The 68896-nt window shown below is 39.0% G+C and overlaps 5 protein-coding genes and 1 long non-coding RNA gene across 14 annotated transcripts in view; 3 read left to right on the forward strand and 3 right to left on the reverse strand.

The window, feature by feature from the left end:
• LOC103421717 (putative pentatricopeptide repeat-containing protein At1g12700, mitochondrial) overlaps positions 1-4197 on the forward strand; it is a 4484-nt gene extending 287 nt beyond the window's left edge. Inside the window, exons 1-5 of one of the 6 annotated variants that reach the window (XM_070818287.1) lie at positions 1-1692; positions 2580-2897; positions 2992-3237; positions 3317-3478; positions 3587-4197. The exon at positions 1-1692 is cut by the window's left edge and continues 287 nt beyond it. In XM_070818287.1, the coding sequence (XP_070674388.1) occupies positions 1-1668 (1668 nt within the window). In that variant the 3' untranslated portion in view covers positions 1669-1692; positions 2580-2897; positions 2992-3237; positions 3317-3478; positions 3587-4197. Of the gene's footprint in view, positions 1693-2075; positions 2196-2579; positions 2898-2991; positions 3238-3313 lie in introns of those variants that run through there. The other 5 variants (XM_070818286.1, XM_070818288.1, XM_070818284.1 and 2 more) reach the window with 5 other exon arrangements.
• LOC139187701 (pentatricopeptide repeat-containing protein At1g62720-like) lies at positions 3383-3889 on the forward strand. The gene has a single exon (XM_070819529.1). The coding sequence runs from the start codon at positions 3383-3385 to the stop codon at positions 3887-3889; it is 507 nt and encodes a 168-aa protein (XP_070675630.1).
• A 635-nt stretch (positions 4198-4832) lies between the features above and the next one.
• On the reverse strand, positions 4833-10212 carry LOC103421751 (uncharacterized). 2 transcript variants are annotated; one of them, XM_029099756.2, is made up of 3 exons: positions 9857-10212; positions 5438-9685; positions 4833-5077 (listed from the first exon to the last, which is right to left on the reverse strand). In XM_029099756.2, the coding sequence occupies exon 2, from the start codon at positions 9572-9574 to the stop codon at positions 5450-5452; it is 4125 nt and encodes a 1374-aa protein (XP_028955589.2). In that variant the 5' UTR covers positions 9575-9685; positions 9857-10212; the 3' UTR covers positions 4833-5077; positions 5438-5449. The 2 variants fall into 2 exon arrangements, with proteins under 2 accessions (XP_028955589.2, XP_028955590.2); XM_029099757.2 differs by having other exon boundaries at positions 4833-5110; positions 9857-10206.
• Positions 10213-12235: 2023 nt separating this feature from the next.
• Positions 12236-16566, forward strand: LOC103421759 (putative respiratory burst oxidase homolog protein H). 3 transcript variants are annotated; one of them, XR_011578775.1, is made up of 14 exons: positions 12236-12771; positions 12875-13040; positions 13115-13163; positions 13264-13377; positions 13463-14266; positions 14428-14523; positions 14604-14719; positions 14800-14902; positions 15134-15228; positions 15326-15488; positions 15564-15750; positions 15837-15965; positions 16055-16133; positions 16262-16566. XR_011578775.1 is itself a non-coding variant. In XM_008359808.4 (14 exons), the coding sequence occupies exons 1-14, from the start codon at positions 12396-12398 to the stop codon at positions 16369-16371; spliced, it is 2574 nt and encodes an 857-aa protein (XP_008358030.4). In that variant the 5' UTR covers positions 12236-12395; the 3' UTR covers positions 16372-16566. The 3 variants fall into 3 exon arrangements, 2 of the variants coding, with proteins under 2 accessions (XP_008358030.4, XP_070674391.1); XM_008359808.4 differs by having other exon boundaries at positions 15577-15750; XM_070818290.1 differs by lacking the exon at positions 13115-13163 and having other exon boundaries at positions 13239-13377; positions 15577-15750.
• Positions 16567-44398: 27832 nt separating this feature from the next.
• LOC103421773 (WUSCHEL-related homeobox 3-like) lies at positions 44399-47899 on the reverse strand. The gene is made up of 2 exons (XM_008359821.4): positions 47333-47899; positions 44399-45186 (listed from the first exon to the last, which is right to left on the reverse strand). The coding sequence occupies exons 1-2, from the start codon at positions 47768-47770 to the stop codon at positions 44878-44880; spliced, it is 747 nt and encodes a 248-aa protein (XP_008358043.3). The 5' UTR covers positions 47771-47899; the 3' UTR covers positions 44399-44877.
• Positions 47900-62948: 15049 nt separating this feature from the next.
• Positions 62949-64185, reverse strand: LOC139194060 (uncharacterized). The gene is made up of 2 exons (XR_011578776.1): positions 64017-64185; positions 62949-63550 (listed from the first exon to the last, which is right to left on the reverse strand). It is a non-coding gene; the product is annotated as an uncharacterized lncRNA (long non-coding RNA).
• Positions 64186-68896: the final 4711 nt, after the last annotated feature.

The following is a 68896-nucleotide window of genomic DNA, read 5'->3' on the forward strand; positions in this document are numbered from 1 at the left end:
TCAACCAAATCTAGAAACACCCAACCACGCCGTCTTGTGAAAGTATCTAATCTTGAGGATGCACTCCATCTGTTCGACGAAATGCTTCAAAGGCGTCCTCCTCCTTCCATTCTCTGTTTCACTCAACTCTTGGGTCAAGTCGCCAAGTTGAAACATTATTCGGCAGTCATCTCGTTGCACAACCGAATGGGTTTTTCGGGGATTCGTCCTAATGTTTATACTCTAACCATTATCATTAATTGCTTTTCTCATATGAATCAAATGGGGTTTAGTTTATCTGTCTTGGGAAGGTTCTTCAAACTTGGTTTTGAACCGAATGTGGCGACTCTCAACACTTTAATCAACGGGTTCCTTCTTCAGAATAGAGAGGCTGATGCTGTCGAGATTCTGAATAAAATGATGAAGGGAGGTAATTGTAACCCAGATGTGATTACTTTCGGCACACTAGTAAAGGGCCTTTGTGCGAAAGGTAACAACACTGGAGCTATTCAATTGCTTAGGAAAATGGAAGAAGGAGGTTGCAAGCCTAACCTAGTCATTTACAGCACGATCATCGACAGCCTTTGTAAAGATACTCTAGTTGTGGATGCATTGAACCTCTTCTCTGAAATGATGAGTAAACGTATTGACCCAAATGTCATTACCTATACTTCTTTGATTCATGGAGTATGCAAATTAGGAGGGTGGAATGAAGCTACGAGATTGTTTAATGAAATGGTGAGCAAAGGTATCTTTCCAAACTTGCACAGCTACAATGTCTTGGTAGACACCCTTTGCAAGGAGGGCTTGGTCGGGAAAGCAAAATGCATGGTCGAAATGATGACTCAAAGAGATATTGAGCCTGACATGGTCACGTACAGTTCACTTATGGATGGTTATTGTTTGCGAGGAGAAATGGGTGAGGCGAAAAAGGTTTTGGAACTAATGCTCAGCAAGGGCTACACAACTGATGCTTATAGCTACAACATATTCATAAATGGCTATTGTAAGCACAGAATGATAGATGAGGCACTGATGATTTTTAATGAAATGTCTAATAACGGATTGGTTCCAGATACAGTTACTTATAACACTCTTATGGACGGGTTTTGCAAAGTAGGAAGAATACAAGATGCACAAAAGTTGTTCTCTCAGATGCAAGCTTGTGGCCAACTTCCAAATGTACACAGTTATAATGTTTTACTGGATGGCCTGTGTAAAAACCAACAACTATCTAAGGCAATGGAACTGTTAAGAGATATGGTAAGTAAAAAGTTGGACCCAGATATTGTGAGTCACAATATTCTTATCGAAGGTTTATGCATAGCTGGAAAAGTTGAATCTGCATGGAATCTCTTTTGTGGTTTATCATCAAAAAGATTTCAGCCCAACGTCAGGACATATACTATAATGATTAGTGGATTTTGTAATGGGGGCTTAATAAGTGAAGCGGAAAAGTTGCTTCAAGAAATGAAAGATAAAGGTCATCCTCCGAATGGTTGCACCTACAACATAATTATCCGAGGGTGCATCAATAACAATGAGACAGTAAAGGCGATGAGACTTATCCAAGAAATGGTGGAGAGGGGTTTTTCTGCTGATGCGTCAACTATGGAATTGATAATTAATTTGCTGTCTAAAGATGCTGTTGATCCTGCTTTGTTGACATTGGTTGAGGTATCGCCATGAAGTTGATTTGCATCTTTGAAATTGGTAAGAGATCCTTCTAATTATTATAACGAGCTTTGAACCTGTTGCGCCTTTGATTAGTGTATTATATATGTTCTTCATTAGTCACGTGGAAACACAACGTATATTTTTTTAGTGCACCCCAAAGTTTAGCATTTGAGTAGTTCCATATGCTTAATTTTAAGAGTTTAGTAGGAAAATTGTTATACATTGCAATATTGTGATAACATGGTGCATAGTGATTACGTTAGTAAGAAGTTGGCATGTTTTTTTCATTTGGGGAAAATCTAGAGTTGATGTTTGCAATATTGGATAGAGACAGTTTTGAGACTTTGAACTTTGGTTGTCTACAGTAGTTATGCAAATTGTTTTTGTTGCTGAATCAATTATTTCATTTATTTTATTAGTATGATTATTTGGATGAAAAAAGGAAAAAGCCAAAGCATGTCAACAACAGGGGAAAGTTTGTAGCAACAGTAGAACTCCTTTAAGTTTGTGAAGAGATTCAACAGTAAAACTCTCCTTTGGTAAGTGTGGATGTATTCTATAGGTTATTTATTAGTACCATGTTATGCCTGAAAGCTTACTTTTGAAGACAAATTTACCAATCCCTTGGAATGTGTTGAGTATGATGGTCTGCGAGTAACTCTGTGGATGTCAAGCATGATGATCTCTCTCTCTCTCTCTCTCTCTCTCTCTCTTGCTCTTATATATACATAATATATCTTCTGATTGTAAAATTAGCTGAAGAAAATGACCAATCCCCTGCTTGTTATACTAAGCTCATGTTAGTGTAGATGGAGCGAACAAGACCGGTTTTACATTCAAACATGTTCTGAACAATTAATGTCGGATCTTGATGGAACAGTGTAAGGGTGCCACTGATTTTCTCTATCGCTACTGTTTTGCAGGGGATCAAATTCAGGTAAACAATGTCAGTGGAAGATGATGTCTGGTATGGGGAGCTTTTATGGAGGTGAATGTTTCTCTCATTAATTGCTTCCTAGGACAAAAGAAATTTCCCTATTTTTAGTTCAAATCACCAATTCATGGGGGGAGCAATATGATGCGTGCACATGTTTTTGTACGTTTGTCGAATGATCTTGTTGATAAAGTATGATATCTCTTTGCACCAAGTGAACTGTGAGTAGCTTTGGGCGCAGGAGACACTACCCAATTCGGTGGTATGTGTATCGTTCATGTCAATATGCAAACTCAGCTTGGTCTTGGTACTCCTCAAACTTTGGGTCAATACTTTTATCTGCCTCTCCTGGATTGGTTAAAAGCTAATTTATCCTCTAATTTGGTTTGAATTGGGGTCAGGTATTTTTGGCTTAAGCTGTTGGTTCTTGTGGAGATGGAGGAATCAGCGAGTTTTGATTCTGATTATATATTTTCCTTGCATGCCGCAAGAATGTGATCTGGACCTATGCTCAAGAGTGGAGGCATTCCAACTCATCGTTGCACTCTAAACCCACCAGAACTGAGGGCCTCTGGACTGGGATCCTTCTATGGTTTCTGCAAAGTTACACGGTTTGTTTTTGGGGCAGAAACTGGCTTGGAGGACAGGTTTTTTTTTTTTTTTTTTTTTTTTAATCTGTAGAGCTTGAAGTTGACTCTGACAGTTGTTATTGCTCTTGTTAAGCAGCAGGATCTTGCTCTTGAAGTTGACTCTTACAGTTCGCTCATGGATGGTTATTGCTTGTGAGGGGAAATGGATGAGGCGAAAAAAATCTTTGATCTAATGCTTAGCAAGGGGTTGATGGCTGATACTCATAGTTACAACGTACTGATAACCGGCTATATTAAGGTGAAAAGTATAGATCAGGCAGTGATGCTTTTTCTGGAAATGTCTGGTGGAGGACTGGTTCCAGATATTGTTACTTATACCACACTAATAGATGGATTTTGCAAGCAGGGTAGAATACAAAAGCTGTTTTCCAAGATGCAAGCTTGTGGCCAACTTCCAAATGTTCAAACTTATGCTATATTACTGGATGGTCTTTGTAAAAACCAACAACCGTCTACGGCAATTGAATTGTTTGAAGAGATGAAAGGCAAGAAATTGGATCCAAATATTGTGGTTTACAATATTCTTATTGAAGGTTTGTGCATAAGTGGAAATGTTGAATGCGCAAAGGATCTCTTTAGCGGTTTATCATCAAAAGGACTTCAGCCTAATGTCAGGACATTTACCATAATGATTAGTGGACTTTGTTAAGCGGGCCTAATAAATGGAGCGGAAAATCTGCTTACAGAAATGAAAGAGAACGGCTGTTTGCCAAATGATTGCACCTGTAACACAATCATCCGGTAGTTCATCATAAGAACGAGACATCAAGGGCGATGAGACTTATCCATGAAATGGTGAAGAGGGGGTTTTCAGCAGATGCGTCAACTGCGGAATTGATAGTTAATTTGTTGTGTAAAGATGATGTGTAACCTGCTTTGTTGCCATTGTTAGAAAGACCATGATGAAGTTAATTAGCATATTTGAAAGTTGGAGATGCTTCTGACTATCACAGTGAACTCTGGAATTGTTGCCAGTGTTTTAGCTTCCTTTCTGATGGACATGGTGCAATTTACCCTGCAAGTTTTTCTCTGCTTTTGCAGGACTCGCACCGGAACTGGTATCTACATGACTGCAATATACGTTTTACCTTTTGAGTTTTTAACTTTGTGAAGTCAGATGGAGACGTGGATTTTTGGACTGATACGATCAGATTAACATGCATCTCTTAAGATAATGCAAGTTGTAAGAAAATTATATTTCATTAGGAGATTGCTTTTAATGACTTGGTGTGCCACATCAACTGTCATATAAGGTGATTTATAATTAGGTTTTTTGGCCAAAATAATTTCTGAGATTTGCATAACTCTTCACTTTGGTTCCTGAAATTTTAAATCAAAAGAATCATTTTGGCCAAAATGACTAAAATGATTGATGGTGACTACTTCTATTGATTTGAAATCTCATGAACCAAAGTGATGAGTTATGCAAAATCTCACGAGCCATTTTGGCTAAAAAGCCTTATAATTATGATCTACAAAGATGTCTCTGTATGCGCAAGATCAGAACTACGTCTTCATCTTGGATATTGTTTTTCGTGGTTTATATGTTTTTTAAAGTCAACGAAAACAATTCGTCTATGTACACCACTATCAAGTATCAACTGCATTTTTCTTCTTCTCCTTTTCAAGATCTAAATATATAAAGACAAATATTTTGTTTATGGAAGGCAGACTCATGAGCCTCGATCAAGACTAAATTTCTACTCTACACATTTTCCTGATGGAATCAATATTATATTCAAAAATACTGCACCTTCATTGTATGACACACTCCTTGACCTGGGAACAACCATGCGATCTGCAATCCGCGATCTGATGGGAGGTTGGAGTGCTATGCCTGCAAAACATATCAATGTTCTTCGTCAGAACCCTACACGAGGGAATGGCAAAGAACAGTTGATTAAACGTAAGTTACTTCTCCTTGTCACAACTATAAGCATGCACCACAAAGGGGAGAAACCCCGATTTATTATCTCTGAGAATACCTTTTGATCATAGTAATTACTCAACTGTATACAATATATCTGACATTTCTTCTTGTAAAAGGATACCTAACGTGGGTTCAATCAACTACAGCTTTCATGAATCATATTAATAGCATACGAATAAAATTTTAATCCAAAAGAGTTGCTTGCTAACACTAAGTCACAAAGGAGACGATATTATTTGAATAATGCAAAATGCCATCGAAAACTACCTGAAGATAACCTCATAATAAGCTTGCACTCAAGATCCCAACTGTTCTTTCTCTCCCAAACGTTTCATCATCAAAATCTTCATTTGTGGAATTTTCCTGACACAACAATTTGTTTTCACGCGTTGGATTTAAGCCAACACCCTCCCAAAGCAGTGGATCGCCTTGGCGCATTTCATCTTGTTCAGACCCGTTATTGGTATCAGTATTATCCTCCACATCTTGTTGCATATCATCCAAACATGATGGCTCGACATTGAGATCGGAGCACACATCATATCCAGTTTGTTCCTCAGTCCCATGATAAGCCACAGTCACTGCTCCTTGGTCAGGTAGATCGCCAGCATCCTTTTTCTGCCTCTTCCATTTCTTTGTAGATGAAGTACCATCATCTTCAAAATCTTCTTCTTCTCTTTCCCTATGTAAGTAGACCCATAATTTCCTTTCCCCGTCAAATTGCACACAAGGATCACGCTCATAATGCAACCGATCAAGGGCTCCACTAACAACTTGATTAACTTGTGCATCAGATACATCTTCAACAATGTACTGAGAATCTCTTATCAAAGTGCAAACATCTGCTCTGGTGCCAATACTTCCAGGCAACCTTGCAGCTGCATCTCTCACAAGACAAAGAATTGTAACATGCGGTGGTCGATCACGTTTCAGCATAAAGTGATCTCGGGCTTTTGATGTTGGCTTACCACCGCACCTTCTCAATGGAGCAACAATGGATTTTTTACCATCAGCTGCTGTGTAAGAGAAGGCCCTGTCTGGAATTGAATACCTAAGAACCTCCTCCTTCCGGAAATAAGCCCTGACTTCTTCAGAACTTGGGTTAATGGTGTTAAGACTCTTTTGAGCTCTTAAATCCCTGAACCTTTCTTTCTCATCCAGGTTGAGCTGCATCAACTCCAAGGGCGGTGCCGGAAGAATTCCAATTTGTTGAATGGTATCTTGCCCGCATTTGAGCCAATTAGCAAACGAATCCACCAGCTTGACAAGCATTTTGTGCGGAAGACCCCATGCTTCAGGAGATATCACCTCCTCATTAGCGTCACGATCTGATGAACTCTGAGAAACTGGCCCGGTCCACAACCAGCTTTTTGTTGCTTTTTCAAAGACAACCAGCGTCTTCCAACCCTTTGCTCCTAAAGGTGCTGTTTTTGATGAAAATATCCTTAGAACTCCTCTCACAAGATCCTGAAGTGGCTCTTGTGTCTCAATGATACAAGGATCTCCTGGATTCGAGCTAACACGGTTCACAATCTCCTGAACCGTTAGAGAAGGCATATTCATTTCTCCAGCAAGCTCTGAGTTATTGACATCCACCTTTTCACAAGAAAGAACACCATTGACAGCCCCCTCGTGATTTTTGTTTTGCTCATCGACAGATTCCCCAACAGTACCTTCCGGAACTGGAGTGATCATTGCCAAGCGAACAGCTGAAAGAAGATGTATAATCGAGAATGAGAAACCAGCATGAACTGTAGGTGTAATTGGAGTAAATGCCTTTTTCTGGGGCTTGGTTTCCGGCTCCATCTCTGTTGCTCCCATTTCTGTAATTGGCTGCTCAGAAATTTCTACATCTGAACTAACATTCTCATTCTCTAGCTTCCTCTTTGCCCTTTTTTTCAAGGAACTGGACTCAACAATGAGCTGTGAATGGTTAGACTGGAGATCACCATCTTCATCTCCTCTACCAGTATCCAACACATCCTCCTTTCCTTTCCGCTTCTTTGCCACCATGTTGCACCCTAATAATGGGACCTCAATCCTTTCATGGCGATCACTGTCACAGTCTTCAAAGTTCTGACCTTTCTTCCTGATATTACCCTGTCCACTACCATTACCTAGTAACCGCATTTCATGTGAATCATCCTCCTCATCAACAAAATAACGAGACTCTGGCACAGAATGATGATGGCCAACTTCTCTTTTCTGCTTTCCAGTGTAGACTTTCCATGAGGGTGTATGTAACCTTTCACCAGCTTCCCCTTGAAATTGGGCATTCTTGCCCATTTTGTAGATTTGTTTCTGTTCTTCATAATCGTCACCATCATCATTAAACTTACTCAATCCCGGGATATAACGCTCTTCCAAAGCTCTAGTCGAAGAGTTATGTAAGGGACTATTGTCTCGCATCTTACCCTTTTGTTTTGCTTTGGAAGAATAGTTCCCTAGATTACGCATATGTCCATGTTCCACAAAACCGCCCATCTTACTGGAGTAATTGATCCCATCAAGAGCCTGTAAACTATCCTTCACCTCTTTCTTCGAGTATTTGGCCCTTTTTGCATCTAGAGTGGGATTCAACAAAGAAGATGGGGAAGGTTCCATAACACCACTGGGATAAGCCAACTTGCTCCTCAACAACGGGTTGCTATCCTCATCGTCGTCAAATTGCTCCGATGAGTCTGATTCTGTATCTTCATTTTTAACAAACATTCTATTACCTTTCAATGCTGCCATTTCTGATCCTCCATTTTGTATTCTCTTCTCTCTTGTCTTCTCTTGCAATGGTTTTGCTCTAAATTCAGAAGATATAAACCTATCATTCATCTGTGGTGGGGAAGCTCTATATGATTTGTAATTTAGATCATGAGACTCCCTCCCTGTCTTCCATTTCTTGCTCCTAGCATTCCAATCATCCGCTCTTAAGGGAGAATCCATAGAAAAAGTCTCCCCTTCAGTCCTTTTATGCCAGAATGGTTCTGCACGTTCTGATAAGTCAGCTCGATCTCCTCTGAGAGGTGGCTGCAGAAGTCTGGCTTTCGAGGACTTCATCTGATCCCCAGCTGTGAATTGATGAATATTTTCTGGATACTTGGCCTTTTTAACAAAATCATAGGGAGCTCTTAAATTAGGAGGCTTTGCTGTTAACACCTTTGCCTCTGACAAAAGGTTTACACTGTGGTTCCTACCATAGGCATAAATGTCAGCCTTTGAGGAAAGAGGCAGACCCATCAAACTGTCAATGTTTAATTCGTCACCTCTTAAAAGGTCATGATTCTTTCCCACTTTGAAAACACCAGACCTATCCATAGAGCTACCACGAGACACATTTCTATCTCGCTGAATGCCAGTTCCATATGCTGTGTCTTCAACATCATCACCACTTATCAATTGATCCCTCATTCTAAATGCCGCCCCAGCATCATACCCTCCTGCTTTATGCTGCCGAGGAAGAGCTACTGCTGAACTGTATAGTCCTGAATGGTTTGCCAGCTCTTTTGCTGAAGGAGCCTTGGACCCAGCCAACTTCAGTATACCTTTTGGATTCTGCTTTCCATATTTTACAAATTCCATAGCCGATGACAGCCCTCTTGATGCAAGTTCCACACTTGTATCCACCCCATATGGAGAATAACGAGCCATTTTCTGTGCAGTTTTCCTGTCCTTGATTTTGTTGCTCCGTAAACCTTCACCCGACTCTCTTTCTGATGAGTCAGCCTCCCTATCTTCCATCTTCTCACCCATCAAACTCTTCTGGATTCTCATAATATTCAGCACGCGGAGCCTCTCCTCAATACTATATCCTTTGCAATTAAGCCAAGCATCCCTTATTTGACACAGATTACTAACCATATTGTTCTGATGTTTCCTCAAAAGATTGTAGTGCTGCCGCTTCTGAAAGAAATTCAAACCCTCCCGGTAAAGAGCAACTCTTGGCTCGCACAAACCTCCCTTCAACATATCAAACAACTGCTTAACAGGGCTCCCAAAATGAAAGTTGCAACCCGTAAAAAGCTCTTTCAAGGTAATCATAAAGCTCTCCTGGTCCATATCAGGCAGATACTTAGTGAGGCCAAACTGCTCCTCCTCACTCAAGCACTCATTCCACACATCCACTGACAATATGTCTTCAAGGCTTGGAAGATCATACAGCTCAAAAGGAATGCTACAAGTCTGATTCCCAACTTGGCAAAACTCCACACCGGTTTCCCCCAATTCCAACAAATCAAAGTCATCAGACCCCGCCCCCGAGTCTGCGTCATCAAATTCATCGTCGTCGTCGGATTCCACAGCAGAGCTACGCTGTTGTAGCTCATCCTCATCACTAGACAAACTCTTCCTACTACTGGGAGAAAACTCCGATTCAAGCCTCGAAACCTTGAAGTTGTTCTTCTCAATTGCCATGAATCCCAACACAAACCAAACCCAAAATCAAACAGACTCACAAATTTCACACCAAGCCACCTCCAAGTTTCACCAAATCCCCAAATTTCAAACCGTCACCGAATCAAAACCCTAATTCAAAATACAAAAGATAAAATCCTCAACATTTGCACAACCAAAACGAAAAAAAATAGAAAACACAAATCGAAAAGCAAGAGTATCAAGATTCACAACTTAAACCAAAATTTACCCTAAATCACAAAAAAATCAATTAAAACGACTGAGATTCGAACAAAAGAATACCTGCGGCGAGCTTCAATGGCGAAATTGACCAGCAGAGCACGGAGTCCTCACCGTCGGAGGTGCGAGAATTGACGGTTCGCAGAGAGAGAGAGAGAGAAGAGAGAGATTGCGTTTGGGTGGAAGACAAGAGAAACCCTAAAAGGCTATAGAGAGCTAAAAGACGAAGCGGTTAAATTATAATATAGATGTGTGCGTAGGAGAGGTCGCAGTGGGGATGAAGAAGACGATGGTGACGTGGAGAGGGGTGCGCCGTCTGATTCCGCGAGGACGAAGATGAGAGGGGGCGAAATTACGAAAAGGGGCACCGAAGCGGGAAAGAGGAAAAAGAGGGCGCATGCGTGTGGCAGCGCAGAGGTAGAGAAGAAAGCAACAGCAGAGAACACAGAGAGAGAAGGCCGAGTTGACTCGGCGAGTCGTGTGACCGTTGCGAGTTCCGAGTCGTGTCTTCTTTTTTTCTTTTTTTTCTTTTTTTTCCTGTTGCTTTTGGGGGGCCGGCCCAACATTTGGAGAAGCCCTACGGGCCGGCAGGTTTTACTATCTGTGACCCACTTCGACCTTACGACGTCGTCTGGTTAGTTGTTTTTTGTCTTTTCGGTCTTTAAAATTTAAGAATTTTAACGAAAAACTTTAGGTACTATTTACTTTAATAAAAAATCACATTTTTACACTAAAAATTCAATCCTGATATTATTCACTTTACCTTTTATTTTGTCTTTATTGTTAAAACTCAAAATTTTCAAGCTTTTTCATTAGTTTTTCTTTAAATTATCTTATCTAAATCTGAAAAATATCAAGAATCAAGATGTTATTTTTGAAGAGTGGATGGAAATTGGAGATTCAGAAATTCCAAATTTTTTATTTGAACTTTTCTAAAATGTTCTAATCTTATTACGATGAAGTACTTTGAAATATTCTAATTTTTTGTAATTATTTATACTAAAATGATGTGAATTTGTTGATTGGTTTCGTAACATGGTTCATTACACATTTGCTTCTTCATGACTTTTGAACTCATCCACTAAATTTTAGTGCGCTCCATAATTTTCCTGCCTGAAACAGTTTGATGCGTGGTGTTACCTGATTAGCTTTTTATAATCAAGTTTGTATATTAGTATTAATTTTGGATACATTTTAGTTTTATTTATAATTTTTATAAACTGATATTGACATATAAAATGTCTTTAAGCACAAGACAGAAGTTTCACAAGAAGTGTTCATGATGACTTCTTACTTTTTAGTAATACAATAAAACCTATATAAGGTTATAAAGTTGGATGGAACCAATTTGGTAAACATTAGGGAGGCTATTACTTAATAGAGGTGATATATTATTTTGCTGACTTATTTATCCTTAATAAGTGATTTTTTTTTCTAAATAAGAGTCCAGACAATGACAATATAAAAATATCACAAGTTTAATGTCAAAAAGCTAAAAACATGCTTGAGAAGCTAGAAACATTTTGGCTTCAACAAAAGGTGTCAATGTTGACGAAGTATTACATACCTGCAAGCTCAAAGACGTGACATCAACTTTAAAAGCTAAAGCATTTCTCAAACAAGAAATATTTTAATTCATCTTAAATTTTTACTTGTGATATTGCATATTTTTGTAATCATTGACAATTATTACTATATGAACTATCTCAACTAACTGCCACATGTGAACCATTATTCAAGTTGCTGAAGAAGAATGCTTCCACCGAATGGACAGATGAATGTCAGCATACCTTTGACAAGATGAAAGAATACTTGTTGAATCCACCAGTATTGCTCCCCCTAACTCCTCGAAGACCTTCTCATGTACCTAACTGTCCTAGGGTCGTCAATGGGCTGTGTCCTCGGGCAACATGTATGATGAGTCAGGCATGAAAGAAAGTCGGTGTTTCCTTAAGATGAGATCAAGAAAAGTTATAACTCATTAGAATGTGAAGTTTCTTACTATACATGAATGGTCTCAGTTGTGACCTGAATGTTTTATGACTTTAAAGAAGTTATTCCTTTATAGAGTATGGGCTCGTTTGGAAGTGTTTTTAAAATGATTAAAAACGATTTTAGAGAAAATGTTTTTGAGTTCCAAAAGTACTTTAAGTGCTTTCTGCAAAAAGCACAAGTTATGTGTTTCTTTCAGGATTTACTTGCATTTTTACTAAAGATTAGCTCTAAAAACATTTTCACCAAAAGCGATTTCAGTTATTTTAAAAGCAAACGAGTTCAAATCTTTCTCCTTCATATCGTTTAGATGATTATCCTATCCATTGTAAAAATAAAAATCAAAAGAGAAAATATTTTGTTATAAACATCATTGTATATAAGATATCAAAATAAAACAAAATAGTGATATGGTTCTCCTATTATTAGACAAGAACCACCAAAATAATTGAGCCTTCCATTACTCTTCCCTCCTTTCCACACATTTGACCCTTTCAGCTTGTCTTCTCTCCACAACCTTAACTGCGCCCTTGTTTCTCTATTTTCCACATCTATCTTTCCCTTCACAAAGACATGTAAATTTCAGAGGTAAAAAAGTTTCGTGGTGGCAATGAACATGTCAAACAATGATGACCAGAAAGACCCCAACAAATGGAAGCTTGAAAGAATTGATGTTGACCCCATGGTGGATATTCCCTTGAGTAACAATGACACAGAAGGCAATGTGACCAAAAGTTCCAACGATGTGACGTTGAAGAGGAACAACAGCAGTGTAAGGAAGAGAAATGGGGTTCAGGGAAACAATCATGCCAGCGTGGGAGGTAGGGCGCCGGTACCAGGAGGGAAAGAAGGGATTAAGAGCTTACGGTTTCTCGATAGGACAGTCACAGGAAAAGAAGGGGAGGCATGGAAGCAGATTGAGAAGCAGTTTAATCAATACGCGGTGGCTGGTAGGCTCTCTAGGGACAAATTTGGAACCTGCATTGGTAAGTACTCTTTTGCTTTATTACCCATTTGTAAGTTGTATGCATTTTGAAATGGAACATGGAACACAATGTATGTGAGATTTTAGAATCTTTCATTTCGTAGGGATGGGAGGAGAATCGAAGGAATTCGCAGGCGAATTGTTTGATGCATTGGCTAGGAGAAGGATAATTTGCGCGAAAGGTGGGATAACTCTTGAAGAATTGAAGTTGTTTTGGGAAGACATAACTAATGAAGACATGGAAGCAAGACTTCAGATATTCTTCGACATGTAAGGAAAAACTCTGTGTTTAATTTAAATTATTGAACACAAACTAGAAATGAGTGAAGTTGATAATTTGTTAGGTGTGACAAGAATGGCGATGGGATGCTCTCCGAGGATGAGGTAGCAGAGGTGAGGATGGAGACCAAACTAATATATTGTTTCGTTCTCTCATTTTTTCTTTCTTTTCGTATGTTCGTGAATCAGATTTCTAAAATTTCTTCTGGAAAAGGTTATAGTTTTGAGTGCTTCCGCGAACAAGCTGGCAAATCTTAAAAAGCAAGCAAAATCATACGCAGCTTTGATCATGGAAGAGCTTGACCCTGACCACCTCGGATATATAGAGGTGAAATATATGTAGATGGTTCATAGCATTAATTAGAAATAATTTCTCAGTTTCAGCATCTTCTTACATTCTAGTTTTAATACAGATGTGGCAGTTAGAAACCCTACTGAGGGGAATGGTAGTATCTGAAGATAATAAAAAAATTGGAATGATAACGGAATCTCTCACGAGAGCCATGATTCCCAGAAGATACAGAACTCCCATTAGCAGATTCCTATCTACAACTGCAGAACTTGTGCATGAAAACTGGAAGAAAATATGGATTGTGACATTGTGGTTAGCTGTCAACATAGGCCTCTTTACTTGGAAATACCGCCAATACCAGACCCGCGGATTATACAAACTCATGGGTGAATGCATCTGCATTGCAAAGGGCTGTGCTGAGACTCTCAAGTTCAATATGGCTATCATTCTCATTCCAGTTTGTAGGGGAACACTTACCGCAATTCGATCATCATTTCTCAGCAACCTAATCCCTTTTGATGACAATATCAAATTCCATAAGTTGATTGCACTGGGAATTGTAATTTCGACTTTTATACATGGAGGTTTACACATAACTTGTGATTTCCCAAGATTGGTAACATCCCAGAAAAATGAGTTCATGGATGTTGTCGGGACATATTTCAATTATAAGCAGCCAACTTACATGGACATGATTAACAGTATTCCAGGAATAACCGGGATTCTGATGACGGTTCTAATGATGTTCTCGTTCACGCTAGCATTAAATTCAATGAGAAAAAATGTCAACTTACCGTGGCCACTCAACAATTTGTCAGGGTTCAATTCTTTCTGGTATGCACATCATTTACTTGCGTTGGTGTATATGCTATTCGTCATACATGGTTACTTCCTAGTTTTCGCGAGCGACTGGCACAAGAAGACGGTATATATGCTACTTAAATTTAGCTTCATATTCTCTGAATTACTATATTCACTAAGCTACTGGATGCACATAGACAATTTAACAAGTTCGCAAAGTTTTATTGCGAATTCAAGATTCAAATTCATCCAGCTGAAACAGTTTGCATTGTTTGTTTCTTGCAGACATGGATGTATATCCTTATTCCAGTAATGTTGTATGCAATTGAGAGTTTTATTATACTCATGAAAGAAATTAATCACCCCGTCCATGTCATTAAGGTCAGTGCTCGAAACTTTTACCATTCACTAAAATATCTCGGAAACTTGATCTGATTCATCACGGTTCTTGGATATTTCAGGCGGTAACATATACGGGAAATGTTCTGGCTCTGTACATGAGCAAACCTCCTGGATTCAAGTATAAAAGTGGAATGTACCTCTTTCTTAAGTGCCCTGATATATCAGGTTTTGAATGGTAATAAAAATTACATAGTTGCTGATCATGATCAGAAACCATAATATCTTTACAAAAACTAAACGCTTCATTCACTTCAGGCATCCCTTCACCATCACTTCTGCCCCAGGAGATGACTACTTGAGCGTCCACATACGAAGCTTGGGAGACTGGACTACAGAGCTTAGAGAAAGATTCGAAAAGGTAATGTACTTGTATTAGTATTAATGTGCCTAAATCATAGTACTTATGTCCTAATCTATATTTCAACATCCTACTCTCTAACAGTTCGATATCTGAGGCTACTCGTTCATTTTTCACTTAGGCTACTTACTAAATCATGAAGAAATTTAGAAAACTGGCCATTTATTTTAAGCAAGTGTTAAATGAACTCATTCTTTTATCTCTGCTGCAAACTTATTCAAAGATATGCAGGCATGCAGCCAGCTTCAAAGTACACAAACTAGAAGGGGAAGTCTTGTTAGAATAGAAACGAAAGCTCATTCATACCACGGTCATGAAACAGAAGGGTGAGCAGAATCTTAGCATGAACCATATGTTTTTCATGACGAGTCAAGCCAAAAGCAAAAATCAGTAAATGCTATTCAAATTTTATTTTGATGGCAGATATCCGAAGATCGTCATAAAGGGACCATATGGTGCACCGGCTCAAAATTACATAAAGTTTGACATCTTGTTGCTCATAGGTCTGGGAATTGGAGCAACTCCCTTCATCAGCATCTTAAAAGATATCATAAACCAGATAAACCTCAAATTAGCTCTTAATCCTGTGAGTCCAAGAAGCAAAAAAGATTTAATTTTTGTCAAGAATCTTATGTGAACGATAACTAACAATTCAAATTAGTTAACTTATGCAGATCTCAATAAATGGGCATCAAGAGACATCTGTGGAAACCAAATCAAACAGCATGCCAACGGAGGCATACAAAAAGGGTCCAGAAAGAGCATACTTTTATTGGGTAACAAGGGAGCAGGCTTCCTTTGAATGGTTTAAAGGTGTCATGGATGACATTGCAGAATGTGATAACAATGTGGGTTTTTAAATTAAAAGTCAGATAACAACCCTAGCCGCATTATTTTTTTCACTGTTTTCTTTAACATGAACCAAATGTTGCAGCATATGATAGAAATGCACAACTACTTGACTAGCGTGTATGAAGAAGGAGACGCGCGGTCTGCTCTCATTGCCATGGTTCAGAAACTGCAACATGCTAAGAATGGAGTTGATGTCGTCTCAGAAAGCCGGGTATTAAACTTCGAAACATTGTCAACACGCAAAGCATTGGTCCTGGAGTTATAGTAGTCCTAATTCTGCATAATGTATCTGTGTGACAGATAAGAACTCATTTTGCAAGGCCTAACTGGAGAAGGGTGTTTTCCAACTTGGCTACCGCACATGAATCCTCCCGAATAGGTGAGCCTAATTCTGATGAAATCTCGCATTTCTTTTATCCAGAACGATTATGAAGTCTTCAAGGTGCAACAAAGTTTTGGACATTCTAAGCATATATAAGACCGTTTCGATTCACTTGTTTGTTGCAGGAGTTTTCTATTGTGGAAGTCCAACACTTACCAAAACACTCAGGAAGCTCTGCCTAGAATTTAGTCTAAACTCAGCAACTCGGTTTGTCTTCCACAAGGAGAACTTCTAGAACAGCTTTTCCACAGTGCAGATGCAGTCCTTTTTGTACAATACTTCTCTTTTTCTTTAATGTACATACTCTTCTTCTCATTAACCATTGTACATCCAGAAGGAAAGGAAAATATATACATATATATGTGTAAATATACAAAAGGTGAGAACAAAAGTGGACTAAAATTTCTGGTCCTCACTTTGAGTTCCATATCATTTTTGTTTCACTGTTAATCATCGCAATCACATTCAATGGGGAGTTGCCTCCCAAATCTTAGTTTGCTCAAAAAATGTGTTATCTATATTTTAACAGCTTATAAACTTTAATTTTGAGGTCCGTAATATGACATCCGAGTTCTAGTTGAAGGAAGGCCTTGATACTAACTAATTTTTTTCCATCCCTTGTTTCAACTGGATGACGATGACAATATATGACGTACACCTTTTTCTGTGATCGTGAGGAGAAACCTTTTATATAGACAAAGAATCCCTATGATTTTCCTATTAGAATCCTTGTACGAAATCAACATTGTCTCCCAGTTTTAATATCAGTGAGTAATTCAAGATCCATCGTTAGTTTCAATCCCTTGTAAACTAGGACAACCAAAACATCTTCTAATAAGATTTTTCTAAACAATTATGAATTAAAAAATCTGGCCAAAATATACCTACACATGATACCACTATGTTGTACTAAAAATTGGTATATGACATGTACTTATTAAAAAAAAAAGTGATTTCTGCAAAGATTTATTGGAAACACAACGGAATATTAGAAAATTAACTAGGTTAATGGTTCGACTTCCTTCCACTGTTACAGGACATAGGTTAATGATTCAACATATCACTACTACAAAAGGGCCTTATTGTGTCGGTGGTTGGTGTCAATTTTATATAATATGGTGGCAGATAAGACATTTTGACACCTACTTAACATGGTGTCGGAATTATTGTCGGTTATAACCGACATAAACTGTTAATATCGCTTATAACCGACATAGATTTCAATATTTTTTACTAGTGGTGTCGCATAAAAAAAAAACCGTGTCGCTTTTAACCGACACAACGTTAGCGTCGGTTAAAAAAAGACTGGTGTTGCTTATTCCCGGCACTAATGATAATTTTTAAATATTTTCAAAGCCAGTGTTGGTTGTAGGCGACATAGGTTTTAATTTTTATTAAATATTGTGAAACCCGGAGTCGCTTGTAACCGACATAAAGTTAGCGTTGATTAAAAGAAGACTGGTGTTGCTTCTACCCCACACTAGTGAAAGTTTTTAAATATTTTCAAAGCCTGTGTCGGTTGTAGCTGACATGGATTTTAATTTTTTTAAATATTTTGAAACCCAGTGTCGTTTGTAGGCAACAGATTGGTGGCCTTTATATACCCTCCTCGTGTTTTCTTCTTCCTCTCTCGCATCTTTCTTATTTCTTCTTCCAATTTATAAACTCTCCCCAATGTTTTGTTCTTTCTCTCTCCCATCTTTCTTATTTGTTTTTCCAACTTCATTAATTCCTTCTTTTTCATAGTAAGTTTTTCTTGCTTCTAGTATTTTTATTTTCTCCTCTTATGTTTAATTTTTATTTACAATTTAATTTTGCAGAGATTTTATTTGAGTTGGTTGAGTACATAAAGAATTGATCGACGACGGAATTCTTCCATAATTCAGGTTTCTATCACTAAATTCCTTAATTTTCAAATTGTATAATACACAAGTTTATTTATTTAAAAATTCTAATTTAAGTATTTAGATAAATTGCTACGATTTATGTTAAATTAATAATGTTGATGCACAAAATCAGTGAGGACTACAATAGAAAATGTTAAGTTTGTGACCTTTGCTAGATTGCTCTGGTCACTAGTGTGGATAAGTATGTAAATGGATAGGGACAGGGAAGCAAACACAAGATGTACGTGGTTCACCTAGATTGGCTACGTCCACGGAGTAGAGGAGTTCTCATTAATTGTGAAAGGTTTACATAAGTACATAGGTTCAAGCTCTCCTTTAGTGAGTACTAGTGAATGATTTAGTACAAATGACAGTAGGAAATATTGTGGGAGAATGATCTCATTTTATAGAAGAGAGTTTCTAGCTTTGTTCTGACATTGACACGTGTCTTGTTGTGATTGGCTTTCGATGTTGACACGTGTCGCGCTATGATTGGCTTCTAATGTCGACACGTGTCGCACTGTGATTGGCCTTCTGGTTGGAGGGAAACTCTTCTGGGTCCTTGACGGTATAACGTTGACCGGTGCTCAGTAGTTTCGGGATTGGTCGAGTATGGTACAAATAGTGCTCCCCTAAGTTCCCGAGTGAGGGAAACTTCTCGGTTGGGGACTTACAAGATCCAAGCCGCTGAGTAATCACGAAACTTCTAAGTACCGAAGTGTGGTATTGTCTTCACTTGTTTTATTTGTCTTATAAGTAGATGTGGCATCTTCTCTGTAAGTACTCTTCCTCCATCCAGGGGTGGTATCTTTAATTGGTGGAGATGCACAAGGTAATGTATCAATTTCACTTGAAGCTTACTTGTAGTTTCAGGCTTGGTCAAGCGCGATACAAACCATGTAGTAGGAGTCCCCCAAGTCGCCGAGCTAGGAGATCTGCCAAAAGAGGTGACATACAAGGTAAGCAATCAGAGCTCCAAGCAATCAGTCCCAGATTAGAAGTTTGATTCGAGTTCCAGCTAATTATTCTCATTCTCCCTATCTTGCAGGCAGCATGAAAGATAAAGAGAAGAAAAATGAGAAGAGGTGTTATGAGATATTTTTGCTTTTGAAGAAGTAACTTTCCACAAACTTATTCTTGAACTGGGCTGGAGGGTTTTCTAGTTTCCTCCAAAGTATAAGGCCGACTCAAGAATTTGAGGGTCAAAACAAGTCCATCAAATCAAGAGTTCGTTCGACCTTGATGATATGGGATACTTTTGCTGTTGACAAAGTAGTGGATGTGGTATGGTGAGGCTTTGCTTTTTGGTGACGTTGCTAGCGAAAGGTTGTTGAAGTTTCTTAAGCTCTTCGGATAAGGCAGCGAGCTGAGCTTGGATTTGACTTAGACTCGTCTGTTTAGATTATGCGGTTTTGCAGGGAGGGCGTCGTGTTATAGTGATCTGTTCTAACTCATTGTTGAACCTTCTGCTTCAATCTTTTGCATCGCAGAAGTGGTGCGCAACCTTTGCATTTGAATGGTCTTTCAGAGCACTACTTCTCAGTGACTCATCCATGCTTGGCAGCTTCAGTGTAAAGGGCCAATATCATATCAACTGTTCTGAAGTATTTGCCGAAAGGATTCGTGACCTTGACAACAGTTGAGGATGAGTACTCGAGAGCAATGCTAGGTGAGCAACCAGGCAAAGGTTTTAGGCAATCAGTTCCAGATCGGAAGTTTGATTTCAAGTTCCGACTGATTGCTTTCTTTTTCCTTGTCTTGCAGGTAAGAGCAAGGCCAAAGGAAAAGATAGGGAAAAAACATGATATGGGATACTCTTGCTTTTAACCCTAATGATATGAGATACTCTTGTTCTGGTGTGGCTTGTTTGCAGAGGTATTATCAGGGGGAAAAGAAGTTGAGTATTTCGAGAGACTCTGCTGATAGTGCCCTCTCAGATGTGAAGAAAAGTTAAGCATTTTTTTTATTTGCAGGTCTGCCTGGATGTGGAGGATGAAGGTCGACATATATAGGAATTGTCCCAACAACGAGTGGTAATGTTGTTCTTTTACCCTTCTCGGTCATAGCAATGTAGTGGGAGCTACAAGATTCACGTGTTTTAACTTTGTTAGAGCACTTTGAAAAAGTGGTCTGTGGTATCTGGAAAACTGATGTTGCATGTGAAGATTACAAACAAGCTTTATCCAAGGAAATCTGGTTCTCGAAGTTCAAAGAGCGGTGCCTCTTTGATTTTCAAACAAGCAATCCTGTCGGGGATTTGGCTCTCGAGATTCAGAGAACGGTGCCTCTTCGATATTTGAGAAAACAATCCTATTAGGAGTCTGGCTCTTGAGATTCGGAGAGCGGTGCCTCTTCGATTTTTGGAAAAGTAATCATGTTGGGAGTCTGGCTCTTGAGATTCGGAGGGCGGTGCATTTTCTATTTTTGAGCAAGTAATCCTGTTGGGAGTCTGGTTCTTGAGATTCGGAGAACGGTGCCTCTTCGATTTTTGAGCAAGCAATCTTGTTGGGAGTGTTTTCTCGAATATGAGTAAAGGTTGGGCATTTTTACCAGTCTGCCTTGCCACAGAGCACGGAGGTTGACACATATAGGGACTTTCCAATTATCAAGCAGTGGTGCTGTTCCTTCACCTTTGTGGGTAATAGTAGGGTAGCTGGACCTTCAAAATTTATGTATCTAAACTTTGTCAGAGATCTTTGGCAAAGTTATCTGGGGTACCCGAGGAGCTCATGTTGCGCATGGAGATTGTCGACATATTTTACTCAGGAAAATCCGTTTCTCGAAATCCAGAGAGTGGTGCCTCTTCGATTTTTAAACCAACGGCCATGTTGCCCTTTCTTTTATAGGGGCACCAATTGTATGCAAGAAGTACATTTAGAGAATTATTGCTCATAGGAATTTTCCCTTTATTTTTGTACTTCAGATATTTATTGGACCTCATTTCTCCTTCATTATTTCTGAAAATGTCTGGCCCATCCGACAGTCGTTTTGACTTGAACTTTGGTGAAGAGGCAGCTATGTCTCCTCAAGATAACATATGGCGCTCATCATTCTTATCCCATACTAGTCTTCTTATCATTGGAGACTCTGTGATGAAGAATGATATGATCACTGCGGTGGTGGCCATGAACCTTCTTACTCCCAAAGATAACAGACTACTTTCCAAACTGTCTGATGAGTTGGCTGTTAAGGATTTTCTGGCTTTCAGTGTTCAGTGTGTAGGTTCTGTATCTAATATGGCCCAACGCTTATTTGCTTAAACCCGCCAAGTTGAATCATTGGCGGCTGAAGTGATAAGTCTCAAAAAGAAGATTAGAGGGCTCAAGCATGAGAATAAACAATTGCACAGGTTCGCACATGACTATGCTACAAACATGAAGAAGAAGCTTGACCAGCTGCAGGAATCTGATGGTCAGATTTTACTTGATCATCAGAAGTTTGTGGGTTTGTTCCAAAGACATTTATTGCCTTCGTTTTCTAGGGCTGTATCGCGTAATAAAGCTCCAAATGATCAACCTCCGATGCCTCATCTTTCTGGGGTTCTGCCCAGTACTGAGGTTCCGAATGATCACCCTCTGGTGCCTACTCTTTCTACGGCTCTGCTGATTGCTGAGACTTTTCCTAAGCAACCTTTGTGAAGGCTCCCTCTTGTTTGTTTATTTTGATTTATGTATATGTACATATTTGTAACTTATCAAGGATATCAATAAAAAAGCTTTGTTTCATTTCAACGTATTGTGTTAAATACACCAAAGCCTTCTTCACTAAGTTCTTTGAATTTTTTCTTTTGTTGAAGCTTGTATGTTGAAACTTTGTGAGTGAAGCATGTATGTTGAGGTAGTGCTTCTTTAATTTCCCGAGTGAGGAAAACTTATCGGTTGGAGACTTGAAAACTCCAAGTCACTGAGTGGTCATGAGACTCCCGAGTATCAAGGTGCAGTAGCATATGGTAGGAGTCCCCCAAGTTTCTGGTCGAAGGAGTTGACGAATGAGGCATTTCCTTTCTAACTGGTAGCCCAAAACTCCTCCTTCATAGCCGGACACGTGTCGACATCAGAAGCCAATCATATTGTGACACGTGTCAACATCAGAAGCCAATCACAACATGACACGTGTCAATGTCAAAACAAAGCTAGAAACTCTCTTCTATAAAAGGAGATCATTCTCCCACAATATTTCCTAATGTCATTTGTACTAAATCATTCACTAGTACTTACTAAAGGAGAGCTTGAACCTATGTACTTGTGTAAACCCTTCATAATTAATGAGAACTCATCTACTCCGTGGACGTAGCCAATCTGGGTGAACCACGTACATCTTGTGTTTACTTCTCTGTCCCTATCCATTTACATACTTATCCACACTAGTGACCAGAGCAATCTAGCGAAGGTCATAAACTTAACACTTTCTGTTATACCAAAGTCCTCACTGATTTTGTGCATCAACAAATAAATATTTAGTCAAATTAATTAATTTTGTCACTTGAATTGTTATGAGAAAATGGAAATGAATAATATTTTATAAGCATTTCTGTTAAATTAACAATGTTAAATATAACATAAACTGATAATATTTAGTAATATAAGAATATATTATGTTAAATTAAATTTTTTTTTGCACTCTAATTGTTATGAGGATATTCAAAACTTGAATTTAACAAACAATCAAGATTAGATGAGCATAATTTTGATAACTTTTTGTTGTTATTTTAATTCGTTTTTACTATAATAGGTGTTGGAAATTAAAAGATTGCAATCGTGATAAAGTTCAAGGGTTGAAAGATAGAAATTGAAAATTCTAATAGTTATGCCTACATGATAGAGATTGAAAGATTGTAGGGATCTTAGTGTCAACGTAATATTTTGCCTCATAAAGTGGTAAAACATGGACAAAAGTTGGTTGACGATACCTTGAAATTTGGAAGCGTATACAGCTGGAATTAATTTGTTTTTGGATCGAGCGGTTGCAAATGGTGTTGGCCCTGATAAGTTTAGATGTCATTGCAAAAGATGTTGTAATTGATATACTTTTGTTAGGAACACTATTGTTGAACATCTCGTATTGTATGATATGGATAAAGATTATAAAAATACTTGGTGGCGACATCGTGGTGAGCCAAACATTGGAGAGCAAAATGTGGCAATTGGAGAAGAAGAAACAGGAGATGAGGCAACTGGTATGCATGATTTTCTTAATGATGTATTTGTCCAACCATTAATAAAAGAAGGTGTTGGGCCATCTACTGAACCTTCTATTAGGGAAGGGCGGCCATAAGAGGTGGAAACTTTTTTTAGGTTGCTTGAAGAGACAGATCAAGATTTGTGGCCAGGTTGTAAAGAGTTTAAGAAATTGGAAGCGGTTGTAAGACTATATCAGATCAAGTGTTTAGCAGGAATGCCAGAGGAGATCTTCACCACTTTACTTGAGTTAATTAAAAGAATGTTGCCTAAGGGGGATTATTTGCTTGAATCCTGTTGTAAGGCAAAAAAACTTATAAATGACTCGGGTTGGCCAGTGATAGATTTAATCATTTAGGGAAAATAAGGCATGACCATAACATATGGCCCATGGTGCTTTCTGTTTACAATTTGCCGCCCTGGATGTGTATAAAGCAACTGAATTTGTTGTTGTCTCTATTAATACCAGAACCGCGCAGTCTTGGTAAAGAGATTGATGTGTCCATGCATTCATGCGTCCATTGATTGACGAGTGAGTTATGAGAGGTATAATTGAAGGTATTTGCAAACATTGAAGCGCTATGTTCGTAATAAGGGTCTTCCTAACTTTAATTAATAATTATAATAATTTGTGTTTCGTTTTATAATTGTAGGTATTTACAAAAATTGAAGCGCTATGTTCGTAATAAGGGTCATCCTGAAGGTTCTATGGTTGAAGTATATTTGGTGGATGAGTGCTTGTCCTTCTGTTCCATGTATCTTAAAGATGTTGAGTCTCGTCGCACCCGTAGAGGCCGAAATTAAGATGGTATTGGACGTGGAGTATCTGGTGAGTTATCAATTTTTGACTCCAAAAGATGTTATGTTCATGAGAAAATGTGGAGCTCGATCTAAATATTCTTTATCAGTGTCATAGATACATTCTAAATAACTGTGATGAAGTTAACTCATTTAGAAGGTAAGAATGTTTAATCATATGTCTTAATGTTTTATTGGTTTTCTTAACTTTGAAAAGTTAATTATATAAAATTGGACATAATTGCCCAAGCAACATGAGGAATTCTTAAAAACTAAACATCGTCAAGAAAGGTTAACTATGCAACAAATCAAGGAGCAAAGCAAGAAAGAATTTCCAAAATGGTTCAAGCGACATGTGAGTGAGTTGATATAATAATCACATTATTTATTTATATTTTCACATTTTAATTATAACATGTTTATAGTTATCATGTCAACTTTTATCTTCATTCTTATTACAGATGAATTCAAGATGTCATCCGACTGACACGTTGATATCTCAAGACTTGCATTGGCTAGCTAATTATCTTAGTAGAGTTGTGAGTAGATATAAAAGTTACATTGTTCATGGGTTCAAATTTTGTATAAAATTTGTGGATGATAAGCATACGAATCAAAATTGTGGTGTCTCTGTGTTCCTGGTGCAATTGGGCAAGTGAATTGTTATGGCAGAGTTATAGATATATTCGAGGTTAAATATTGTGGTCATACTGAGGCAGGAGATAGTGGTCAAGTTAGGGTTAATAGTGAAAGTTCACGAGGAATGAAGACCGATCAATATGGATTTACTATGGTGAACTTCAATCGATTGGGATTTAAAGAGGATACTTTCATATTAGCATCACAAGCATTACAAGTATTTTACGTCGAGGACACAATTGAAAAAGATTGGCACGTAGTTGTTCGAATGCAGCCGAGTGATTTGTTTGACGTATTAGATGATAATGATGCAATTGATGATTATGCCATATCTAATTTGGATGATCGGATTCTTGACAATGAAAATTTCCATACAAGGGTTAGCGTGGAAGAGACTCATTTTCATGAATCATTACCGTCTACTGAGTAAGTTAATTATGCTAAATCCGACGACGATGACACACCCCGATCCCAATCGAGGCATGATGACCGTCACGTGAGGGTAACGTAGTCATGTGCTCTGTGCGGAAGTGAACGTGATATAAAAATACAGATAAATAAAAACTAACTAACTAATTTATAGGTACACACACAACCAGAGCGTAGGTATTAGAATGCAGTCCAGAAGTCTAATTACTAATTATACATATCATAAAAGAAACCCTACACTAGTGGATGTTTGTCAGAACCGCCGTGGAGTCCTCGTGAGCCACCAACACGAACTTCTATCTAGAACCTGGAGAGGCGCAAAACCGAAAGTGTGAGTAGGCAAAAACAAAGCTTTTTCAAAACAATTTATCTTTCCAAAAGCAATAACCCCTCACCGTAAAACCCATATAATTTCCCAGAAAATAGTCTTACGTACGTATATAAGAACCATGCTTGAGAGTAGCAAAACCACATGTATGCCATGTCAATCATCTCCACAATGCATAAGTAAGCCAAGTGAAATGAATCAATATAAAATGACATATCAGCCGAAGTCACCTAACATGACCTGTACGGCTGAGTCTATCACTCATCAGTCAAGGCCTGCACATGAGTTATAACCACCTAATGTGGTCTGTACGACAGACTAGGTGTAAATGATCATGTGAAGGTTGTGTGAAGTATCGCAAGTCACCTACGAGTCGGAACCACCTAAGGTGGTCTGTATGACAGGCTGGCACCTACCTTGGATCCAAGGTGAGCGTGTGGTGCGAGAGGTCAATGATCAAGTGAAGGCTAGGCCCTGGCCTTAGGCGGAGCACTAACACCGGGGTGCAGGACAATGAATTCTACGCACAGCAATTCATCATTAACTACTATATAATCCAACAATGTATACTCACCTGAACTTACCTTGGACTTCGCAATAACATGCAATATTATGCAAAGCTATACTAAATCATATGCTAAAATATAAAGCAAATATGACATGGCATTTTAAACCGTAAAACCATTTAAAACTATTTCTGGGAAAACGTAAAGCATATATACGTATATATAGAAAATCAAAAGCCCACTCATTGGTATGTAGCCGGGTCGTAACCCTCTAATCTTGCTTGGATGCACTCGTCCTCTGGAAATGCCTCACCTATATGTGAAACCATTATTTTAACGTCAATTTTAAGCACATAACCAAAACCGTGTAATAATTTCTCATACGTTGCTCAATTGGGGTGTTTGAATATACCATTGTGGCCTACTCAACATCACGAGCATCCCCATATTTTTAGAATAATTTTCTGACGTCCCATGCGCCCTCACGCGTTGGCCAAGGCACATCCACACGCGCCGACCACTCGCAGGCACGTGCTTGGCACACGGACGGAATATTTAACGCCGTTAAAGAAAATTCCATTAAATAATAGAATATTCCATTAAAGATATCTGACGCCGTTAGGTATATTCTATCAAAGTTGATGGAATATTCTCCTTCTTCTTTGGTGGTTCGCCTGATTCCGTCGCCGGCCACCGTCTGCGTCGTCGGAAACTGGAAAATTTTTAAACCTTAATATCTTCTTCATTTTTCAACCAAATTTCATGAATCCTTCGACAGTCCGTCTAGGCCTACAACTCGATAAACCCGAGTGTCCCAACGTCAAACTACTCAAAAATTGTTCCAACATACTAGAGAAGTTAGAAAAATACCTTCTTAAGTCTCAAAACTAGCTAAAACCTTCGCGATCACATCGGAGAAATTCACACTCCTTGTCGGAGCTCGGATATCTCGAGTTCTACAAGTCTTTTCCTCAAACAAAGGGTACGGCTCGACTTGGGAGGTCGAGGGAAGCACAATAGTGTTATCCTTACAATCGATCTGTGAGTGTGCGATGATGTTTGAGAATTATGGGGTTTGGTCATACAGACGTGAAGAGAGTTCGAGAAAGAAAAGTGGAGGGTGTGCACGTGTGGTGTATGTATATGTGTCTCACGGGATTGGACAATTAACGCTCTCGTGACGTCGCGAATAATTTATTCACGTCGGCAAAAATTAATTTATAACTATAAACGTACATCCACGTCACTACGTCTCGAGGGTATAATCGTCAATTCCACACATCTGAGGATAAAATATATATTAATTCAGGACGGGTCGTCACATACGACCTAACATATGATGACACGGAATAAATATATTAATTATTTTATGTATTTTAAGTATTAATTAGACTATGTTTCAATTCGTATGTGATGATGTTTTTGTAGACATCGAAATTTCGGTAAATAAATGTTGACCGATAAATCAAAGTTTCAACGCTCATGTATTACATAAATTTTACACGTAGCGTGTGTCTAAACAAAAAATCGAAATAAGTTGGAAAAGTCATCAAACAGGACACGTGTCAACACCTGGCAGAAACGACTTATTTCATCTGGAATATTATATTCAAAATTAGGCCTTGGAAATTTCTATAAATAGAAGGCTAATTCATTCATTTGAAGGAGGAATTGATATTACACCTTGAAGCTCTGAAGCTCTGAAACTCCGAAGCTCTCAAGCAAATCCCGAAGGATCAAGAAAGCCCTTTTCGTTGTTCATCAAATCCTCCTTCAAGATCAAGCCCCGACGGCCCTTGAAGAAAGTGTTCTTCGTTCTTCGTTCATCGTTCTTCCAAGATCAAGCCTCAACGGCCCTTTGGATCAACAATCATCCACCGTTCTTCCAAGATCAAGCCCCGACGGCCCTTGGATCAACAATCATCCACCAAATCAAGATCAAGCCCCGACGGCCCTTGAAGAAAGTGTTCTTCGTTCTTTGTTCTTCGTTCATCGTTCTTCAAGATCAAGCCCAAAAGCCCTTGAAGATCCGTTCATCACTGTTCTTCAAGATCAAGCCCAAAAGCCCTTGAAGACCCGCTCATCACCGTTATTCAAGATTAAGCCTCAACGACCCTTGAAGAAACACTCATCCTCAAGATCAAGCCCCCAACGGCTCCTTAAAGATCCGCTCAAATCCATCTTCAAAGATCAAGCCCACGGCCCATTGAAGAAACTTCCAACAGTTCATCCAAGATCAAGCCTCGACGGCCCTTGGATCAACGAAATATCCACAAATCAATACCTTACGGAGATCGAATCAGAGGATCAAAATAGAGAGAGATTGTAACCCAAAATCATCAAATACAAATATTTGTTTGTGCACGTTGTTCTTGTCTCTTTCGTTTCAGGAATTTTCCGTGTTCATAAATTGGCACGCCCAGTGGGACAATCTCTACCTCTCATCTCTTTCTCCGTTCAAGAAATTAGAGCACACTTCCAAAATTAATGGCTTCAAGGAAGGCTCAAACTGTTCCCGTAACTGGCGCAAAGAACAAGAGCGTCCTCGTCGCAAGAGGTGTCACTTTAGGCATCATGACTCGAAGCAAGGCAAGAGCTACTTCTGCCGCCTCTTTCACCTTTGCATCAACTCTGCCAAGGGAACAAGAGCACCCAAGGCACGAGCCTTTGATCACCTTAGCCTCACCAAAGGCACCAAGGGGCGAAAGTCCAAGGAAATACTCCGAATCCATGCTCTCCGATGCCGATTCGAGCGGCAGTTCAGCCATGCAAGTCATGACCATTGGAGCAACTTCAATCGATGAGCAGCTGGCTCAAATGAATGAAGCAATTGCAAGGCTAACCCGAACTGTGGAAGAAAAACACTTGCAAATCGCTGCACTTGTCAGCCGACTGGAGCCACAGGACGGCGATAACCCTAACCGAGAAGAGGAGCCTCCAGTGGAGAATATCGATGTGAAGCCGGAGCCAGACCAAGCAGCGGCACTCATGGGATCTCTTTATATCCAGCAACTGCAGGAGATGATCGCCAGCACCGTCAAGGCACAATACGAAAGGAGCTCAAATACATCCGGGTTGTACTCGAAGGCGTATTCAAAGAAAATTGATGCCTTAAGGATGCCGAGGGGTTATCAACCGCCAAAGTTCATGCAATTCGATGGAAAGGGAAACCCGAAACAGCACGTTGCCCACTTTGTTGAAACTTGCAACAACGCAGGGACCGAAGGGGATTACCTCGCTAAGCAGTTTGTGCGCTCGCTGAAAGGAAACGCCTTTGAGTGGTACACAGACCTAGAGCCTGAGTCCATCAACAGCTGGGAGCAATTAGAGCGGGAATTCCTCAACCGCTTCTACAGCACCCGTCGCACTGTGAGCATGCTAGAGCTAACGAGCACAAAGCAGTGGAAGGACGAGCCAGTCATTGACTACATCAATAGATGGCGCACTCTAAGCCTCGACTGTAAAGACAGGCTATCGGAAACTTCTTCAATCAAGATGTGTATCCAAGGCATGCAATGGGGTTTGCAATACATCATTCAAGGCATCAAACCACGGACATTCAAAGAGCTTGCCACCCGCGCCCATGACATGGAGTTAAGCATCGCCCATCATGGGAAGAAGGAACCGATCGCCGACTACAAAAACGACAAAGTTCTTAAGACAAAGGTGGAGAAGGCTGCATGGAAATCCACAAAGGAAGCAATGACAGTCAACACAGCTCCCGTCAAAATCCCTACACGAGGTAAGAAGATTCAATCCGAAGGCTTTCGTGATCAAGAGATGCGTAGACGCACTTTGAAGGAGCTTGAGGAGAAAACTTATCCATTCCCCGACTCTGATGTGGTTGCCATGTTAGAAGACTTGCTGGAAAAGAAGGTGATCGGCTTGCCTGAGTGCAGACGGCCAGAAGAGATGAATCGCACCGACAGTCCAAGGTACTGTAAATTCCACCGCTTCATCAGTCATCCGACAGAAAAGTGCTTCGTGCTGAAAGATCTCATCATGAAGCTGGCTCAGAAAGGAATCATCGAGCTAGATCTTGACGATGTGGTGAAGTCAAACTATACCACCTTCACTTCTGGCTCTTCCGACTCAAAGTTTTCACCTCAACCGCTGGGGGCATCCTCCAAGACAAGCAAAGTTGAAGGATGGACTCAAGTCACTCCTAAGAAATTGCACAAGAAGCATACGTCTCCTCCACAAGTCCGCCAATCGGAAAGGGGGCAAAGCAGCTCTTGTCAACCTTCAAAGCAACGTGAACGTGTTGAAGATGATAAAATTTCGACACATAGATCGTCCATCCCCATCACGATGCGCGATTTCTTGCCCAAAGACTTCTTCAATCACGCGGTCAAAGCTCCTTGCTATGAAGATTGTGAGGAACGCCTCTCCAAAATTGCTTAACAAAATTCACAAATTCTCTTTGCCCGTACGAGTCTAAACTGTATGGCACAAAGCTCCTGGTCTGCACGAGCATAAAAGGCAACACCAATGCTCCTTGTTCGCACGAGCCTAAACTGCACGAACCAATTCTCCTTGCCCGCACGAGTCTAAACTGCATGGCACAAAGCTCCTGGTCTGCACGAGCATAAAAGGCAACACCAACGCTCATTGCCTGCATGAGCTGAAACTGCAAACGGCACAAAAAAAAAAAATATATATATATATGTATGTATTTGAACTACGTTTTGACTTGATCTCTTTCTTTGGAAGGGTACGTAGGCAGCTTGAATATTCAATTTCAAGTTCAGTCACATCAAAATAAAAAAAAATGTTTTATTAAATAGAGTTAATTTTATTACAAAAAAAAAGAGATTACATATGTTATTATGTTTTTACAAAAAAAAAAGAAAAAGAAAAAGAAAAAGAAAATAATAAAAAAAAATACAGATTCCTTTTATATACATATACATGTATATATATATATATATATGTATATATGACCTCTATCCAGCCAGCCCATCAAAAGGAGGTCATCTAAACCCAAGTGGCAGCGACCAGGCCCAAACCTATGTCCAAATCCAGCTCCAAGAAGAAGACCCAAGTCCACCAGCAACAAATCCGGGCCCGGTCCTTTCTTGATCCATACACCCCTCAAGCTACAGGGCCCTGTCATCCTCTTCAATGCCTCAGAGATCTGAATTTACTCCATTTCCTTCCCCGATGACTTCTCCACTCCCACCGTCTCCGCCGCCCAGACCTTCGAAGGCCACTCCCAGGGGGTCTCCGATCTCGCCTTCTCCGCCGACTCTCGCTTTATGGTCTCCGCCTCTGGGACGTTGCCACCGGCCAAACCATCAAGACCCTCCATGGCCACACCAACTACGTCTTCTGCGCCAACTTCAACCCTCAGTCCAATATGATCGTCTCCGGTTCCTTCGACAAAACGGTGCGTATTTGGGATGTCAAGACCGGGAAATGCTTGAAGGTTTTGCCGGCTCACTCCGACCCTGTCACCGCCGTTGATTTCAATCGGGATGGCTCGGTTATCGTTTCGAGCAGCTACGATGGGTTGTGCAGGACCTGGGATGCCTCCACCGCCCTCTGCACCAGGTAGATGTAGCTCTCTCTGTCCTCTCTCAAGCATTTATTCAAACACCCGCTGGGCGTTCTAGATTGGTACTATTCCTGCTATTTCTTCTTCTATAATTCCAATAGGTTGTGGTTATAGTATTGATGGTGATGTGATTGAGTAAGAGAGAGAGAGAGTCTTCATGTCTTCTTCTCTTGTTCGGATGAAACACGACAAGCAGAAAGTGAAGGTCCCAGCAATACCAACACCACCAACCTTTCATCTTCTCTGCTATTTGGGTGGATTCTCGTCATTCTCATTCTTCCTTGCTCTGCCTCTGCTGCCTGCGACCGGCTCGATCACGACGCTCTTTTGTCCTTGCCCTTCAACACACCGTTGAATTGGTCTGCTTCCACTGACTGCTGCCTTTGGGATGGAGTCACCTGAGACCCGGTTGAGCACAGCCGCGTCGTCCGGCTTTCTCTGCCCAGGAGAGGCTTATCCGGTGTCGTCTCTCCGTCCAGCAACAACCACTACTGTCATCTCAATCACAGCAAAGTCAACAAGGTCACCCAAACACTACTATTTCAAGTGGTTCTTCTTCGTCCCAGAAGCATTTGCAAAATCAGCAGCAAGACCAGGCCGAAAGAAAGTACTACATCAGCCCAGGACGACGTGTAAGGGTACCTTCTGTAGCTTCAGCTCTGGAACTTAACTTTTCGGGCCTACTAATTCGTCCAGGGGAGAAAGATTGTCCTACTATATGCGAACTGGCACCTGCAAGTTTAACCACCCTGATCCTACAGCTGCCGGAGAATCTCGCCCACAATCTGCATATGGCAATGGTAGGCCTGCATCATTACAAGGTCTGCCAAAATCTCAAGACATTTATTCCGAAACTACAGAATGGAATGGTTATCAGGCTCCAGCATATCTACCATATAGAACCATGCCTGCAACTCCACCTCCACCATATGTTATGAACAAGCTCAAGAAAATGACGTTGAGAGTGATCGCGGAGCGGCTGTCGGAGGAATGGCGTGCATGATGTCGGCATGGGCTCAGTAGAAATTGACGAGGCGAAGTCTATTGGCTGTACTCTGTGCCTGTGCTCAGTGGCAGTGCAACGGGTGTGTAATGACTGTGCTCGGCAGGCAGTGCAATGACTGTGCTCAGTGGTTGTGCTCAGTGACGGTAGTGGTGGAGCGTTCTCCTATGCACCTCCGCCATGGTCGCCGCCTTTGAATGAGATTGACAAAACCAAAGTTTATCAATACACACCCAAAGACCTCCTCCGTCTCTTGCCTCGCAGCTGCCAACAACTTCAAAGACCGCTGTCAAACGACTAGCCGGCCGAGAAGCTCTTCCTCAAACTCGAGCTCCGCTCCCTGCAAATTCCTCTACCCACCACCCAAATTTATACAGAAAAATATATAATAAAAAAAGGGATGGTGGAGCAAAGTGGTGTTGCCACCACGTGAAAAAAAAAAAAAGGTGCATCAGGCACCATGTGCTATAAAAAAAAATAATAATAAATAAATAATATAATAATATATAATAATAGAAAATGGGATGGTGGATCAAAGATGGGGAACAGCCCTCATGGCAGATCAAAAGTTTCTGGTGGTGCATGGGCACTATGAGCAGAAAGAAAAAAAAAATTGTAAAAAAATGATGATGGAACTTGGTGCATCCAGCACCAAAAGAAAAAGAAAATAAATAAATAAATAAATAAAAAATAATAATAATAATAAAATAGAAAAAAACAAAAAAAAAACAAATGCATAGAGAGAAATAGAAGGTCCATTTTATTTATTTTTCTGGAAATTTTACATAAATTTGCATTATACATAAATTAAAAAAAAAATCAAATCAAATTTACAAGAGGGGATCTTCAAGGACGATCAGGTGCCGCCTCACCACTCGGCAGAGCTCTAGAAATAAGAGGCGCCGGAGGTTGACTGTTTGAAGCCACACCACTCGGCAGAACACCAGGAAGAGGAGGCACTGAAGGTTGATCATTAGAGGCTTCATTACGCGGTACAGCCCCAGAAGACGAAGGCAAATGTTGTTGGAACAAACCAACAAACCTCCGATGATCAAGTAAAATCTGACCATCAGATTCCTGCATCTGGTCAATTTTCCTCTTCATGTTTGTGGTATAGTTGTGTGCGAGCTTGTGCAACTGTTTATTCTCATGCTTGAGCCCTCTAATCTCCTGTTTGAGACTCATCACTTCAGCCGCCAACGATTCAACTTGACGGGTTTGAGCAAATAGGCGTTGGGCCATGTTGGACACAGAACCCGCATATTGCACACTAAGAGCCAGAGACTCCTTAACAGCCAACTCATCAGACCGCCTGGAAAGTAGTCTGTTATCTTTGGGAGTGACAAGGTTCCGGGCCACCACCGCAGCGGTCATATCATTCTTCATCACCGAATCCCCAACAGTAAGAGGACCAGTAGGGGATATGAAGGATGGGCGCCATATGTTATCTGGAGAAGACGGGACTACCTCTTCACCAAGGTTCAAATCAAAACGACGGTCGGAGGGTCCAGACATTTTCAAAGGTGTTGAAGAAAGAAGAGGTCGGATAAATCAAGATCTTAGAAGTGCAAGAAGGGAGTTTCTACAAGCGAAAATTCAAGTGTGCTTTGAAATGAACTGCGTGCCTCTATAAAAAATCAGCACTCGACGGGATTTCAGAGACCGAAGAGGTGAGCTCAGAGTTCGAAAATGCAGATTCAAAAATCGAAGAGGCAAGCTCAGAAATCGGAGAAGCATCTTGCTTTTCCAGACGCGTTAGCACCCGTCACACCCAAACTCAGCTTTGCAGAAATCATGGGCAATTTGTTAAAGCGCCAATCCCAGATATCGAAGATGCGCCAGTCTTTTTCAGCCTCATCAGCACCCGTCACGCGCAAACTCAGCTTTGCGAAAATCACGGGCAATTTGTCGAAGCGCCGATCCCAGATATCGAAGAGGCGCCAGTCTTTTTCAGCCTCGTCAACACCTATCACATGCACACTCAGCTTGACGAAAATTACGAACAATTTGTCGAAGATTTCTGATAAAGAAGAAAGCACGTGAAGCCATACTGATCAATCACGCATTGGTTGCCGACACGAGTAAAAGAATAGTACCTCTACAGGTACTAAAAAATTTCCTATAACTGTCCACCTTCACCCTCCATAGCAAGGCAGACATACATAACCTTTTTTTCATCTCCGAGAACCTTTCTTCATCTCCGAGAATGCCTTCCCAACGAAGCCTTTCGAGTCACTCAGTGTTTCTTATCCCTTGGGGTACCTCTGCAAACAAATGACACCAAAGCAAAAGTATCTCATATCACCAGGGTAGAAAGTAAGAGTATCTCATATCATGCGTTCTCCCTGTCCTTTCCTTTGTCCTTGTTCTTACCTACAAAGACAAGGATAAAGAAAACAATATGCCGGAACTTCCACTCAAACTCGGGTAAGGAACCGACTGCTGGGAACCCTTCCCTGATTGCCTACCTAGCACTGCTTTCGAGTACTCGTCTCTCACTACTGCTGTACTTCCGAAAAAGCTGCCACATCTGCCTGAATGACAGATAAGGCAAGTGAAAATGATACCTTGCAGCACGTGGAGACAACGTGCAGAAGAAACAAGCAGAGAAGAATGTAGCCTGCACAGTCAACTCAGTAGAAGGAGTCTGAGATGAGGAACTCGAGAAGATGCCACATCTGCCTGAGGAGCAGATAAAGGAAATGAAAATGATACCTTAAAGCATGTGGAGACAAGTGCAACAAAGCACGTGCTGATTCACCCGCTACTTCTTCAAAATCAAAAGTATCTCATATCATTAGGGTTGCAATCACTCTGGACGATGAACTCGTTTTGACCCTCAAATTCTTGGGTCGACTTACTAGGCGTTGTGGACTGCATGTGCCGTTTCACCACCCTTGAATCAAATCCTTAAAGATCAAGTCACCAACTGGAAGAAGAGCCCATCAATCTTGAAGATCATACCGTTGACCAAACTGCTCAGGTGTTAATTAGAAAGATTGAATAGAGCAACAAGTCGTCACCTCCACCTCGTGCCTGCTTGTCATGTGTTCGAGTCAACCTTCAAGAATCAAGCCTCAACGGCATTTGAAGAAGTTTCCAGCCAAATTCAAGATCAAGCCTCGACGGCCCTTGAGGAAATCACAAGTCCGATTCAAGATCAAGTGTCTACCACCCTTGAATCAAATCCAGTTCAAGAGTAAGTTGTGGAAAGTCAACAATTGGAGGAAACCAGAAAATCCTCCAACCCAATTCAAGAATAAGCTGTGGAAAGTCAACAATTGGAGGAATCCAGAAAGTCATCAAATCTAGTTCAAGATCAAAGCTGTGGAAAGTCAACAAGTGCAACAAAATACGTGCCGATTCATCCACTACCAAAGCCAATGATCATCTACCACATGAAACTCCTTGTGGTCCAATTTCAACCTTCAAGATCAAGCTTCGACGGCCCTTGAAGAAATCTCCAACCCAATTCAAGATCAAGCCTCAACGGCCCTTGAAGAAATCTCCAGCCCAATTCAAGATCAAGCCTCGACGGCTCTTGGATCGACATCTACGTTAAGGGACTTCAAAACGCATCTCCTACACGTGACAAGCACATGTATACGACGCGCCTTGAAGTGGGGGCATTTGTAGACATCGAAATTTCGGTAAATAAATGTTGACCGATAAATCAAAGTTTCAACGCTCATGTATTACATAAATTTTACACGTAGCGTGTGTCTAAACAAAAAATCGAAATAAGTTGGAAAAGTCATCAAACAAGACACGTGTCAACACCTGGCAGAAACGACTTATTTCATTTGGAATATTATATTCAAAATTAGGCCTTGGAAATTTCTATAAATAGAAGGCTAATTCATTCATTTGAAAGAGGAGTTGATATTACACCTTGAAGCTCTGAAGCTCTGAAACTCCGAAGCTCTCAAGCAAATCCCGAAGGATCAAGAAAGCCCTTTTCGTTGTTCATCAAATCCTCCTTCAAGATCAAGCCCCGACGGCCCTTGAAGAAAGTGTTATTCGTTCTTCGTTCTTCGTTCTTCGTTCATCGTTTTTCCAAGATCAAGCCTCAACGGCCCTTTGGATCAACAATCATCCACCGTTCTTCCAAGATCAAGCCCCGACGGCCCTTGGATCAACAATCATCCACCAAATCAAGATCAAGCCCCGACGGCCCTTGAAGAAAGTGTTCTTCGTTCTTTGTTCTTCATTCATCGTTCTTCAAGATCAAGCCCAAAAGCCCTTGAAGATCCGTTCATCACTGTTCTTCAAGATCAAGCCCAAAAGCCCTTGAAGACCCGCTCATCACCGTTATTCAAGATTAAGCCTCAACGGCCTTTGAAGAAACACTCATCCTCAAGATCAAGCCCCCAACGGCTCCTTGAAGATCTGCTCAAATCCATCTTCAAAGATCAAGCCCACGGCCCATTGAAGAAACTTCCAACAGTTCATCCAAGATCAAGCCTCGACGGCCCTTGGATCAACGAAATATCCACAAATCAATACCTTACGGAGATCGAATCAGATGATCAAAATAGAGAGAGATTGTAACCCAAAATCATCAAATACAAATATTTGTTTGTGCACGTTGTTCTTGTCTCTTTCGTTTCAGGAATTTTCCGTGTTCACAGTTTTATCATAAAATTATATTTTTGTTTTTCAGTACGTATTTTATTTAAGTTAAATTTTATTTATTAAAATCTTAAAATGTTATATGAGATAACAAAAAACACAAAAAAAAAGAGCTGGTTATTTTTTTTCTTTGGGTTAAACATTTTTTTTTCAAACTAGTTTCCTGTCGCTTTTAGCCGACATCATTGGTCGAATAATTTAAAATATTTAGGCGGGAATTTTCCCACTTGTTTTGTACGAGGAAATGGATTGAATTACAGTCAGTGTCAGGCTTAGTGTCGGTTTTAATCGACACCAAGTACACTTAATTCGACATGAGTTACATTAAATTCGATGTCAGGTGAGTAATGTCGATTGTAACCGACGCTAGGATCTTTTAATTCGATGATAGCTTCATTTATTTCGATGTCATGTGAGTAGTGTTGGTTAAAAGCAACGCAAAGTTGACTTGGGAAGAGGAATTTCAATTAGTCACTTAGGAAGTGGAACGTCAGTCTGTCAAATATCGTGTCGTTTTTAACCGAAGCAAACTCCATCTAGACCAACACTACGTACAATTCAATAAAGTGTAATAGAAGCTTGTGTCGGTTCAAATCGACACCAATTTTTATTTAAACTGACACCACATGAATTTCATTTATTTTGACATCAAGTGCAGTCAATGTCGATTTTAACCGACGCCAACTCAGTATCCATATTTAAACCCCTTTCTTCCCCATTTCATCTGTGCCTTCATTTCTTCACCAATTTCAGTCTTTCTCCTTCTTCTTACCCATTTCATTCGTGCTTTCATTTCGGTCTCACCTGTTTAATTCCTTCTTCCCTGTGCGTCCCTTTCTTCCTCAGTTTCAGTTTTTCTCTTTCTCCTTCCAGTAACTTTTGCTATGGATCAACATTTTCAAGATCAACATTCTGAGGAACTCCAATTCGAAGAGGAAGAGTTCGAAGGTGGTTCATTTTTAATTTATTATGATTATTAATTTAGGTTTCTATTTTGTATTCTAATTAGTATTATGCTTAAATTGAAAATTTATTTTTGTTTCTTGGTTTTTAATTGTTTTTTCGGTATTTATAAGGATCAACTCAACGGAGATGCGGACCCTTAATTCCTAATTGGAAAGAACAACCTTGTTCATTTGATTCATCTGGAAAATGCATTAGTGATAATTCTAGTATGTTTTCAAAACATGTAGCGGCAAAGGTTAGAGATTATAGAAATATTCCGATGGTGAGAGATTGGCGTTTGATCAAGGAAAAAGACAAGGAAGTGTTCTGGAATAGAATAAAGGTATAAATATTTTTTTTTACTTGAAGATAGTAGAATAAGGCAATGATTATAATAATAATAATAATTAATTAGCTTGAATTTTTTGATGAATTTAGGACACTATAATTTTTCAAGATGAAGATATAGTGAAAATGCCTATGATCCGCCACATGATGCTTCAGATTGCGGAGCATGCGCATAAAGAGTATAGAAATAGATTAAAAAAAACTTATTATACTAATAAACCGGTCGAGGAGCACAACAACACTCCTTCTAATGTGAATCCTGGATAGTGGGTTCAGTTGGTGGCATACTGGAATAAAGAAAAAACAAAGGTAAACGTTTCATGATTTATTTTATTATACCTTAAAATTTGTCTAATAAATTCTCCCTTTTAGTAGATTGCCGAAAAAAATAAGCATAATCGGTAGTTGAAAACAATGAACCACACGACCGGTTCAAAATCTTTTGCAAGAGTTCGGGAAGAATTTGTATGGGTTGTACATTTTTAAGAATTGTAGTTAATTTTAAATTTAATATATAGTTGGTAGAAATTTTATTTTTAATATGAAGTTTGCTTAAAATTGTTTGTTTTTTCATTGAGATATAATTATAGCGGAATAAGCATGGGAATGAGGCATATCCTGTTTCTTTTTTTCGTCATTGTCATACACAAAAAGATAGAACTTGGATTGATGAAACATCTCAGCGCACATGTTTAATTGATTTTTTCATGTTAGTATTTCATTGTTATTAATTTTTAATATCTATAGTTTATTTTTCTGTTTTATGATTATTGAATTTTTATTTTTAAAAATTGTATTGCAAGGCAACCATGCAAAGCAATATTCAATCTTTGATTGAGTTTGGCCAAGAAGGCAATGATGAGCTTAGGACCCGAGTTTATGTCGAGATGATGGGTCCTGAGAGTCATAATAGAGTCCAAGGATTTGGACATGGGGTGACTCCGGATGTGGTGTCATATGCATCTTCTTCAGCTTCTACTTCTAATTCCTCTAGGAGGTCATCCATGAGTTCAGTTGCACTGTTAATGACTGAAAACAATGAATTGCAAAAGGAAGGATGAAGCTAATGCTAAACGATTAGTGGACCTAGAGGCTAAGATTCAACAAATAGACAGCCAACAGCAGCAACAAAATCAATTGTTGACGTTGTTACTGCAAAAAATTTAGCCGCCGCCACCGTATAGCCTGGGAATCCAACAGTCAGGCCAGCGTCAGCCTTCTTCTACATATCCATGCCCACAAGGAACCCAACCCTCGCCCCACAGTTAGCCTCCCCTTGCATATCCATACACAAGCTATAATCAGTAACCTCCTGTATATCCTATGTATTAGACGCCGCCCATACCATACATGTAGCAGCCATCCATGTCATACATGCAGTAGCCGCCATATCAAATGCCCGTATATCGACCTGAGATGGCTTCTCCTGATGGATTTTCCTTGGATGTTCCAACTGGAGGGTTTTCTGGAATGCTCGCGGGTGCTGCATTAGATGTGGACATGATGAGGGTTTTCGGATCACAAGGAGGATCTGAAGAAGGATCTAGGGCACATTCAGGCTCTGGTTCTGTTGAGTAGTTTATTTGGTTTGCTCTTTTGTCGGATATATATGACACTTTGGCTAGCATTTGTAGTTTCTATTTCTTTCTTTTTTTGTATGTTATATTTTAATGTTGGATTTAGTGTTTGTTATGGCGGATGAGTTTTTGTATGTTATGTGAGATATAAAATGTTCGTTATGGTGGATAATTGTTAATAGTTTTTATTAATGTTTGCTTTGGCCTATATATGAAATATGGTGGGAATTATTTTTATATAATTTTTGTAATTATTATTAATTAAAAACTGAGACAGATTTTATTATTATTATTGTTATTATTAATATATTTGGTGTCGCTTATGGAGGACAATTATTAATATATTTGGTGTCGCTTATGGAGGACAACATAATAATTATTTTATGTATCGAGATGTTATGTAATGTCGGTCATAACCGACATTAGTTTGAGTATTTTATTTATTTAACTGTTACGTGATGTCGGTTAGGACCGACAATAGGTTTGATATTTTAATTCTTTAATTGTTGTTTGATGTCGGTTAGGACCGCCATCATGTCAAAATTTAATGTCGCTTCTAACTGACGTAAGGTTAGATGTCACTTTTAACCGACGCCGTTATTCTTTTTTATTTTATATTACTTTGCTTCTTGGTGGAGGATTAAGAGGACTAACCGACATCAATACCCTTTTCGTGACGTTAGAAACAGTGTCGGTTCTCCTATCCGACATTGCACGATTTGATGTCGGATTTTTATCAAAAATCCGACAATAATTGGGGTTTCTTGTTGTTTTTACACCGCCAGTGATAGCCTCTTTTGTAGTAGTGCATGATCGATCTTTCTCTACTTTACAGTTCGAATCGACCTTCAAGTAACTTAACATAACTTAAACAGAATCTAATATGATAACAAATGGCTTTAACTGTTTTCCAATTTTTATTTGTTTTTGTGATGAAAAGAACATGTCATCAAGCAACATGTAGATCGTTTGGAGCCATTCCATGCATCAGATAAATCATGATGTCTTTTTGCATCGTCTGTTTTGTCGTTCAGGGCATTAGACATATCATTTGGTAGAGTCGTTTTGTCCATTCCAGCAAAGGGGCCTTCATTTGAACTGCATTATAGGATGTCGTTTTCTTGTCTAGACACCAATATTGGACATTATTGTAGACACCAATATTGGACATTATTGTAACCTAACAGCCAAGAACTGTGGGATTCACATTACTCCAGTAACAATTGTAGGAATCCTTATTGGACTCAACTAGTGTTGATAATAGTGAGTCGGCATATTTGAAATTATAAGTCAGTTGGGGTTTTTTAAATACGTGGAAAAACCATATCCTATAATTGAGGAGCTTCATCCATAGTGCTTGCGGTTTGAAGCACGTATTAGGTCCACTACATGCACGATGGAATTAGAGGCAACGGTGGAATAACCATCTTCCACGATAGATGGAAGTTGGGGAACACTAACTCTATAAAAAGAATTCCTTGCTCACAGAGAAATTCTTCTTCGATTTGGGACTATCACCATAAGAATATTCAGGTCTCTAGTGAGTAGAAGAGTCTCTTTGAAACACGACCATGTCTTTTGCAGGTTAGCTCCATCTATGTAATTAAAAACCATGATTTGTTCTAGGGTTCAATGTTAGAAAATATTTGATTTATTCCAACAACAATGCCTCATGTGATATCGAATATATATGTCTAAGATCACTTACCAACATTAGGATTCTTATTTTACAAATGGAGGTAATTTGACCTTAGCTTATGTTTGGCAAAGTTTTATGACGATTTCATTGACTCAACTTCATGTATATGATCGTGATCACTTTGTTGAAGATTACAAAAATTTCATATCAGAAATCAACAAAATTAAATGACTTATATTGATTTCGGATTGACATCAGTGTATGTTGTGCAAGAAGTACAATGTAAGTTAGAAAATAATATTGGTGTGATTATAGTAATGAGCTAATGACCCCATCTAAAATCTTGACAGAGCAGCTAAATAAACCATTATTGTTCAAGATAAATCTGTAGGTCATAAATACCCAGTTACTTATATACTATATAATTGTTGCAAATAAATGTTTATTTTTTGGTTGTCCACAAACATGTGTATTAGTTAATTTAGAGCAAATATACGTAATATGTATTTTGTTAAGTTCATTTCCTATAAGAATAGGTAAACTTGGCTGTAGTCTATAAAAATCAGCCCAAGATATAATTATATAGTAGCATAAGTTTTGAGACTGTTTTAAAAGATGATTACTGTGTAATCTGCCAATTAAAAATGTATCTGAGAGCCTCTGACAAAACAAAAGAAGTTCTAAACTTAATGGAGAAGCACCAGCTAGATGCTTTTCTAAAAGCGATGTGATATACTTTTTTGCAAAGTGATGAGTAAATTTTATACTATATATTTTACCTTATTCTTAGTGTTAATTTATTGGTTATTTTGTAAGAAGTTTCATACTTTGATTTATATTTTTAATGTAGGACATTCGACTTCCTCTGGAGAAAAAAATAGTTAAACAGATGAATTTTGGAGTGATTCTAATTGAAGGATGTTCATGAGTTTGTTGACTTGATCATGTCAAAGTTTCATAATTTTCTATTGAGCGATTTATTTATGGCGATCAAATAAAGGAGTAGCGTACAGTACTGTCAAAGTGATGTTTTCGGCTTCTTTGGATTTTTGGAGCCCAAGATGACCTTTGATGGGTTTGTGGCCTTCTGGAGATGTGTTAAGAACGTCCTGATCTTCAAAACAAGTTATCATGGGCTGGATTTGGAGGATATCGAGGCTAGAACGTGGCTGGACAAGTACTTAAGAGATTCTCCTAGCTTAATTAGGACTTTATTTTCTAAGATATTTTATTATTATTTTTAGTTTCCTAGTTGGAATAAAGGACCTAGTTTTTAGGAATTGTGCGATGCCTTTTAGATGGGATTTAAAAGGTTTTAGCCATCTATAGGTTAGGCACGCTTTCTTTTATGCAATTTGGGAAGACAGAGAATTTTGCTAGGGTTTTCAAGGGCTTTCAGATTTTCTACTTCAAGGTGTTTTCATTCTAATAATATTTCATATGATTTTAATTATGAATATGCATAATTAATTCTCTAGGGCGAAACCTTGAGCCTTAGCATGAATATGTAATTTTTATTTAATTGCTTATGATTGATTGCATGTATACTTTGAATTATTAATCATCGTGATTAAAACTATCTAATTGTTTTAATACCTGATCACCATTAGGATCTTTAGAAAAGTAATTTGATGCAATTTTGGTCGGAATGTTCCCTGAAATTGGCGTTGGCTTCTTGTGATTAATAATTGTAATTGCACTTAAGATGGACACCACGTGGGTTGCATGGTTTTTCAAAGGGTTTTCATAAAGCATAATGAGTCTTTCATGTTCAAAGTTGATCCGAACGTCTGGATGGGTTGCATGTTAGATATACGTTCTATGTTGGAGGTTTCAAGTACAATATATATTAGGCAAAACCTAACCTTCAAAGTGGCATGTGTAGATCATAAGTAATTGGTAAAAATCCATAGGATCGCTAGGTGATGGTGAAACCCTAGTGTTTTTCTAAATTGGTATTTAAAACTCTTTTCTTTTATCATATTTATTTTTAATTAAAATTCCTTTTTAATATTACCTAAATTCAAAATCACTTTTCTCAATTTTTAGTTTTAAGTAGTTAATTAGGAATTGTTTCTACATAAATTATTCAAATAGTCCTTGAGGAGAACGACCTTACATGAGCATCTATACAACAATAACCTTGTATTTTTGCAAGTATTTTGTGTGATTTTAACCCTATTTGCGTAGACAGTAAAATCGCTATCACAAAGCACTTGGATTTTAATTAAAAATTCAACAGTTTTCCTCTTAAAAAAGGGTGCCTATGAGAAGAAGTTCCAAAAATGGGATCTAATTTGATGGGATCACTATATATAAGCGAAAATGTGAAAATAAGTCATTTTCTTTTGAGTTTCTCCAAATAACAAAGTGTTGGGATTGAATTAACCAAGAAAATGTGAAAATTTGTTTGACTTATGATAGTTTTAAAAGAAGGCAAAAAAACACACATTATAATTTGATGGGATCATTATGAGGGACATTGGAAAACTTAGCCATTGTTTTAGATTATTGGATTTTTAGCCATTTACTTTTCAAGATTTAAAAATATAGTCACTCAACACTTCGTCAAACAGTATAGTTATTCGAGTTCACCCCTTGACCAGTGCTAAAACACCCCTAGAGCATGTTTGAGGCGATGGTTAAAATTCCTTCAAGTAAAAAATTGGCTAAAGTCTTTAGATAATCCGTAGTTTGGTGTCATAACCAAAGAATTATTATTTCATCTTATACAAGTTGCCTCTCCCAATATTAAAAGAAAGCACAAAAAAAGATCCTTGCAAAATTTAAACATATAATAGGCAGAATGTGTTGCTTTGACTTGTTCAAAATGTCCAGACCATGTAAACACTAATAAAAAGCTGACTTCTACATGACTAGATACAACATGTAGTGATCAGTTCACGTACTGGGTGTGCAATATGTCAGCTTTAAGCTACACACAACAGACAAGCTAGGACTTAAAAGCAAAATACAATGCTGCTGCAGGCAATATTGCACTATACATAGTACAACTAGCTAGTAATAGTGCAAATAAATAGTCGACGTACGTTTGTTTGAAATTGAGAGGTTAAAATAAGTATAGGACCCAGAACCGTAGTACTACTCATTGGACAATTGAGATCTTTCACATCATAGAAGAAGAACACAGAAAACACATAGCAAAAACCAAGACACCAAACAAGAGAGAGAGAGAGAGAGAGAGAGAGAGAGAGAGAGAGAGAGATGAATGCAGATGCAGATGCAGATGCAAATGCAGCAGTAGTAGTAGGGCTTTTTAGTGATTGTCTGTGAGGGTGGAGGAAGACAGAGCACTGTGGGAGGCTGTGGATTCTTCTTTGAGATCAGTGGCAGTGATAGGGAAGAGTTGAAGGGTCTTGAGGGGTGGTGTAGAAGTAGTAGTAGTAGTAGTAGTAGTAGTACTGCTGCTTGAACTAGTGCAACATGGGGATGGTGGGCTTACATCCATCATCATCATCATCATCCACTCACGACCGTACATACTCATCACGGGCTTCTCCATCTCCACCTTCTCTGGGATCTCCATCTTCCAGGTGTAGTTTATCATGGCATCTTCAACTCCCACCTATGCCAAAAAGGAAAAAAAACATAGTTAAAATAGCTTCAAGAAAAGGAAAATTAGATTAAGGACAAGAATGATGTATTCTGGTGTTTTTTACTTAATAAAAAACTTGTGTTGATTTTATTGTACACTTGTTAGTTAGAGGACAATAAAGATCAATGTCTTAGTGCGTGATACTCTTTTTCTTTCAATCCACGTTGACTGTTCTAGCAACACGGTTTTATTGACGTCACCGTTTGTACACCATGCATAGCAATGCATATTGTTATGTATACAAATTTGTTTCGCTCTTTAATGAAAATATCCTATTACCTTGAACAGAAAAATTGTTAATTATTCCTTTACTTTGTAAATTTAAGGGGGATTTAGATAATAGGGTTTAGATAAGATGATTCTTAGGTTCTTGAATCCTTCTTTTTAAGAAACGTCACCATCTGCAATGAATTCCATAGGTTTTGCTATTATGTATTTACAAGCTTGCTATTTTTTCTTACCTATTGTCAGTGATGCTAGGTCAATTCTCAAATACAAAAGAAATTTCTATAATCAATTAACGCCATATTTATGGCACAAATACAGTAATACAGTTCCAGGTTCAAGTGACTGGGGATTTCCATTTGTATGGTAAATTTTTGTATTGCACAATATTTACGTACGATAGTTTAGGTACAAATATTTTGCTCAGGTACCTTAGTCATTAGTTTCATTTGTATGACAAAGTTTTGCATGTATTGTATTTATATTTGTATAGGTACTTTAATTTAGGTCGATTAATTTTGATGCAAATAACATATGTTTATATGTTTATGACTGAAAGGTATCCGGTAACATGTGACATAGTAATAATAATAAAATAGAATAAATTGATTAATTTGAAAATGTTAACTTATATGATTACTAGCATTTACTTACACACTTTGTGTGTATGAACACATATTTTTTTTTTTTTGAAAAATGAGAAGGAGAGAGGGAGAGAGAGAACGTGGGGGGGGGGTGGGAGGTTTTTGTTTTTTATTTTTTTTGGTTTTGTAAATTTTAAATATTGGAAATATTTTAACATCACGTGTAAGTAAGGTTTTAATAAAAAAAAGTAAAATTTGGATATGTGAAATTACATTATTGTCCATCAATTTTTTTTTTGTGTGATAGAAGACTAAATAGTCTTTTCACCCTCTTTTGGTTGACAAAGAGAGTTTCATTAATGTAGTTTTAGACATCTAAAGACTATAATCACTATATAATAATAATCTTAAACCAGGCATTTATCTAAAAATAAAATTATTTAAGGATTAAAGTTAAGAGTTTTATGTTTACTCTATTACCACAAACACTATACAAACAGAGACACTACTTATATAGTTATATGTCTAATGAAGACCTAAAATAAAGGCAAGTAGAAGTTCATTTTAGAAAAACAACAGTTTTCACCTTTCCATACTTCTCCTCTTATGCTTTTGTCTTATATGATAAATATAGTTGCCGATTTTTTTCAGTATGATATATAGGATGTTTTACTCTGATAAAAAGAAAAAGGATGATTTACATAAGAAACTTTTGCTGCTAGATCTTTGTTAAGATCAAAATTCCGATGTATAGCGAAATATAGAATATTCGAGATTTAAATTAATAAATTTAAAAGGGTGATGAATTGTAGATAGGTGGTACTAAGTTTAAATTTATTAATTCAGTAAATTTAATAAATTCCATGTACTACTAACTTTAAACAGTAACTAGCATAGTGATAGAGAATGTGGAGTGAGAAGTTTTTTTTTATTTTTTATTTTTTATTTTTAATTAGAGATATATTAGGATTACATATAGGTGATGTTTTGGAAAAAAAAAAGAAAATTTTGATTGTGTGAAATTATATTTCTTATTCATATTCTGTTTTAATTAGAGAGTTAAACTGGTAATTTTATAGGTTTTTTTTTGTTGACAATGAATGTTTTATTACTTAATAGAGATTAGTAGAGATTAAGCTAAAACAATACTGACCCTAAGCAAGCATAAGGTAATGATTTTAAACATGAAGAAAAAAAAAAAAAAGAGAGAATATTCTGTCTTTCCACTACTGGTAAATATCTCATCATTGTGCATAAGTATATAATCAAGAGATAAATATATACACACGCGTATATATAATTATAACCTGAGGAGGAAGAAACCCAGTTGATGAGTAGTTATTGTGATGATGACAAGTATAAAGTTGCTTATGATGAAGAGCGGAAGGGACAGGAGGAGGGGTCTCAAGGTAACCAAGAAAGGTCTGCTGATTCAGCTGCTGCTCATAGTGGCAGTTACGGTAATTATGGTAATTATGATGGTGATAAAGTAGTTGCTGCTGCTGCAGTTGCTTACAAAGCTTTCTCCTAAGCTTCTGTCTGTCCCTTGCCTTGTGGTTCTGGAACCAGTAAAACACATTTTTGCCCTCAATCTTGCCATAGAAAGAGAGCTGGGCAGTGATGTGTTGGATTTGAGAGGCATTGGGGGTTCTGATTCCAGCCCTGTACATCTCTTCAAGGAGCATCAGTTGCTTTGGGGCAGGGCACCATCTTGATGATGATGATGAGTTAGCTGCAGGGGACATAATCGGTTTTTCTTGAATTGTGGACTTGGTTTGTGGTAGCTGTACGTACACAAAGAAACTAAAGTAGGGTTTTTGGTGTGGTTGTGGAGAGTGAAGGGTTGAAGTAGGGGGAGGTATAAATAGATAGACAAAGAGGAAGTATACAGTGTTAGATTTTAGATTTACCTTGAAAATAACATTCATTTGGTGGGAAGCCACACTGTGTAGACATAGTGTAGGACTTGGAAATTATATATTATAATTAATATTATAATATTTAATTTTTGTATGAATGAAAAATAAGAGTCATGTGTCATAGTTGAATTCAAATTCATGTGTTGTATCTGTTCGTTAGAACTTTAGGCAACAGTCATAATGTTTCAAAAATGGTGGCTTGAGTTCTATATAAACTTAAGCATCCCACCTATCTAATTGAATTAAGAGAAGAGTTTTCTCCGATGTTTTAGAAAAAATCCGAGTCGTGTCTTGAGAGTACGGAATATATGAAGTTCATCAGAGTCCGAAAATTGAAGTGCTTTGACTACAGATTATAGATTGTTGAATCCTGGGAGACGAAGGCCTACCGAGCTACAAACACAAGAGTAGGGGCGAAATTCTGTCTTTAGGACATTGCATTTATGCAAGCCTCAATCTCCAAGTTTGTCAGTTTTCTAACTTTCTCTCTAGTTATTTATATTAATGTGGATGCAAATTTATTCCTTCTTGTTCTTGGACAAAATTGCAACTACAAAACAAATAACACATTAGGTCAAGGCCAAGACCCTCACGCGCCCACGATGAATTGGGGGGGGCTTTGGCCGAATAACCTCCATGCCAAAGTTAGAATTTTGAGGGAAAATTGTTAGGAGAATTTAAAGAATTTAGCAAGAGAATTGGAATTGAGTTTTGGAGAGAATAAGGGTGTTTATATAGGGGTGCGGCCGGCCCCTTGGGGTGGAGATGGACCGGCCACTTGGATGGCTTTGTGGGTGAAGTTCATGATTTGTGGTTAATTAGAAAATTAATTGAATAATAAATCAATTAAGTAGCTAATTAATATAATAAAAAAGGAATGATTTGGGGGTTACCTTGTGTAAAAGATTTGATGAGGATGGATGAAATAGGTTATAAATAAATACTTATTTTGGGCACTTTTGACTTGATTGAGGGTGATTGTCCACTGCTCACGTGTAAGAGTTTCGATGTTCCTTGAGGGTAATTTTGTCATTTTTACCCTAGAATCCACGTGTCACCTCTATATTCTTCTTGATTATTTTTGGTTCCACAAATGCCCCCATACTTGTTGGGCTACTCCTAGGAAAGGGCAGCAGGTGTAGAGATCTTCTTGCTTTAGGAAACATAAAATTGTTTTCTATTTTGATGTAGATTCCCTCTTTAATTGGAAATTAGATCCTTCTAGAAAAGGGAAATAAATCACATCTAAAGTCTATTTAAGTCTACATTAAGTAGATGATTAAATCAACCTTAGAGAGCAATTTATTCTACCCTACAAGAGAGAGAAAGCTAGAGGATATTTCTTCCCTTCCCCTAGCAATCTTCTACACTTGCTCGTGCAAATGGCCATCTTTCGTTGCATTCTTCGTCTTCTCCGCGCCACATCGAGGTAAGAAAAATTTAATTTTCCTTGTCTTATTCTTGGATAGTGTTGTCGCGGGGTAGCCATCAGGGTGGTGCGGCACGTCGGTTGGCAGGGTCCAGGACTCAGCTCGGCATGGGCTAGGAGGTGTTGTGGCAAGGACCGTTGCTTGGACTGCTCGACTTGGCTAGAGCCAAGGGCAGCTTGTGCGGCTAGGGCCTCATATTGAGGCACTAGGGCACAGTGTTAAGCAAGCTGCATGGTTCATGTCTTTTGGGCTCTTGGACCTGATGCAGGCCAGACCGGCAATTGAGAGAAATGAGGAGGTCGCAGGCTTTATGAGCTGTTGTAATGCTGGGCATGTAGGCCTCTTGCCTGCTGGTCCGAGAGAAAAGTTAATATGGGTTAAGCTTCCTTGCTGACTACCGTGAATGGCATTGGTTGTTTAGTCCTCTTTGTCGGAAGAAATGTGGGCTGCTTCCTAGAAAGAGGGTAAAAAAGATCAAGGCAGATGCAGTGGCTCGTTTGATCGCTATCGTGGAGCCTACTATGAATAAAGGTGGAAAGAAGAGCTTTTCCTCACCTTCTCAAAAGATGTCGGTTAAGAAAAATCTAAAGACTTCCTCCGCTACTCGTGAGGGTCCACCTGCTGGTAAGAGGCCTATGATTGACATGACTTCTTCCAATAGGAAGAAAAATGAGGTTGCTAAATCTGAGCATGTGGCGCCTGCCATGTCAAGAATGGCTAGTATAATTGATGATAAGATTGCTTAGCGTAGAGGTCCTGTCATGCCCTAAGTGCTAAAGTCTGTATCAAGACGTCCATCCGGTTCACCTTTGGAGATGCTTGTTATTATGAAAATCGATAAGGTGGACTCTACTACTAAAGTGGCGCCAAGGCTCACTCCCTCTGCTACTGAGACTGATTTACCTGCTGGGAAGGAGAAGATTGCTCGCGTAAGCAGCTATGAGAAATCCACTAAGCCTACTTCTGGGGAGGCTGCTGAGATCTATGCACTTTTGAAACCAGATCTGTTTGAAGACATAGATGTTTGTCGATGGCGTTAGAAGGGTTGTTTGCCCAAGTTCCATACGCCAAGTATAGGAAGACTGCCCTACTTACCATAATGCAGAAGATGTCTATTCTGGTAGCCGAGTCTATGTTCCTTGACCAAGAGGATACTAAGGCTGCTAAGGAAGTGGCAAGAACTGTGGCAGCCGAAGTTTACTCCTCGGTCGAGAAAGTCAAGAAATTGGAATTTGAGCTTGCTGCTTTGAAGGGGTCTAATACCTCTACCCCTACTTCTCTACAGCTTGAGACTAGGGATGGGCAACGGTTATGGTGGGCGGGTAACTGCGGTTATATACCCATAACCGTTTATGTTCATACCCGTATAACCGTTTATCCGTTGGGTAATTACATAAACAGTTATACCCATACCCATAACCGTTTATAAATTATTAACCATACCCATAACCGTGTACCCATTTAACCATACCTATTTACCCATTTAACCATAACCATAACCATAACCATTTACCCATTTAACCATAATCATTTACCCATTTAACCATAACCATTTACCCATTTAACCATAACCATTTACCCGTTTACCTGTTTTTGAACCCACTTGTTCTTTTTTTACCCATTTTTTCACCCGTCTACATGTTTTTTTTAACAACTTGAAAATTACAAAAGAAAAATTTGTCATAATTTTCATTTTCTAACAAGTAAACACCGTTATAGATACATTTTATCATGCATTTCCCTATTTTAATCATTTAAATCCTCATACAATTCCAATAATTGAAATAATAGTTTACGAACAATATTTTTCTGTTACAACTAAGCAAGTCTTTAAATATAATAGCGAAGAAGGAGATATGTTCCCGTTTCTAAACACAGTTTTATGCAATAAGTAATTGATCTTAATCCCCCAATATATATATATATATATAAATTTATGCAGAACCCTAACTATTTTGTATCTTCAACAGATGCAAACATAAGAAAAGAAGAAAAACATATAAGAACTAAAGCCAGCATAAAAGAATACTTCCTGAAGTCATAATTATCTTTTTCCCTGAGAGAAATATTGAAGGTTAGGCGGCCGTTAATCACTTTGGAGGAGCTAATTATAGCAAGAATATTTATATACACAACTTCTTGCATGTCAATGTTTGTAAAGGATTAATTACGGAAATTTGTTAATTTAATAGATGAGCGGCGGAGATGAGAGAGGGCAGCGAGGAGGGATAGATGAGTAGAAGACGGTACGTTTGAAACGCGAAAAGATTGAAAATTTAGGGTTTTTTAATCTTTTTTAATTTTACATATATTAAATTAAATGGGTAAATGGATACCCGTTATAACTACAGGTAATACCCATAACCGCCCATTTAAATTTCACGGAGAAACGGTTATACCCATAACCATTTATTCGTCTAAACGGTTACCCATAACCGTAACTATGAACTTTAAATGAGCGGGTAACCACGGTTGCCCAAACTCATGGGTATTTTGTCCATCCCTACTTGAGACCGCTCGCCAAGAGATCGTGGATTTGAAAACTAGGCTTGACGTGATCCAAGTAAAGTATGAAAGTGTAGAGAATGAGATCGAGTGTTACATACCTCAGATTCAAGATCTTGAGCATGCCATCTCTAAATTCCACTTTGCTGCTTATGAAAAGGATGAAGAATTGATCAATGCTTACAACCAAGTGATCCACTTCAAGAAGGTTGTTGATAGGCTTGAGCCTTAAGTGTTGGAACTCCAAAGTGCTTTGAAGATCAACGACAGTCTGAAGAAAGAAGTGGAGAAGATGCAGTAGGTTTATGCTTGTCTGCTCGAGGAGAATTAGCAGTTAAAGGGTGAGAATGCTAGGTTCGAGGCTTCGCTTAAGCCGACTTCTACAAGTTAGGTTATGTAGATCATCTCTTTGGACGGCCATCTAACTTTGAGTTTTATGGTAAAGACTTCGAGACCTTCTCTATTTCTTCAGAAAACTTGCTCGTCTTTACTTTTGAGTCTTCTATTAGTGAAATACTCAGAGAGGTTGGTGCCCAAGCTGGGGCAGCTGGGGATGAAGCGCCGAATGGTGCCACTGCTGAGGGCGTTACGACTGCTAAAGTTATGGCAACCGAGTAGTCGTGGGATGTCCAAGTTGTTGAAGAGTAATCTTCTAGGTAGACTTTAGGATTTTCTTTGTTTTCCTTGTTGGTTTTTCTTTGCTTGAACTTTTTTGGTCTTTGCTAATTGTTTATCAATTTTGCTAGAAAATTTAATAAACTTGTTTCCTTTGCTTTTCTCCATTTTCGCTTTTTTTGTTCATGCTCTAACCTTTAGACTTTACAGGCCAATGGCGAGCGTTTTGTTTTTCAATAAGCAGATAGGCCTACGTAGCCTACGTAGCCGTATGTGTTGGTGTAGAACTTTGTAAAGTTGTTAGCCATAGGGTTGGCAGCCGAATGCTTTACTTACAGAAACAGACAAGTCTGCGTAACTACTAAGCTGTTAACCTTGGCTTTCTCCAATTCCATAGGTTGCGTAGCAAGTACCACAACACTTTAGGACTTGGTGCAGGTTGTTCCCCGCTCGGCAGTGGTGAAGCTTATCGACTACGTAGCATGTTGGCAGTGGATAAGGCTTCGTATATGCACGTTAGTTTGTTTAACCTTTCACAAGAATATGCAGTTGTATAAGTCTAGCATGACAGCAGTCTTTTGAAAACTGTAGGCTACCTTAGTGCACTCGGTAATAGCTTTAGGTTTCCAGGATAACTGTCCATAGAGCGTATTGCATAATGTGCCCCCTCCGTCTCTAAGGCCTGATTCCCCGCAGATTAAGCCAAAAGACCCAAAATCCTTCAATTAGCTAAGTCTTGAAAAAGACCATTGTAGCTACTTCGAGGAATCCCGGCGCAAGCCATCATTGTAGCTACTTCTAAGAATCCTGGTGCTAGTCATTGTGCATCTAGTTATACAAGGGCAACCTAGCTCATCCATGTTTGGATATTCGAAGTGTATAGTTTATCCTCCTGTTTTGGAGAGTAAACCCATGTGGGTGTCGGGGAATTAGTTTACCCTATCGCACTGAAGAGCATGGTTGGTTCCTCGGGGGGTGCAATTCCTGCGATGAGTCCCTAAGAAGGGCGCGGTTTTCTTTTTAAATGCAAGAGTGATCAGTTGTTGTAAGCATGCAGCCAAGCCAAGTTATAGATTACTTCTGAATTCCTCATTGAAAAACGAGTGAAACGAACGAGAACTTAAATGTAAGGTAGGAACTGCATAACAACTGGATAGTCATCGGCTTGCGAAATGGTGCCTATCGAGCTGCTTAAGTCTTCGGGCTTTGATGTAGTGGGAGGTTACGCATGGTACTTCCTCAGATTGTAGGTGTTCCACTATTTTTCAATCTCTTTGTCATTTATGGTGGCAGTGGTGTAGCTACCCTTGTCGCCTACTCTGCTGATCTTGTACGAACCTTCCCAGATGGGATCTACTTTTTAGAGCTTTCTCTGCGGGCAATGATAAAGGTTTTCTTAGGACTAGATCTTTAGGTTGGAACTGCTAGATCTTGGCCCTTTTATTATAGCTGGAGAGGAGCTGCTGCCGATAAGCTGTAATGCAGGTGATGGTTTGCTTATGTTTTTCCTCTACCAAATCTAAGTTTGTGGCCGTCTCCTTACTGTTCTGCTCAATGTTTGGCAGTAGAGTGCTAATGCTTGGCACGATAATGTTGGGATGAATGATGGCTTCCAAACCAAATGCTAAAGTGAAATGAGTCTCACCGGTTGCTCGTTTTTTTGAGGTGCGTTACGTCCATAGACATCCAGGGAGTTCGTTTGGCCATTTTCCTGTCTTGTCAGTGAGGGATTTCTTGAGGCAGTCAAGGATCGTCTTGTTGGATACTTCAGCCTGCCCATTGCTTTGAGGATATCTCAGCGTAGACATGTGCTACTTGATGCCATACTTTTGGAAGAATTTCGCCAAATCTTTGTCCACAAATTGCGAGCCGTTATTAATGACGATAGACTGAGGGATGCAAAATTGGCAAATAATGTTCTTTCATATGAAGCGCTTTATGTCCGTCTAAGTCGTGGTCATCATGGGCTCTGTTTCTACCTATTTGGTGAAGTAATTGGTTGCCACGATCATCATGCATCTGCCCCCAGTAGCGGGCGGCATAGGTCCTACCAGGTCAATTGCCCATTGCATGAACAGCTAAGGATTCGTCTGCGAGTGTAGTTCGTTGACAGGCAGTGCTGGTACTAGCTTGTAGCGTTAGCAGCAGTCGCACTTTTGTACTAACTCTTTTGCATCTTGATGCATGGTAGGCCAGTAGTAGCATACGTTAAGAGCCTTATGTGCTAAGGATCGGCCTCCGGAATGGTTTCCACAAACATCTTCGTGGATTAAGTTTAGAACCTTCAAGTCATCGGGATACGCTAGGCAGCGGAGATGTGGTCTGGTGTAGGACCTTCGGATAAGATGTCATTCCACATGTAGTATCATGTTGCCTTTATTTAGAACTTTCTAGACTCCAACCTTTCTGTGGGGAGTGTTCCATTGACCGAATAATCTATAATAGAACTTTGCCTGTTTGGAGTTGTACTAACCTACGACACTTCGGTTGCCGGTTTTGCCTCTATGCTTGGCTTGTCTAAATATTCCACCAGGATAGAGCGTTTTAGTTGGTGGTCGAGGGCGGAGCTAAGGCCAGCTAGTGTGTTCGCATGGGCATTGTCTGCCCGCGGAACTTGAGTGAGAATGTAAGTCTGAAATGTCTCAACCTGCTTGCGTACCTTCTCTAGGTATTGCTCCATCCTTGGATGTTTTGCCGTGTACTCCCTAATAGTCTAGTTGGTGATTAGCTGGGAATGGGAATGAATTGCGAGCTTCTTCACCGCCAAGTCTTTTGCCTTTCGAAGGCCTACTAGTAGAGCCTCGTACTCTGCTTTATTGTTGGTTGCTTTGAAACCTAGAGTGATCGCCTGCTCGAGCATTAAACTGTCTGGGGTGACAAGGACCACGCCTGCTCTCGAGCCTTTGTAGTTGGATGCACTGTCGACATGCAAATACTAAAAGTCTCCATTCGGAAGAGCAAACGGTGCTAAAGTGTGCTCGACTACTTTTGGGGCATTGTTGGGTGGCTCTATTGTGTCGCCTAGGCTAGGCATGAATTCTGCTATAAAGTCTGCCAAGGCTTGGGCCTTTATCACCGTGTGGGGTTGAAAAACTAAACCGTATTGGCCAAGTTCCAACATCCACTTCATCACTCGTTGAGAAGCGTCCGGACCATGTAGGATTGATCGTAGAGGATATTGAGTCATGACGATGACTGTATGAGCTTGAAAGTATGGTTTGAGCTTCCGAGCCGCAATAACTAGCGCCAAAATTAATTTTTCGATCCTCGGGTATTTAGTTTCCTTATTGAGAAAAGCATTAGAAGTGTAGAATACTGGTAGTTGGGCCTCCAACTCTTCTTGTATGAAGGCAGAGCTCACTGCTACTTCTGAGACTGCCAAATAGAGGCATAAGTCATTTGCTGCTTCTGGCTTGGATAATAAGGGAGGTGATGTGAGATGCTTCTTCTAGTCTTGGAAAGCTCTTTCGCACTCTTCATCCCATTTGTCTCGTTGTGCCCTCTTAATGGCCTTGGAAAAGGGCTTGCATCGATCGGTGGACCATGAGAGAAAGTGGTTGAGGGTGGCTGCTTATCTGGTCAAGCTTTAGATCTCTTTCAAGGTAGTGGGAGATTTCATCTCTAGGATCACTCGGATTTGCTTGGGATGTGCTTTGATTCCTTGTTGGGTTACTATGTACCCTAAGAATCTGTCTGAAGATACTCCAAATGTGCATTTGGTGAGGTTGAGCTTCATCTTGTACTTTTCTAAGGATGCTGAAAGTTTCTGCTAGATTGCGGATATGGTTTGACCACTAATTGCCCCTTACCATGATGTCGTCAACGTAGACCTCCATGGTTACCCCAATTTGCTTTTTGAACATCATGTTTACTAACCTTTGGTAAGTAGCTTCCACGTTCTTGAGGCCAAAATGCATGACCTTGTAACAATAGGTGCCTTGCTCGATCACGAACGCGATTTTCTCCTTGTCGGGCTAGTACATGGCTATTTGGTTGTAGCCGGAGTATGCGTCCAAGAAGCTGAGCAGCTGGTTCCCAGAAGTTGAATATACCAATAGATGGATCCGAAGAAGTGGATAAGGATCATTTGGCATGCTTTGTTGAGTTCGGTGTAGTTTACGCAAACCCTCAATTTGCATTCTCTTTCTTCACGACTAGCACGACGTTGGAAAACCATGCTAAGTGTGCTACATCTTCTATGAATCTGGTCTCCAGTAGCTTGTCAATTTCCACCTTGATGATCATTACTCGCTCGGGTGTGAAATGTCTTCTCTTTTGGATCACCGGTTTGGCAGCGAGGTCGACGTTCAGCTTGTGGCAAGCTATCTCGGGATCGATGCGGGGCATGTCAAAAGGTGACCATGCAAAGACGTCTCGATTTTCCCCAAGGAAAACCGTGAATTCTTTCTTCTCGGCTGGGCTTAAACGTGAGCTGATTCTAGCCGTCTTTTTCGGCTGCTATGGATCAAGAATGATGTCTTCGGTGTCCTTATTAGGTTTCCATCCTATCTCGTCTGCTTGGGAGCCATTTTTTTGATCCGCTTGCTGTAATTGCTATTTGGTAGCTTCTTCGTCCCTTTGGACCTCAGTAGCCTCTATGGGGGTAAAGGTTCTCTTTTTTTACTCCTTCAATACTTGCACAGTGCATCATCAAGATGTAACCTAGTCAAACTCCGACTCCTCTTCTCGGGATGCAGAATCAGGTCTTTTGATACTTGACGGAAGTGACGGCATCCATCTTGATCAACCAAGGTCTCCCAAGAATCCCATTGTAGGGAGATAGGTCACTTACGATCGTGAACGTCTGCTTTGAGACAACTGGTGGTGTTTTTACGTCAAGTATGATATGGCCGATGACAGTCGAGGTATACCCGTTGAATTCAGTGAGTACCTCTATTTGACGTATGATTGTGCTTTCCAGACCCATCTTTTGAACGATTGAGAGTTGAAGTAAATTGACTGCACTTCCATTGTTGACCATTATTCTGTTGACTATAGCATAAGCTAGTTGGACAGATACTATTAGTACATCGTCGTGTAGAAAATCGACGCCTTCTACATCTTGCTTGGTGAAGCCAATGATGGGTCCAGGCTAAATGTCAACTGTTTGGACTTGTGAGACTAGCAGGGCTTGCTAGATCTTCCTTTTTTTGGAGTTGTTGGTGGCCCTCAAGTGCTCAGATTTGACGAAGATGCCATTGATTCAAATCGTCTTGGTTGGTGGCTCTTCGTCGTCGTCTGCGTTCCTTCTAAGCTGCGCAACTAGCTTGTCTAATTATCTGTCGACCTTGCCTTCTTTCACGAGTTTCTCTAGTAATTCTTTTAAGTGTAGTAGTTGTCGGTTATGTGATCAGGACCTCGGTGAAATGCACAGTATTTGGTGTGATCCAACTTGGAAGTATCTCCATTTGATTGTTTCAGCAGTTTGAACCATTGCTCTTTCTTGATGTCGCGAAAGATTTGGTGGACCGGGATTGAGAACTTTAAGTAGTTCTTAGTCGTCAACCCTTCTTTGGTCGTAGGTCGATCCCTACATTTGGCCTCATGCCTGCTTTTGCTGGACTGCTTCCGGTCCTCCTTCTTTTGAACCACTATCAACTCTTTTCGAGGCTATTTGAACACCTTGTCTACTCATCGAGCCTTATCCCAAAGTGCATGCTTCTCTACCAGAGCAAAGGAGTCTGCTATAGTTATATCTTCTTTCATGATCAATTCTCTGAACAGTGAGTAGTCTGCTAAGAGTCATTTTTGGAAAGCTGCTCTAGCTATCGAGTCGTTGCATCTGATTATCTTTGCCTTCTCTACTTTGAACCTCTTCACGTAGTCGCAAAGCGACTCATTTGGGTTCTTCTTGACGTTGAACAGGTGGTAAGACTTTTTCTTGATCAAGCAATAGGATGAATATCCTTTGCTGAAAACCAAAGAAAATTCTTCGAAACTCCAGATGGATTATGGCATGCTGAACTTGCATAGAGGCTCTGCCTGCTCGATCTCGTCCGTGAAGGGTAACCTGCTTATGTTGGTCATGTCCCATGTAGTGCCTTGTTAGTGACCTTGTTGTGTTAGAAATCACGCAATCGCTAGGTCATAAGCCTTTCTACTTTTTCCTGAATTTGCCTTTATTGGGGTGACGGAGCTCTCAGCTACCCCCAGTCGTGACCTACTAGTCTAAGCTGCTCTTCTACGTGCTCGGCTCGTCTATGTCGCGGCTGCGGTGTATGTGGTTCATTCCTAGCAAACAAGGGAATTCTTCGCAGGCTGCTGGTTGAGCTTAAGTCGAATTAAATGATTGCTTATCTTCGTCCTTCAAGCTACTACTTCGATGTGAGGTGAAGGATGCTCCTTGCGGGCCTAGCCCGAATGAACACTTCGCTTGGAATGTTGCTTATGTTGACTATCGAAGTGTGGCCCCAACAGTGAATGTATGCTCATCCGTGGGCCTAGTAGAGAGTGCACACTTATTCACGCATTAAGACAGGAGTATACGCTATCTCAAGGCCCCAATCGAGAGTGTACACTGCCCGAACACTCGGTTTGTGGCTGGTCAAGTGGTTGCTTACCGGGATGCTGCTGGAAAGGTTTTTTGTTAGCCCTTATCCTACTTCGGGACACCTCGTCTAGGGCAAGTTGCATCTCGGTGCGCTCCAAGAGCTGATTAACCAAGGTCACCTGCTTTGCAAAGGAGCTCGTCAATTCTATGACTTGTCGAGACAAGTGTTGTTCTCCATTTGGGTTGGAAAAGCTTGGAAGGAATGTGTCTCTTTGAGCAGTGAAAATGTGGTAGACTTCGAGCGCAAGATTTGAGTTGGGAAATGCCAAATCCACAGAGAAATGTGGTGAAAATGCCCCTGGTTCGATCGTAGACCCAGAAATTTGAAGCCGGGATAGTTGAACTAATCTTGGACCGATTTAGGCTGTTTGGAAGGCCTTGGGAGCAAGCTGGGCTGCGGGAGCAGGTTAGGCCACAGGAATGGGCTGCTCGTTGTGTGGTGCATGCGAGTGCAAGGCTTGGGCTCGGCTTGGCAACGCATTGGGCTCGCGTTGGGTTTGGGTGGCACAGGCCAGCTTGGGCCCTTGAAGGTTTAAGTGGTACGGCTTGGGCTGTGGGTTTTGCCAAAGGTGGTTGCCGTGGTGGTTGCCATGGTGGTGCCTCGTGGGGGTACCGCTCCACTCACTGTTATGTTGAGCCTTATAGATCGCCGCAAACATAATCCTTGAACGTTGGAATTTCCGTTCATCGAGGTTTCTGAATCTCTTGTCATTGTACTTTTTTTTACGTTTTATCAAAGAATTTTTAGAAATAAAAATTCTAAGAATAAGAACGCACGAAAAATCTACAAATAAGCAAAGAAACAAAAAACCTTAGATGCGAAAGTCTTCTATGAGCGTGTGACTCAACTCTCAATGAAGGCACCAATTTGTGGATGCAAATTTCTTCTTCATTGTTCATGGACAAAATTGCACCTACAAAACAAATAACACCTTAGGTCAAGGCCAAGAGCCTCACGCGCCCATGATGAATGGGGAGGGTTTTGGCCGAAGAATCTCTGATGCCAAAGTCAGAATTTTGAGGGAAAAGTGTTTGGAAAATTTAGAGAATTTAGCAAGAGAATTGGAATTGAGTTTTGGAGATAATGAGGGTGTTTATATAGAGGTGTGGCTGGCCCTTTTGGGTGGAGATGGACCGGCCACTTGGATGGCTTTGTGGGTGAAGTTCATGATTTGTGGTTAATTAGCAAATTAATTGAATAATAAATCAATTAATTAGCTAATTAATATAATAAAAAATGAATGATTTGGAGGTTACTTTGTGGAGAAGATTTGATAAGGATGATGAAATAAGTTATAAATAAATACCTATGTTGGGCACTTTTGACTTGATTGAGGGATGATTGTCAACTGCTCGTGTGTAGGAGTTCTAATGTTCATTGAGGGTAATTTTGTCATTTTCACCATAAAATTCACGTGTCACCTCTATATTCTTCTTAATTATTTTTGGCTCCACAATTAATCTTATACATAAATTGATGTTGTGAATTTTTTTATGATTATTATTAAAGGAATTCTTTTGTTATTTTCATATTTTTTAATATCACTCCAACATGACAATTTATGATTGATTTTCATCGAATGAAAATCCAACACTTGCACTCTAGCAAAGCACAGTGGAGTAAATTAATCTCGTCAAAAATCAGACTCAGACAACCTTGTCTGATGAATAAAAGTTGATGGCCTTTTAGATTTGCTTATTTATAGTAATTGTAAAGATAAGTCATACTCATGCATGGATCACATTGATGAAAAGTGACTTCAGACACCTCCTTCCTCCTCCATGTATCGTTTGCAGCAATTAGTCACGTCTTGTCTCTTCATCCCTCATCATTTCGATAAAAAAAATTTAAATAAATCAAATCGATAGAATTTTGCTATAGCTATTGAATGGTAAGGGTATAATTAGGGGTTGCACAAAATACATGGCATGGAAAGACAGGAAGAGCACAATGCATGTAAGCCGACAAGGTTACCCATTTTATTCCGAGCTAGAAAAGGGAAAGAAAACACAGGGACCACCGCATTTTTTCTCTTCCTTCTTTTCTATGCACAGTAGTTAATCTCAGTTTTTCCACATTTCAGGTGGTTAAGTCGTCCAATTGCGTAGCAATGACTGGGAACTTAACATATAATCCAATGTATTCATCCAAATGAACACGTTCCGAAAATTAACAAATTCATAATATACAAAGTTTTCAAAATAATAAAAGACAATATTAAAATGGCTTGTAATTAATTTGGACTAATAAATAGGAAGGAGCTAAACCCAGAGAGAGAGAGAGAGAGAGAGAATGTATAGTAATAGTGATGGCCATTAATGTCTAGCTATTTACCCAAATCTCTGAATTCACTGCCATTGAGTGAGGAAGTGAACTAAGCATCGTACGTCATGTTTGAGAGAAGACAAGACACCGCAGGCGGGTCTATTTGGGCAACACATCATCCACTAGAGGTCAGGGGCCAACACATCATCCACTAGGGGTCAGGGCAAAATGTGATGTTGGAGCGACAGAAGAGTGCTCCTTAATTATTTGTTGGGCAAAATAACTATAACTATAACTACAACTATATATATTTGTGTTTGTGTGTATTTCTTATAGGGAAGTGTTATTGACAATTCAAAAATTTTATTCTACACTCCTTATAAGTGTATTTTTCTTTCCTATTATAGAAAGTTTGGAGTGTAGAATGAAATTTTTGAAGTGCTAACAACAATTCCCTTTCTCATATTATCATTAGTCATGAATGAAAGAAATAAAGAGAAAGTGATATACAACTGATTGCAAAGTAGAATCTCTTATTTCGTTGAGGGTCATCACATATGTGTATAAATATGCATTATATCTTTTTGGTAATTAAATACGTACAAATATAAATTCAATAAGATGGGAACATGTAGTTAATCAAGAAGTTTTTACTATATTTCCATACCACCAAAAGAAAATTTTGCTGAAATAAGAATTGATCCATCCTTTTCACCTTTTAGCTGGTACATACATAACAATTAAGTACGTGGTATTGGTATTCAAGATCACTGTATAGCTTCTTTGTCTTGATCAAAAATTGCATACAGCTCTGGACTTCCTGAATTCTGAAATAAGTTGTAAGCTTGGGTGGTTCTATTCATTTCTACTTTGTGGCTTTCAAAAAAAAGAAATTCGATTCACTTGCATTTGGTGTACTGGGATTAAACTGGTCATTATCTGACTTTGCAGATATACAAATCCCCTTTCATTATTAGAAGTATTAACAGAATTTTTAGTGCATGTATGAATATGCATGATTCACATGTACTATGGGTTTTTCACAGCTTGATCGGGCAAAAAGAAGCTTCACGAGTGCTTTTATCTTGATTAGCATATATGCATGCGTGTAATCTTGGTCCAGCATTTACGTACCGAGGACTAAATATTAGAGATGCTTCAAAATAATTCACAGGTACTTGACTTAGAATTAGTTGCTAAATCTCAAAAGCCTAGATCCCATTTGATGTGTGAATGTTGCTTTTGTTCTGCACATGTTGAAGGGATTTTTGGTATACTCCAGGGTATTCTACATTTTAAGGATTTTAATTGAATTTCAACACATGATTTGCAGCCTTTAGGTAGCAGAACGATCAGAACAAAAACCCAAAATTTTCCTCTTTTACATTAATGTTTCACGCGAATTGAAAAAAAAAAAAAAAAAGAGCGTTGCTAGCATCAATTTCCAGAACCAATGCATACAAATAAATTTACTATGTGTACTAGAACGGACACATAATTATTATTATTTTTTCTGAAACAGCACTTAATTAAAACTAAAAGACCCCCTATTGCAATTAAAATTATTTATATTAGTGACGGTTGACCCTAATGTCAGTGCTACCATACCCAACTTCTTTTATCTCACAAATATGGGTTAATTCCACAACTTCGTTATTTTCTGAATGCTCAATATTTATGATATGGTATAACAACTAAAAAGTTGAGAGAAAAAGTTTGATACAAGTAACTAAGGATGAATTATATCATGGCGTTCGAGCCAATTTTTTCATGACTGCCTTTTTTGCAAACACTTTCCTCTTGTGCTTGATCCCAAATGGAGTGACCTCTTTATCACACATATCCAAACCATGCCAAACATGGCGCGGCAAATACCTGCGGAAGTAGAAGTAATTCGAGCTGAGATGGGAGTGAGACCCCTCCAAAACATGAACTTGTGCAAAACCAGGTCTCCAATCATCAGTTCCAGACAGTTTGAGGTAGAGGTAGCAGACCGGCGAGTCGACACATTGGCCCTTCACTTGGAACTCATCCACTACGCAAGCTTGAAATGGTTTTCTGGGAACATCATCAAGGACGTCAGGCTCTATCGGATCCACCCTTCTTATGTGCTTCGAGTTTAGGTGGTGAACCACAATGTCGTTAGAGTTTGTGTCACCAAATCTCAGCCTTATGTGGTTTGAGGTTTGGGCACCCTTTGTGCATGTTGTTTCAATTGTAACTACGTACGTACAGTTTTCCTACATAATGTCAAAAGTGAGATTATTTATTTCATCTAGCTAGGTGTTATCATTTGTACAAATACTTTTGATAAATTAGCTAAAATGATAATCACGAATCAAATCAATTACTGAGAAAATATCGACATAATGATCAAATATTGATGACATACAAAAAAGTTGATCATAGATCAACAATTAAGATTTCAAAAAGCAATCATTTTTACCAACTTCTGATGTACTTTTTGTATGCAAAATAGTAATTAGAATGCTAATTGATTAACAAGCAAGTTTTCTAAGTTAATACTAGAAAAACAAGTGCATTCAGTGCAAAACAATAATTAGAATAGAAGGCACAAAAATAAGGTTTCTATATAAACATGCATCGCATTGTTCATCCACCACCAAATTAGAGGCACATGCACAATAACAAGCAAATTCTAGAATAATTTTCAATCAGCTTATATGCATGTTGCATCTTCATCACCTTGTTTATTCTTGGTGCGAGACTTTCACCTCCGGCCAATAAAGCAATCAGAAGCACACAGCATATTAACAACGAAGGTCTGCAATTCTGTGTTGCCATGTGTTGTCCTTCTAGTGTGCTAAAACAAATCAAATCATCGTTAATTGGCCAGTAAATGTTTTAATATCCCTCTCAAGGTATGTATATATACAATTTATAGATCACCACTGCAACGATTCATGTTCTTTGCTTGGCAAACTAATAAAGGCATATTCTTAAACTGTTTATGTGATCTAAAAGATCATATTTCATGTTTTTTCTGTACATCTAGACGTATGAATCAGGTTTCCTTGACTTCTACTTATACCATGCATCTGCTTTTTTACCGAGGTTGATTACCCGGGTATTAGAGCAAAGCATCTTTTATTAGTGCTATTATCCTTTATATATAGCGGGTACACGCATTTTTTGGACACACACTTTGACATGCATGCCCACTTTGTGTATTTTAATAATTTAACCGTCTATCTTTTAGGTCTTTTCTCAAATATCATCTTACCGAAAGTCACTCAAATCCAAAATCATATGACCATTGCATTAAATGATAGTCATTTTAGTGTTTTTTTGTTGAACCATGTCTGTCTATTTTCTTCACTACAAATGAATGTCTTGATAATCTTGAATTTGTTTAAATTTTTGCAAAAATAATATATAAATGATGAATTAAAATATAAACGTTCGGATTAATTTCTTGCATGTAAAGAGCCTTAATTTCTTCAACTTCAGTTCATACCAAACTGCTGTCTCTTCTCCCTTAACAAAATTGAAGAATTTTAATCAAGGGCAGAGTCAACCTGGGGCTAGGTGGGCTTCATAGTTGGTGAAAATTATCGCACCCCACCGAACTAAAAATTGTCTACACTCTACCTTAACTCCTTAGATGAATCAAGTCTCTGTATATAGTCGAAAACAGGGAGAAATTTGTCTTCTAAAAATTATCCTCCGTCTCACAATAAGTCCGAAATCAAACTGAACATCCCTCACCCAACAATGACGAAACATTCAACAATCATCCCCATCTAAGCACTTCAAGAAATTGTAAGACTCATGTGAGTATCATTCAGTTACTTGGACGATAAGCTACTTGTTACACAAGTTGACCATCGACCTAATTATATGGAAATCTTGATATATGGCTAAAGTTTGGAGTCTTAATACACCTTATTTGGGAGGACTTGTGTTGATAACCATGATAAGAAACCTAATTGATATTCAAGAGTTATGGTAAACCCTAACTACTCTATAATAGGCGTATTAGTAGGGAAACCCTAGTTATATATATTAGGTTGTTTCTGCACTCACTGCACCGGTTCCATCCTGAAGCAATAAACCCTATTTCATTGCGTGAACATTCTTGGCAGTGAGTGGAGAAGACATCCTTCTCAAACCCTACCATCATGTCTTCCATTCCAGGTTAGAGTAAAGTTAATATACATGCGTACTAGTATGTGTTGGATAAAATCAATGATAAATTTATAGATGCTAATAAATAATAAATGCGAACAACTAACCTAACAGAGTATGAACAATGAAATACTATTAAACTATTAAACTGATGATCGAGGCTTGCGTGCCACAATATCCTTGAAACAAATATTTCGCCCCTACTCAGTGCTTATAGTTCTACGGACGTCTGCTTCACCAGGATTCAACGATCAAGTCAAAATTTCAGCACCGGAAAACTTAACTTCTGGCGAATTTCTTTGTGGTTCCCACAGTAAAAATGCTTTGGATTGTAGAAGGAGAATTATGTTTTTCTGTGTTCTAAATGTCATGCAGATGGATGTATATATAATAGGATTATGCATGTTAGCAACAGGTATGAAGAAGGGATGCATATGTTAGGAGACATCTTCTCAAAGGGGTGTTTGCTCTCTGCGTTTTTTCACCACACTTCAACTTCATCTGAAAGGATAAGTCTATTGGTAAAAAATAATTAATTAAATAAATCAGAAATTAATTAAAAATAATTAATAAAGAATTTAATTATTAGAGCCCGAGCCCCAAGGCCCAAGGTTCATCTTTTGATAATTAATTATATATTAATTATCAATTAATTAGTACACCCCAAAGCTCAAACCCAAGGTTGAGCCCAATTTTATTCTTCATGGCCAATCACTCCAATCACTTTCTATATGGGACAAAGCCTTATAAAGTGAGGGAACTTTTTGGTAGTGACCAATGTGGGACAATGAAATTCTACTCAAAATTTCCAACAATACCCCACATTTGAGTTGAAATTTCATTCAAACACGACCAATTTACTTATAACACCCCACATTTGAATGCAAATGTATGACTAGGCTGCCTAAAACTGAAATAGAATAGACATGATATGCATCGGGTGAAGTGTCTTTTGGACTTGAACTTACCTTAGTGAAAACATATCAGGTTTACTTGGTGACGCAGTGGATGTGGAAGATCTTGAACTGTTCACTGCAATAGTAAACCTAGACAATATTTTACACACATATCATGTCTACCACACGTCAATTTATAGGGTTGTGTTCATTTTGGCCCTGAACAGATCCCGGATTTCGTATGAGCTTTAGAGAATTTAGCCATGTCAATTCTCATAAATGCGGCCCCATTTACTCCTATATAGGTGAAATTAATTAAGAATAGTCTGCCATATTCCTCTTGATAACAAGATATTAATGTCATTAAATGTATAAAACATAACCCCTCGAACTTCAACAGACAACACACATTTTATCTTAAGAATGGGTAAGTTGTGTGTTCAACTTTTGAATCAAACTCAACCAGTTTGCCTATTGAACCTAGACCATGGGATCTCCAATCAGCTAGGTTAAGTTTTTGCCCAGTCTGATTCATTGAATTGGCTTGAGACCAATTCCCCTTGATGTAAATAATATTTGCTCTCTTGGTAGGCCTTTTGTCAAAGGATCAGCTATATTTTCCTTTGACTTTACATATCAATGGATATTATTCCATTGGAGAGCAACTTCTTAAGAGTATTATGTCAACGCCTGATATTTCGCGACTTTCCATTGTATACATTACTTTTGGCCCTTGATTGTGCGGCCATACTGTCACAATGTATACATATAGCAGTTACAAGCTTTCGCCATACTGCAATGTCCTCCAGAAAATGTTTTGAGCCACTCGGCTTCTTCTCCAGCCAAGTCTAAAGCTATAAACTCTTACTCCATGGTGGAATGAGCTATATATTTCTGTTTAGAGGATTTCCAAGATATTGCTGCACCTTCCAAAGTAAAAACATATCCACTTGTCAACTTGGATTCTGTGGTGTCAGAAATCCAATTAGCATCACTGTAGCCTTCTACAACAGGTGGATACGTTGTGTAGTGTAATCCATAGTCAAGTTTATTTTTCAAATACCTTAACACTCTTACTAAAGCATCCTAATGTTCTTGTGTTGGATTACTTGTATATCTTCTAAGCTACTTACTATATAAGCAAAGTCATGTCTAGTCGAATTCATCAAGTACATTAAACTTCCAATTACTTGAGAATATTCAAGTTGAGATATGACATTGCCTTTATTTGTCTCCAACTTGCATCCAGCATCAAAAGGAGTTGCAGCAGGTTTGCAGTCAAATTGACCAAACCTTCATAATATTTTTTTTCTGCATAATGGGATTGTGTAAGGACATATCCTTCACTATTTCTCTTAATTTGAATTCCTAAAATGACATCAGCTTAACCTAAGTCATTCATGTCAAAACTTGAATTCAACATTGTCTTTGTTTTGTTTATTACATCTTTATCACTTCCCATTATGAGCATATCATCCACATACAAGTAGACAATAACACAAGTTTTATCATTACTCTTAATATAGACACATTTATCAGATTCATTTATTTTGAACTCATGTGTCAACAAAGTATGATCAAATTTCTCGTGCCATTATTTTGGTGCTTGTTTAAGTCCATATAATGACTTAACTAATTTGCACACTTTGCTTTCTTGTCCTTTAAGCACGAACCCTTCAGGTTGTTCCATGTATATTTCTTCATCAAGTTCTCCATTTAAAAATGTTGTTTTTACATCCATTTGATGTATATTTCACCACACTTCAGACTTCATCTGAAAGGATGAGTTTGTTTGTGATAACCCGTCCCTAATTTTACGATTTTATTAATTTTAAATGATTGAATTGATGAAAATGCCCCTAGAGGTCAAGGTGTTGACTTTCGTTGACTAGCATATTGGAAGACGTATGAAATATTCTTTTAGCGTATCCTTGTATTACTAGACAATACGAACGCCTAGGCACAAGCAGAATAGAATTTGGAGTTACGATGGAGATTTGACAGAAGTATGAAGTTAAAGGGCATTTTAGTAATTTTGCTATTCTAGGTAAATGGCTATATTATTTTAACATTTTCTCTTGCCCTATCCTATATCCCATTTCCCCGAAAAATATGGATCTCCCTCTCTTTACTCACCTAATTCCCTTTTGCTAGCTCACCTTATCGCCCACACTCTCTCTCAAACTCTATTAGCTGCATCTCTCTTACTCTGCAACTGATCACCATCACCCGGAGCAGCTACAGCTACCACGCACCATCCTAACCACCGCATCTCTCCCTCTCTCTCTTGTCACTCTCCCTTACCTCACCCTTCTTTTTTATTTTAAAACCCTCTGCCCTCTCTATACAACCATGTCGAGGACCACATAACACACTCACCGTCTCTCCGGCGAACCAAACAACCAACCCAGCCGGAGAGTTCCAACTCCACCACTGTTCCCAAATCTTATATCTCTTCCTAAAACCTAGGAACGTAGACCACAAAATCAAACCAAAACACAAGCAGTGCACTACACAGTGTTGCCACACTGTTCAATGATT

Source organism: Malus domestica, chromosome 03 (assembly GCF_042453785.1).
Source record: "Malus domestica chromosome 03, GDT2T_hap1".
Classification (NCBI taxonomy): domain Eukaryota; kingdom Viridiplantae; phylum Streptophyta; class Magnoliopsida; order Rosales; family Rosaceae; genus Malus; species Malus domestica.

Coding starts and splice junctions, on each gene's coding strand:
- LOC103421751 (XM_029099756.2), bottom strand. CDS start 9,574: ATGGCAATTGAGAAGAACAACTTCAAGGTTTCGAGGCTTGAATCGGAG.
- LOC139187701 (XM_070819529.1), top strand. CDS start 3,383: ATGGATGAGGCGAAAAAAATCTTTGATCTAATGCTTAGCAAGGGGTTG.
- LOC103421759 (XM_008359808.4), top strand. CDS start 12,396: ATGAACATGTCAAACAATGATGACCAGAAAGACCCCAACAAATGGAAG. Junction 15,229..15,325: donor CACGGTCATGAAACAGAAGG/GTGAGCAGAATC, acceptor TTTTGATGGCAG/ATATCCGAAGATCGTCATAA. Junction 16,134..16,261: donor ACATGAATCCTCCCGAATAG/GTGAGCCTAATT, acceptor TGTTTGTTGCAG/GAGTTTTCTATTGTGGAAGT.
- LOC103421773 (XM_008359821.4), bottom strand. CDS start 47,770: ATGTCCCCTGCAGCTAACTCATCATCATCATCAAGATGGTGCCCTGCC. Junction 45,187..47,332: donor CTGGGTTTCTTCCTCCTCAG/GTTATAATTATA, acceptor TTTTTGGCATAG/GTGGGAGTTGAAGATGCCAT.